This window comes from Bufo bufo, chromosome 8, assembly GCF_905171765.1.
Source record: "Bufo bufo chromosome 8, aBufBuf1.1, whole genome shotgun sequence".
Lineage (NCBI taxonomy): Eukaryota > Metazoa > Chordata > Amphibia > Anura > Bufonidae > Bufo > Bufo bufo.
This window is the reverse complement of record NC_053396.1, coordinates 175,764,843-175,836,712: the sequence shown is the minus strand read 5'-3', so window position 1 is coordinate 175,836,712 and position 71,870 is coordinate 175,764,843. Positions and strand designations below refer to the sequence as shown.

The 71,870-nt window shown below is 44.6% G+C and overlaps 1 protein-coding gene across 2 annotated transcripts; it reads right to left on the bottom strand.

The window, feature by feature from the left end:
• Positions 1–18,903: 18,903 nt before the first annotated feature.
• On the bottom strand, positions 18,904–58,124 carry LOC120977561 (zinc finger protein 436-like). 2 transcript variants are annotated; one of them, XM_040405557.1, is made up of 8 exons: positions 57,805–58,124; positions 41,452–41,835; positions 35,445–35,537; positions 29,470–29,592; positions 28,837–28,963; positions 27,166–27,279; positions 23,974–24,084; positions 18,904–21,301 (listed from the first exon to the last, which is right to left on the bottom strand). In XM_040405557.1, the coding sequence occupies exons 2-8, from the start codon at positions 41,827–41,829 to the stop codon at positions 20,646–20,648; spliced, it is 1,602 nt and encodes a 533-aa protein (XP_040261491.1). In that variant the 5' UTR covers positions 41,830–41,835; positions 57,805–58,124; the 3' UTR covers positions 18,904–20,645. The 2 variants fall into 2 exon arrangements, with proteins under 2 accessions (XP_040261491.1, XP_040261492.1); XM_040405558.1 differs by having other exon boundaries at positions 18,904–21,298.
• Between the last annotated feature and the right edge of the window lie 13,746 nt (positions 58,125–71,870).

The following is a 71,870-nucleotide window of genomic DNA, read 5'->3' as shown; positions in this document are numbered from 1 at the left end:
ATTGGGACAAAACTGAAGCGTTTTTTTTCTACCAGTATTGAGCCCTTATGACGGATCTCAATACCGGAAAACAAAACGCTAGTGTGAAAGTAGCCTTAAACAGGCGTAAAAAATTATGGAATGAGACGAGACTGCTGGACCGCCCACAATTTTAGATCTAGCCTGAGCTGGGCAAAGTCGCAGACAGCGGCGCAACTAACCATTGCACCGGTATCTGCGCCTGAAAAATGCCTAATTTTGGGGTATTTCAGCATAGTAAATGACCCCGATAGAGTTGTTAATGTAGAAAAAAATGGCGTAAGCACCCCAAATAATTTCTTGTTTCAGAGATGATACTTTAAACTAGAGATTAAATAATTGATTCTAAAATTCAACCCAAATTTTTTTTAAAAAAGTTCTGTACCTGAATTTTGTGTCAAGTGAATTAGGAAACTCAAGGCGAGAAAGGAAAAAACTGCGAGAAAATTTTCCAGGCAATCAAAGCACTTTCTGAATAAATTAGACCCAAATCGGACAGTAGATTCAGCCAAATTGGATCTGAATCAAATTAAAAAATAAAACAATAAAATCACTCATCTCTATATTAATCATGTTTTTATTTTCTACCAAAAATAGAACCACTCTTCTTCACAGGCTGTGTCTAGTACTGCATCTGTTGACAATGCAGAAGTGAATCCACTGTGTCACTTGAACAGATTTGGCATTTATCTACGTGGCCCCCCTGGTCGTCACCCTTTAACTGCTTTATGAGGATCTGGACTTTGCTGCAGGGGAACCACCATTCTGCTAACTCTTGGAGTATCTCTGATCAAGTGACTGATGACTAAAGGGAGTTAAGAGATACCAATGCGGAGCACTGAGGGATCAGGCAAAACCATAGTCAGGGACAGGCTGAGGTCAGGGCAGGCAGAGTTTGTGTAATCCGATAAACAGTCCTAAGTCAGGACAAGCAGCTCAGGACAGAAACATGCAGAGGCCAGGTCAGGCAGCCAAGGGGCAAAATCCAGGAGAAAAAATTAATCAAATAAAAGTCGGTACATGGGCACACTTTTGCAGGACACTAGCAAACTAGAAACTATTGCTGAGGCACCTTCCCACAGGGAATTGGCTTGCTTTGAATCTGCATTCACAGCATCTCGACACCTTTCGCATGAATGGGGTTGAGCTACAATATCAAAGCAAGCCAACGGACAAGTCACTTTTTCTAGAATAAAGCAATCGTGTTTTTAGAAGATAAATAATATATGAATAATTTAGGTCTTACCGTTGTGTTCCAGGTGTTTTTCAGAGTCATGGTTGTAGCTGTAAATATACCAAAGATGGATGTTTCTTGACAGCACCCGCTGCAAATAAGACAGCCTGCGGCTGTCTGAAGCTGAGCGATTCCACGTGTGGAGGGATACCAGTACCTTGTCTGCAACCGGATTCTCCACTTTGCATTCATCCAGATAAATCTCTGGGAAGTTGTCTTCAAGGTGGTGGGAATTGTGATGGTTATCATGTGCAGTGCAAATGTAAATCTTATTTCATTGGTTGCAAATTATCAGTTTCTCCGCCATCAAACACCGCCTGCTCTTGCTCATTTTACCTGTTTGCGTGTGGCGGTGACATTGTACTTTGTAAATATCCAAATTCTGTCTACTGTAGAAGACCACAACTAAACAAAGCCACATGTAAACAGGGCGGAGGAAACTGTAAAGGGTATTCTGATTAATAGCTTACACTGTGCGCCCGCTTACCCAAGTCTTAAAGTGCCATCATCTGAACGTGTATTGTCCATCCCTTATTCCCCGTCTTGATTGGAATTAGCAGATCCTACTTGGTTGCTCATTTTGTGCTATTGATTTTGAATGTTTTACCCAATCAATGAAGGGTTAAAAGCCATGTACACCATTGCAATGATTATTTTTTTATTGTTTATCTGCTTCCTATGTGCAAAATTAGGCAACTTCCTAGTCCTACCATTTTCTTGCTGTAGATGCTTTACTGCAGCTTCCGACATACATTACATGGACAAAAGTATCAGGACACCTACACATTATACCTACAGGAGCTTTTATGACACCCCAGTCTAAATCCATGGCGTTAATATGGAGGTGGTCTCCCCTTTGCAGCCCAAACAGCTTCCATTCCTCTGGGAAGGCTTTCTACAAGATTGTGGAGTGCGTCCGACTCATCCAAGAAGAACATTAGTGAGGTCAGACAATGAAGTTGATGATCTCTCTTAGTTAGAAGCATTCCCTGGTAATATGCTGATCCTAAGGATGTCCTACTGCTGTAATATCCTAGCGCAATCATCTCTGTAGAGGAACCTGGCAACAGTTGATCTTTCCATGATGACTCAACTGGCTGTCCTTGCTGGTTCCTCAAGAGAAAGAAATGCTGTAACTGCTCCCCATTTTATCTAGTAGAGTATGAAGACCCTCTTTGTTACTTCACAATTTACTATTAGGGAATTTGAACATGCCCTTTCTAAACCATGTCGTGATAAATGGATATATTGTAGGCAAGTTATGCAGACCAAAGCCTATAGAAGTGTGTCATTTTGGGTAGAACTGAACAGTTGTGCTCATGTCGTTGCTTCCACTTTGTAATCTCCTCACCTGTTTTTACCATGTACACCAATGACTTTGGTTTCTTTCCATCCTGTATGTAGCACTTCCTGTTCCTGTATCCCACCAAACCCATGATGCACTTCTCCCTCCTCTTCCACAGTTCCAGCACCGCCCCTAACGCCCAGCTAGTTTATAGCTCCTCCCACCCAGATAGATATACAGACACTCGACTATCACTGCCCCATCTATGGACATATACATCACAGGAAATAAAGAGCTGCATGGACATGGTCATGTGACCACAGCCTATAGCAGAAGACATGCAAGATAAATGTAAAAGATATACATTACATAATTACAGCAACCCTCATACATGGTAATTGTAGGAAGAATGGATGTTGATGCAAACTGGAAAACCCTTTTAAAAGGTAACGCAGAAGTCTTGGTATACATAAGGAAAGTCAGGGTGCTTTCACATGGACCGGTAGTTGTTTTGTTTTTTTTGTACAATTTTTCTGCACTTCCACAATTTCTTGCACAAGTGCAATGTGCTTAGTCCAAGTCTGTGGGAAATATAAAATGCAGGACAGACGAGACAGGCTTTTTGGCACTGGCATTTTTCCTAATTAGGTGGCCTTTATTTTTTATTTATTTTTCAAAAACACAGCCTAACGCTGGGTTCACACCTCAGCGTACTGAACGAGCGCTCTGTATGCGCGATTGTATCGCGCGTTTACAGACGCGGCTCCGGCAACAAGCAACGCCCATAGTCGCGTGTTCCCGAAAGTCTATGTACGGGAACGCGCGACCACAAGCCCCAAAGAAGCTCCTGTACTTCTTGGGGCGTATGGCGTTTTACAGCGCGTTCGTACACGCTGTAAAACGCTCAGGTGAGAACCATGCCCATAGGGAAGCATTGGTTCTTGCCTGTTGAGCGTTTAACAGTGCGTAGGAACGCGCTGTAAAACGCTCAGGTGTGAACCCAGCGTTACGAGCATTGCAACAAACTGACCCTTTGTTTTCACAGGAGATACTGTGGCACTGATTTATTCCCTTCTCCCCATTGATAACACATGAATGGTGGGAAGGGTCGGAAGGATTAGCCATTAGTCAAATCAGAGTGTATTGCCAGCTTTAAAAAAAAAACAAAAAAAAACCTTTATTAACATTAACCTGTTCCCACACCTAAGGCTCCATTCACACGTCCGTGGTGTGTTGCGGATCCGCAACACACCCGCCCGGCACCCCTATAGAAATGCCTATTCTTGTCCGCAAGCTGCGGACAAGAATAGGACATGTTCTATCTTTTGCAGAGCTGAAGATCGGGGCCGCACTCCGCAAATGCGGATGCTGACAGCACACTGTGTGCTGTCCGCATCCATTCCGTCCCCATAGAAAATGAATGGGTCCGCACCCGTTCCGCAAAATTGCGGAACGGATGCGGACCCATTTGCGGACGTGTGAATGGAGCCTTAATGTAACTGTAAATCAAGGGGAGGACTAATGTTTCTCATCTCAATGTACTGCTACTGCATGTGAATGGCAGCTGGCTGTAATATGAACTGGGCTGGTACTGCAATGGCCAGGATTTGAGCTACCTCTGACTGCCAACCTCTTAGATGCCACGATCAATAGCGACTGCAGCATCTAAGCCTCATCTCCCTGCACGTGTTATCTAAAAGACAAACTGTTGCCAATAAGCAGCCCATCACAGCATTCATTTTACCCAAGCACTTCTCAGTCTGCCTCTCATCTCACTGCATGCCATCAGAAGATAAGGTCCTTTGTAAATCAGTGTGTTATATAATTTAGACGTCAGGTAGACGTTAGCCTCCAAAAAAATACGGAAATCGATTGGACAGGTCCAGCCAAAAGCAAAGAAGGTAAAATTACTGTTGAGACAACTGAACAACGTAACTAACAACTTAAGAATGAGCGGGAAAGTGACAGGACATCAAGGGCATAAAAAACCTCAGAACACCATAAGGCCTGAATTTAAAGAGAGAGGGAAAGAGTCTGTGCATCAAAGGTGGCAGGGCCCCTAGAAAAGCATCATGCCGAAATAAAAAAAAAGAAATAAAAAAAAGAAGGATGATGGTAACAGTACACTAACAGCTTCAGAAACCCAAGAACAGCATCATGGAGGGAAAAAGCCAGTGCTCTCCAATTTGTTCCTGGAAGATTTTCAATATGATCCTCAAAAGAACTACGTTCAACATTCAAATATTATTGGACAAACAGAAAATATGTAGCTACTGTCAAGCCAAAAAATTTATTATGCGTGGCATTATGTATCACCATCAATAAAGCACAATAGCCCAAAAACAAGTACGGTATGTGGCATGTTCCAGAGGTTTGCAATAAGAATGAAACATTATTACATATATAAAAAAAAATAAAAAAAATTATATATTATATATATATATATATATATATACATATATATACACACACACACACACACACATATACATATACACACACACACACACACACACATATACGCACGTACTCATTTTTGAACAAAAATAACAAAACTTTTTAAATTGGTCTTTATTAATTCTCAGCCGTGTTGCCTATACAGCTGTCAGCTTCTGTGTATTTGTAGCCCTTCTCTCTGAACTCCTGACAGCTCATAAACAGTCATTATAGCTCAATTCTTATCAAACTGATAAGAATATGGCTTAAATAAGTGTTTATGAACTGCCAGGAGCTCAGAGATGAGGAGGGCTACACATTAACAGTCAGAGCTTACAACTAGAGTTGAGCGAACACCTGGATGTTCGGGTTCGAGAAGTTCGGCCGAACTTCCCGGAAATGTTCGGGTTCCGAACCCGACCCGAACACCATTAAAGTCAATGGGGACCCGAACATTTGGGCACTAAAAAGGCTGTAAAACAGCCCAGGAAAGAGCTAGAGGGCTGAAAAAGGCAGCAACATGTAGGTAAATCCCCTGCAAACAAATGTGGATAGGGAAATGAATTAAAATTAAAAAAATAAAAATTAACCAATATCAATTGGACAGAGGTCCCATAGCAGAGAATCTGGCTTCACGTCAGCAGAGAATCAGTCTCTTCATGCCATAGCAAAGAATATGGCTTCATGTCAGCAGAGAATCAGTCTCTTCATGCCATAGCAGAGAATCTGGCTTCATGTCAGCACAGAATCAGTCTTCATGTCATAGCAGAGAATCAGGCTTCACGTCATAGCAGAGAATCAGGCTTCACGTCACCCACCACTGGAACAGGCCACTGTCACATATTTAGGCCCAGGCACCCAGGCAGAGGAGAGAGGTCCCGTAACAGAGAATCTGGCCTTATGTCAGCACAGAATCAGTCTTCATGTCATAGCAGAGAATCAGGCTTCACGTCACCCACCACTGGAACAGGCCACTGTCACAAATTTAGGCCCAGGCACCCAGGCAGAGGAGAGAGGTCCCGTAACAGAGAATCTGGCCTTATGTCAGCACAGAATCAGTCTTCATGTCATAGCAGAGAATCAGGCTTCACGTCACCCACCACTGGAACAGGCCACTGTCACAAATTTAGGCCCTGGCACCCAGGCAGAGGAGAGAGGTCCCGTAACAGAGAATCTGGCCTTATGTCAGCACAGAATCAGTCTTCATGTCATAGCAGAGAATCAGGCTTCACGTCACCCACCACTGGAACAGGCCACTGTCACACATTTAGGCCCCGGCACCCAGACAGAGGAGAGGTTCATTCAACTTTGGGTTGCCCCGCAATATAATGGTAAAATGAAAATAAAAATAGGATTGAATGAGGAAGTGCCCTGGAGTAGAATAATATATTGTTAAGGGGAGGTAGTTAATATCTAATCTGCACAAGAGATGGACAGGTCCTGTGGGATCCATGCCTGGTTCATTTTTATGAACGTCAGCTTGTCCACATTGGCTGTAGACAGGCGGCTGCGTTTGTCTGTAATGACGCCCCCTGTTGTGCTGAATACACGTTCAGACAAAACGCTGGCTGCCGGGCAGGCCAGCACCTCCAAGGCATAAAAGGCTAGCTCTGGCCACGTGGACAATTTGGAGACCCAGAAGTTGAATGGGGCCGAACCATCAGTCAGTACGTGGAGGGGTGTGCACAGGTACTGTTCCACCATGTTAGTGAAATGTTGCCTCCTGCTAACACGTTCCGTATCAGGTGGTGGTGCAGTTAGCTGTGGCGTGGTGACAAAACTTTTCCACATCTCTGCCATGCTAACCCTGCCCTCAGAGGAGCTGGCCGTGACACAGCTGCGTTGGCGACCTCTTGCTCCTCCTCTGCCTTCGCCTTGCGCTTCCACTGGTTCCCCTGTGACATTTGGGAATGCTCTCAGTAGCGCGTCTACCAACGTGCGCTTGTACTCGCGCATCTTCCTATCACGCTCCAGTGTAGGAAGTAAGGTGGGCACATTGTCTTTGTACCGGGGATCCAGCAGGGTGGCAACCCAGTAGTCCGCACACGTTAAAATGTGGGCAACTCTGCTGTCGTTGCGCAGGCACTGCAGCATGTAGTCGCTCATGTGTGCCAGGCTGCCCAGAGGTAAGGACAAGCTGTCCTCTGTGGGAGGCGTATCGTCATCGTCCTGTGTTTCCCCCCAGCCACGCACCAGTGATGGGCCCGAGCTGCTTTGGGTGCCACCCCGCTGTGAACATGCTTCATCCTCATCCTCCACCTCCTCCTCGTCCTCCAGTAGTGGGCCCTGTCTGGCCACATTTGTACCTGGCCTCTGGTGTTGCAAAAAACCTCCCTCTGAGTCACTTTGAAGAGACTGGCCTGAAAGTGCTAAAAATGACCCCTCTTCCTCCTCGGCCACCTCCTCTTCCATCATCGCCCTAAGTGTTTTCTCAAGGAGACATAGAAGTGGTATTGTAACGCTGATAACTGCGTCATCGCCACTGGCCATTTTGGTGGAGTACTCGAAACAGCGCAACAGGGCACACAGGTCTCGCATGGAGGCCCAGTCATTGGTGGTGAAGTGGTGCTGTTCCGCAGTGCGACTGACCCGTGCGTGCTGCAGCTGAAACTCCACTATGGCCTGCTGTTGCTCGCACAGTCTGTCCAGCATGTGCAAGGTGGAGTTCCACCTCGTGGGCACATCGCATATGAGGCGGTGAGCGGGAATGCCGAAGTTACGCTGTAGCGCAGACAGGAGTGCAGCAGCAGGGTGTGAACGCCGGAAGCGCGAACAGACGGCCCGCACTTTATGCAGCAGCTCTGACATGTCGGGGTAGTTGCGAATGAACTTCTGCACCACCAAATTCAGCACATGCGCCAGGCAAGGGATGTGCGTCAAACCGGCTAGTCCCAGAGCTGCAACGAGATTTCGCCCATTATCGCACACCACCAGGCCGGGCTTGAGGCTCACCGGCAGCAACCACTCGTCGGTCTGTTGTTCTATACCCCGCCACAACTCCTGTGCGGTGTGGGGCCTGTCCCCCAAACATATGAGTTTCAGAACGGCCTGCTGACGTTTACCCCGGGCTGTGCTGAAGTTGGTGGTGAAGGTGTGTGGCTGACTGGATGAGCAGGTGGAAGAAGAGGAGGAGGAAGCTGAGTAGGAGGAGGAGGAGACAGGAGGCAAAGAATGTTGCCCTGCGATCCTTGGAGGCGGAAGGACGTGCGCCAAACAGCTCTCCGCCTGGGGCCCAGCCGCCACTACATTTACCCAGTGTGCAGTTAGGGAGATATAGCGTCCCTGGCCGTGCTTACTGGTCCACGTATCTGTGGTTAGGTGGACCTTGCCACAGATGGCGTTGCGCAGTGCACACTTGATTTTATCGGACACTTGGTTGTGCAGGGAAGGCACGGCTCTCTTGGAGAAGTAGTGGCGGCTGGGAACAACATACTGTGGGACAGCAAGCGACATGAGCTGTTTGAAGCTGTCTGTGTCCACCAGCCTAAATGACAGCATTTCATAGGCCAGTAGTTTAGAAATGCTGGCATTCAGGGCCAGGGATCGAGGGTGGCTAGGTGGGAATTTACGCTTTCTCTCAAATGTTTGTGAGATGGAGAGCTGAACGCTGCCGTGTGACATGGTTGAGATGCTTGGTGACGCAGGTGGTGGTGTTGGTGGTACATCCCATGTTTGCTGGGCGGCAGGTGCCAACGTTCCTCCAGAGGTGGAGGAAGAGGCCGAGGCGGCGGCAGCAGCAGAAGAGGTAGCAGGGGGAGCCTGAGTGACTTCTTTGTTTTTAAGGTGTTTACTCCACTGCAGTTCATGCTTTGCATGCAGGTGCCTGGTCATGCAGGTTGTGCTAAGGTTCAGAACGTTAATGCCTCACTTCAGGCTCTGATGGCACAGCGTGCAAACCACTCGGGTCTTGTCGTCAGCACATTGTTTAAAGAAGTGCCATGCCAGGGAACTCCTTGAAGCTGCCTTTGGGGTGCTCGGTCCCAGATGGCGGCGGTCAGTAGCAGGCGGAGTCTCTTGATGGTTAAATGCACTTGGGTGACACAGGCTCAGCCTGCACCTGATGTAGTATATGGCCAAAAAATAACCAGACTGTTGATGGTTAAATGCACTTCGGTGACACAGGCTCAGCCTGCAGCTGATGTAGGATATAGCAAAAAATAACCACACTATTGATGGTTAAAAGCACTTGGTGGCAGCTTGTGCTGGTGCACCACAAGCCACAAAATGGCCGCAGATCACCCCAGAAAAAGGTGATCTAAAAACGCTCTGGGCAGCCTAAAAAAAGTGAGCAAGTCGATATTAGCACTTCAATGATCCACAGCTGGAGATCGATCACAGAATGAAGTCTTTTGGAGGAGTTAATCTGCCTAATCTCGCCCTAACGTCACAGCAGCAACCTATCCCTATGCTTGAATCAGCAGAATGACGTGCAGCGCTATATAGAGGCTGGGTCACATGCTGCACTGGCCAATCACAGCCATGCCAATATTAGGCAAGGCTGTGATGGCCTCTTGGGGCAAGTAGTATGACGCTTGTTGATTGGCTGCTTTGCAGCCTTTCAAAAAGCGCCAAACACCGAACCCGAACTTTTACGAAAATGTTCAGGTTCGGGTCCGTGTCACGGACACCCCAAAATTCTGTACGAACCCGAACTATACAGTTCGCTCATCCCTACTTACAACCTTATTTTTTTTAATCAGCTTAAAAATCAAATCTGATCGGGGGACAAGGGAACAGCAGGGGAGGAAGGGGTGTGTGTATGTGTATATATAATAGATATATATAATATGTGTATATATATATATATATATATATATATATATATATATATATATATATATATATATATATAATATCTATATATATATATATATATATATATATATATATATATATATATATATATATATATATATATATACACACACACACACACACACACCGTATTTTTCGCTTTATAAGACGCACTTTTTCCCCCCCAAAAGTGGGGGGGAAATGGCCGTGCGTCTTATAAAGCGAATACTTTGCTGGCCGCTATGCTGCACAGCGCAGCCAGCGAAGTATCAGTGTGGAGGGAGGAGGCGGGGACACTCATGGCGGGGCCCGGTGCAGTGACTCTACTCTAATACACCGGGCCCCGCAACTATTAAACATTCAATCTGATCTATATCTAATTGTATATGCTCTGTACGGTACTTACTGTAGTACCGCAAGTATAGCATTAAGACGGCGCAGACCAGCATCTCCCTCGGTCATGCGCCGCCTGCTCCAGCTCCCTCTGTCATGCGCCGCCTGCCTGTTCATTCATAAAGTGAGATAAGCAGGCAGGCGGCGCATGAGAAGGGAGCTGGGGCAGGCTGCACATGACCGAGGGAGCTGGGGCAGGCGGCGCATGAGGAGGGAGCTGGGGCAGGCGGCGCATGAGGAGGGAGCTGCGACAGGCGGCGCATGACCGAGGGAGATGACGGTCTGCGCCGTCTTAATGCTATACTTGCGGTACTACAATAAGTACCGTACAGAGCATATACAATTGGATATAGATCAGATTGAATGTTTAACAGTTGCGGAGCCCAGTGTATTAGAGTAAAGTCACTGCACTGGGCCCCGCCATGAGTGTCCCCGCCTCCTCCCTCCACACTGATGCATCTGATGGGGGATCTGTAGATGACACTTAATGGGATCTGTGGATGACATAAGTGTCCTCCATAGAGCCCCATAAGTGTCATCCACAGATCCCCCCCCCCTCAGTGTCATCCACAGATCCCCCCATAACAGTGCGTCATCCACAGATCCCCCCATAACAGTGCGTCATCCACAGATCCCCCCATAACAGTGCGTCATCCACAGATCCCCCCATAACAGTGCGTCATCCACAGATCCCCCCCATAACAGTGCGTCATCCACAGATCCCCCCATAACTGTGCGTCATCCACAGATCCCCCCATAACTGTGCGTCATCCACAGATCCCCCCATAACTGTGCGTCATCCACAGATCCCCCCATAACAGTGCGTCATCCACAGACCACAATTAGTTCAAAAGCTACCAAAAGCACACCTTTTGGTTCAAAATATTTTTTTCTTATTTTCCCCCTCAAACCTAGGTGCGTCTTATCATCAGGTGCATCTTATAAAGCGAAAAATTGTAAAATATATTATATATATATATATATATATACATACACACACACACACACACACACATATCTCTATCTATCCATCTCTCTTTCTCTCTCTCCTATATATAAAACACGATATTTGGCTAATAAAAAAATAAAAAAAAAGGGACTAAACCCATTTTTGGGGTGTCTGTCATTTAGATTAATATAGCATTTCAAAGTAAAGTGGACATGATGAGATGGTGGAGATGCCACTACAGAAGAAACTAATACAGTCAGCAATACAAATTCCAAGTAAAACAGTCATTTAGTTTATACTTTGTTCTTCAGTTTGTATTTTCTGTAAGTGATGCAAAAAAATAAATACAACACAGAATTTGGTCAACATGACTACAATTTCATCCTATTACGATTTTATTTTTTTGCAGTTTAGCAACTCAAACAGTGGATCTGATAAAGTAGTACAAAAGAAAATGCATAAAAACAAAAAGCACCGATTAACAGATCTATGTATGGGTTGTACAGAGCATTTTGAATTTATCTGGAGAACAGGACCATGTCTAATGGCTGCTGTGAATGCTGAGCATGAGTGGCTCTATCCATTCCTTCTTGGGGCTCAAGCACACAACCGTATTTTCTTACAGTGTCCGTTCCTTTTGCAGCCCGTATGCGGAACCATTCACTTCAATGGGTCCGCCAAAAAAAAAAAAAAGGCTTACGTGTGCATGCCGTTTCCGTATGTCCACAAGTCCATTCCGCCCAAAAAATAGAACATGTCCTATTCTTGTCCAGACAGGCATTGTTACAATGGATCCGCAAAAAAAAAAAAAAAAAAAGATGCAACACAGATTATCTGTTTTTTGCGGACCACAAGATACATCCGGTCATGTGCATGAGCGCTCATACTTAGCCATTTACAGCCTACCTGTGGATATGCCATAAGAATGGAGACGGGAATACCCTTTTTACGTAGATTACAGTAATGAATAAATTACATAAATAAGGGGTTGTCTCACTACAGCAACAGGATATGGGATACGTGTCTGATTGGTAAGGGTTCGATCGTTGGGGCCCCTTGCCAATCACGAAAATGGAGGCCTGTGTTCCCTTGTCCGAATGGCGCAGCTGACACGCATGCAATAAGTTGAATGAAGCAGTGGAAGGGCATGAGAGTCCGCCACTCCATTCAGACTGGGTAACGTGGGCCCCTGTTCTAGTGATTGGCAGGGGCTGCAGTGGTCTGACCCCCTGCCGATCTGACATCCCCTATCCTGGAAGTTGCTGTAATGAGACAACCCCCCGTAAAAAAGGGACAAAGCACTAAATCTAAAGGGCTCGTGCACAGGAGCTGCCCGCATCTTTTGCAGCACCACTGAAATGAATGTTTCCTCATCTGTTACGCAAAACCGGGGAACAGATGTAAACCCATAAATACGGCCATGTGAACGGACCCTTAGACTGCAATATGGCACCCAGAAAATTGTATGGGCACTAGTGTACCATATGCTTCTGTTTTTCGGATGGAGGTACGCCACGTGCATGAGCCCTAGGGTTTACGAGCAAGTATGCTGTAACCCAAAAAATAGAACCATACATATGGTTGAGTTACTGTGCATTTGTTCCCAGATTGTACAGTACAAGACGATTTCTTGTTTTCGATGAACTAGCTCATAAAAGGTGCCAAATATGCATTTATTTCACCTAATGTAAGATGAACAGTACTACATAAATATGTAACCGATAACATAAAAATGCTCATCACTGTGATTGTGAAAGTGTGGTCATCCGGGTAACAACAGGACGAATCGGCGTGTGGAAAGAGGATACAATAATCCATACAAACTCATAACTCCCAACAGATAACACTTCTGGTTAGTACCTCGCCGTCCGCAGTCTACTAAAAGCCCACATTAAAGTGGCATTCCGACCTAGTACATTGATGGCATAGCACTGGAATATGCCATCCATGTCAGATAGGAGTGGGTCCCGGGTGTGGTACCTGCACCTATCTCCTGAACGGGGCTTCCGATGTGAAGAACACACCCCACATGCGCTGCTTGCTTTCTATTCACTGCTATGGGAGTCCCAAAAACAGATACCCACCTCTCCAATCACAGCCAGAAATAGCAAAGCCAGCCGTCGCCTATTTTCGGAGCTCCCCACAGAGGGTGGCCGTGCATGCGCAGTGTACTCGCCCTTCACATCAGGGGCCCCGTTCTGGATCAATAAGCCATCAGTGTTCTAGATAGGGATACCCCTTTAAGCTTTTACACAAAACAGTATTCTCCTGAAATGTAGTCATCTCTGAATTCAATTTAGAAGCAGTGAAAATAGGCAAACCGAACATTTTCCCGGCCCCTGATATTGACACCTTATCCTCAGGATAGGTCATTAATATCCGATCGTGAGGGTCCTACGCACCGAACCCCCGCAGTAACCTGCAGAATCTAGCGCTGGTACTGTGAATGGTACAGGAAGCACAGGTCCATTCAAACCATTCCAGGTTACTGAAGCTCAGCTACCATTCACCTCAATGGTAGGAGAGAATTAAGCTCAGAGCTTGAATAGCAGCGCTGGTGACAGGTGAGTTTTTTAATATATGTTTTTTTTTTAAACCCTGCACCTTGCCTGCCAATACGAAAAGGGGTTCCTGTTCTTAGAGATCTCCTTTAAGTAAGCTAAGTGGTTATAAATGAATTGACAGCAGTGGGCAATAAAAGTTCCAACAGGGCATTACCAGTCGGGTGGTATCACTGCAGTCTGCCACCGATTGGATAGTGTCAGACTGATTGAGAAGCGTCCTACACCTCCAACTTGTAATACCCAGCTGGATCTCTATAGCTGACTGCTGGCAATCCATTCATACAATTCTAGAAGCAATAATAGAGGAATAGCACAAATTATATAAAAAGCAGCTATATAATTATTGCATGGGGAATGCAAGTAGTTACTAAAACCGATGTCAGTAGAGGAGACAGAGGTCCTCTTTAAAAGGGGTATTCCAGTTACAAGTATATATAAAAAAAAAATAAAAAGAAATGTCCCCAAACGACTGGGGAAATGCCTTGGGGCTTGTGTTGCCATTGTGGTCGGTACCTACCTTTATTTATTGTACTTGTAGGATACTTGCTCAGGGTTTTCCTTATTTAGTGCGGGATGTAATTGGTTCACACTGCTCTCTTAGTTTCCCTTTTATAATTAATGTATGTTCCAGTATATAATATCGTTTTCAGGAGGGTATTGTTTAATTCTGTATTTTAATGATATTTTTATAGTGAATTACTAAAGATTATAGCATTATTATTATTTTTTTTTACTTTTGTGGTATTGTGGATTCCTATTAGGTATAAGCGCTCCTGTACACTGAGCAACGGGATAACTCCTGTTTCGGGGGCACTTTGGTATCATTCCCCTTTCTAGAAGTTGTGTTATGTCTATGTTATACATACAGTTGCAAGAAAAAGTATGTGAACCCTTTGGAATGATATGGATTTCTGCACAAATTGGTCATAAAATGTGATCTGATCTTCATCTAAGTCACAACAATAGACAATCACAGTCTGCTTAAAGAGGTCCTTTCACCAGAATAAAACCTCTAAACTGACTATACAGACGTGTAGAGCGGCGCCCAGGGATCCCCCTGCACTTACTGTTATCCCCGGGCGCCGCTCCGTTCGCCCCGGGATAGGCTCCGGTATCTTCATATGTTAGGCTCCACCCAGTGGAACCTGCCGCGGTCTCCTTCTCCCATGCTGTAGCCCTGGCCAATCGCAGCGCTCAGCTCATAGCCTGAGAGAAAAAAAAACCTCTCAGGCTATGAGCCGAGTGCTGCGATTGGCCAGCACTACAGCATAGGAGAAAGAGATGCTGTCAGGTTCCCCTGGGTGGAGCCTAACTATGAAGATACCGGAGGCTATAACGGGCGAACAGAGCGGCGCCCAGGTATAACTAAGTGCAGGGGGATACCTGGGCGCCGCTCTCCATGTCTGTATAGTCCGTTTAGAGGTTTTATTCTGGTGAAAGGTCCTCTTTAAACTAATAACACAAATAATTAAATGTTACCATGTTTTTATTGAACACACCATGTAAACATTCACAGTGCAGGTGGAAAAAGTATGTGAACCCCTAGACTAATGACATCTCCAAGAGCTAATTGGAGTGAGGTGTCAGCCAACTGGAGTCCAATCAATGAGATGAGATTGGAGGCGTGGGTTACAGCTGCCCTGCCCTATAAAAAACAAAAAACAAAACAAAAACAAACACACACACACACACACCAGTTCTGGGTTTGCTTTTCACAAGAAGCATTGCCTGATGTGAATGATGCCTCGCACAAAGAGCTCTCAGAAGACCTACGATTAAGAATTGTTGACTTGCATAAAGCTGGAAAGGGTTACAAAAGTATCTCCAAAAGCCTTGCTGTTCATCAGTCCACGGTAAGACAAATTGTCTATAAATGGAGAAAGTTCAGCACTGCTGCTACTCTCCCTAGGAGTGGCTGTCCTGTAAAGATGACTGCAAGAGCACAGCGCAGACTGCTCAATGAGGTGAAGAAGAATCCTAGAGTGTCAGCTAAAGACTTACAAAAGTCTCTGGCATATGCTAACATCCCTGTTAGCGAATCTACGATACGTAAAACACTAAACAAGAATGCATTTCATGGGAGGATACCGCAGAGGAAGCCACTGCTGTCCCAAAAAAATATTGCTGCACGTTTACAGTTTGCACAAGAGCACCTGGATGTTCCACAGCAGTACTGGCAAAATATTCTGTGGACAGATGACTGGACGGATTGCCATCATCGAAGGAAAAATTAATTCCCAAGCTTATCAAGACATTTTGCAGGAGAACTTAAGGCCATCTGTCCACCAGCTGAAGCTCAACAGAAGATGGGTGTTGCAACAGGACAACGACCCAAAGCATAGAAGTAAATCAACAACAGAATGGCTCAAACAGAAGAAAATACGCCTTCTGGAGTGGCCCAGTCAGAGTCCTGACCTCAACCCGATTGAGATGCTGTGCCATGAACTCAAGAAAGCGATTCACACCAGACATCCCAAGAATATTGCTGAACTGAAACAGTTCTGTAAAGAGGAATGGTCAAGAATTACTCCTGACCGTTGTGCACGTCTGATCTGCAACTACAGGAAACGTTTGGTTATTGCTGCCAAAGGAGGTTCAACCAGTTATTAAATCCAAGGGTTCACATACTTTTTCCACCTGCACTGTGAATGTTTACATGGTGTGTTCAATAAAAACATGGTAACATAAATTTTTTTGTATGTTATTAGTTTAAGCAGACTGTGATTGTCTATTGTGACTTAGATGAAGATCAGATCACATTTTATGACCAATTTGTGCAGAAATCCATATCATTCTTAAGGATTCACATACTTTTTCTTGCAACTGTATAGGAGCTTTTTTTTCGTGAGCTGTGTTGCATAACAATGAATTTTACCGAAAAAAAAAACACTGCTGTGTTTCTAAGGGTCCATTCACACGTCCGCAAATGGGTCTGCATCAGTTCCGCAATTTTGCAGAACGGGTGCGGACCCATTTATTCTCTATGGAGGACAGAAAAGATGCGGACAGCACACAATGTGCTGTCCACATCCACATTTCCAAGCCGCGGCCCCGAACTTCCGGGCTTCGGCCCCGCAAAAAATAGAACACGTCCTATAGAATAGGCAGTTCTATGGGGGGGTGCTGGCCGGGTGTATTGCGGATCCGCAATACACTACAGACGTGTGAATGGACCCTTATGCCTCACGCACTTGTTTTTTTTTATATTTTTGTGCCATCCGCATTTTTGCAGATAGCACACGGGCACGTTCATTTCTTTCAGACCATGCACGCATCCATATTTTCTATGGATCCACATCACTGTTCTGCAAATTATAGAACATATCCTATTCTGAGAATAGTCCTTTCTATTGATAAGAGTGAGGACAGTGTGGAATATACACGGGAGACCGAAATACGGGTGTGGCTGTGTGCATAAAGCCTAAAGGCTATGTACACCTTAGGAGGCAAATTGTTTATGATGATATTTATGATTTTACTCATTTTGGCCTAATTACTTTTTTTCCAATGGTCTTTATTAAAAAATATTGAGCCATTCTGTCACAAAGGGCTAATAATTTTTGGTGATCTAATAACCCTTATCTCTAAACTACTGCGGAGGTCATAAACACTTATTTAAGCCACATTCTTATCAGTAAGATATTAACCAGCTAATTGCAGAGAGCAGAGTAACGCTGGGTTCACACATGAGCGTACTCTGTATGCGTGATTTATCGGGCGTTTACATACGCGCGGAGCGAAAGAAGCAAACGCCCATTGTCGCGTGTTCCCGGAAGTCTATGTACGGGAACGCGCGACCATACGCCCCAAAGAAGCTCCTGGGGTTTTACAGCGCGTTCGTACACGCTGTAAAACGCTCAGGTGAGAACCATTCCCATAGGGAATCATTGGTTCTTGCCTGTTGAGCGTTTTACAGCGCGTAGGAACGCGCTGTAAAACGCTCAGGTGTGAACCCAGCGTTAAGGAGCCCATCAAGGAAAAGAGAGAAGATTCAGATCCCTTTGTTTTAGAGCTAGGGTTGCACTGGGTATCGAACTTTCAATACCCAATCGATGCTTTAGCACCTGGATCGATCCGATACCAGGATATGCTATTTTCTGATACTAGGCTGCACTACTGCACAGCCTAGTATCTTTTAGAGAATTTGTTCTCCTGAGCCGGCACAGTGGAGAAGGAGAGAGTCCCTCCCCTCTGTGACATGGCCACTACTGCCACCAATGAGAAGAGAAGGGTGGGGGCTGTTGGCCCCCAATGAATATAATTAACCCCTTTAATACAAATGTACACAGCCAGCACCCAGCCTCAATGAGAGGGCAAGGCGATCCCATCAATTAACCTCTCAGGTTCTGCACCTGAGGGGTTAATAGACGCAGTTCGCAGGATCCCTCTCATTGAGGCCGAATGCCGTCTGTGTGATACAGCCAGGACCCACCGTGTACATTTGTATTAAGGGGTTAATTATATTCATTGGTGGTGCAGTGGCCAACAGTCCCCCCACCCTTCTGATTGTTATATTCATTGGTGGTGCAGTGGCCACCCTAATAGATCTCTATTAGGGTGAATAGGACAAGGGTTCTAGCCCCCTAAGGGGGCTTATAGTTATTAAATAAAAAGTAGAAAAAAAAAAAAAAAAGTACCAAAATCTTACATATAAAATATATAAACAATAAGAAAAATAAACATTAGGTATCTCCACATCCGAAATAGTCCGAACTATTAAAATAATAAAAAATGCGGTGAACGCCGTAACAGGAAAAATAAATAAATTAAAAAATTAAAAACAAAACACGTGATTTGCCATTTTTTTTTGTCACCTTGTCCCCCCCACAAAATATAGGACTGTTCTATTGTGTGCCGGATGTTCCATAAAATGTGGAATGCACACGGCTTTTTTGGCGTTTTATTTTTCTTTTGCGTGGTATTGAGTATTACAGTACCTTTTAATAACATTGAAATCGAATCAAAATTTTGATGTTGTGACAATCCTACTTAGATCATCTCAGCCCTGTACAGAAAAAAGCGCTCCATATTTGTAATAAATTTAAAAAATGATTTTTAGCTCAACATGAGTACAATGCAATAATAAAAAGACATTGCCCCCAAAAGGTGTACATCGCCTTTAAACCTTGACTCGGGCCTGGACTAAACATGTCACTTTGCTGTTCTATAAAGTCAAGGGCCACACATGAAGCCCCCACGATCTGTTGTGTTGATCTATACTGGGTTGAGCACTGAAGAGGCCCACATACCAGATGACATCACTGCTTTCTGCAAGAATCCAGAAAAGTACCGCTTTCATAAAAACAACATGAGCTAAAATTGAATACAGTATACAAGATTCTTGTGTCTTCTACCTCGTCAGTAAAACATAAAACACCTGCGTAGTGCACAGTCATAACACTGTCCATTTTGAAAGGCCACAAGTGCCCGTTAGCCACCAACTTTACCTTATTTTTATTATTATTTTGTAATACTTTTTATATGCAGAATATTCCATATAGCTGCTGGTATCAGGATCCTGCAAGTATAATTACTCTGCATTTGTCAAAGAATACTAGTAAAGCTGCGCTTCTAAAAACGCTATTGGCTAAAAAAAAAAAAACTATACAAAAAAACAAACAAAAAAAACAATGAAAACGTTAACTTACAAAAAGCGAGAACACTTTCCTTGTCAACCCCCGTCAGGAGGAGTAATCCGTAATAAAAAATACTCTCAGTGAGCTAGCGACTTTTTCTAGAGTCTGACTCCTTGAATTGCATATAAGAGCTACGTTAGACAACTTTTTAAATATGTATCTTTTTTTTTTTTTTGGTTGAGTTTGGTTGAAAGCAGTCATTCCCAACCTTTGTTTTTTGTTTTTTTTTATGCTGGAACACAATGTTTCAGCGTCAGATTATCAACAAGAAAAAAAACGGTCTGTGATTGCAAGTATTGCATATCTATTAGCGGAGGTCAAAAACAGACGCTGGTTGTCCACGTTTGGTCTCGACCCATAAAACGTGTTCCTCTATTTTAGAGGTCCTATACATGCTCCCATATGCAAATCACAGTAAGGCGATTGCATAGTGCTTAGTGTTTGACAAAACTAAAAAAAAAAATAAAAAAAGTACTAAGTGCTCTTGTCACACGATTGACAGATTTGAGATGTAGAGGTCTTTCTCTTTTTAAAAAACATTAAAGGGGTTGTCCGGGCTACAGACATTGATGACCTATCCTCAGGATAGGTGGGGGTCTGACACCCTACACAGCCACAATCAGCTGTTGCAGGCGTCTGCGGCACAGGAAATATACTCATCTCCATACACAGTCTAGTGGCCGTGCTGAGGTACTGCAGCTCATCTCTCATTCAAAAGAAACTACGCAGTGTACCAAGCACTGTATAGTTTCTGGTGATGTGGCTGCCTGAAACAGCTGATCGGTGGGGGCCACAGGTGTCCGACCTGAGGATAGGTCATCAATATCCATAGCCTGGACAACCCTTTAAATATTTTTCAAGTATTACCCGTTGGAAAACAAACATTCTTTAAAAAATTTAAAAGGTATTAGAAATAATAAAGGATCTGCATTTTTTTCCCTATAAAAGCTCCCCTCTTGTCCATGGTCCATGCCTGGTTTTGCAGCTCTGGAGTAGAGCTGAGAAAATTATTCTAATTAAAAATTTTTTTTTTAAAGCAGACCCTTTATCTAATCTCATACAATACCTCCACTACCTTTAAGAGTCTCTTAGTGTTCAAATAGGTTTCTGAAGCGGCAGCACCAAAGTTGATCAAATGTAGGACCCAACGGCCGCAACAAATGCCAGGTATGATGCACAACTGGTTAACGGTCTGGCATCCAATAAAAAATTGCAGACCTTTTTATTGCTAGTTATCCATAAAAATAAAAAAAACGGTTTGGCTTAGGTCTTTGGTACTTCCTAAAGACCCATTTCCGTAGAAATCCCTGTATGTTATGGTCCACCTTCGACAACCTTATCTGGAGTGAGTTCTTTGGTGACGTATGAGACACGACTTCTGGCTGAAGCTCTTATTGCATTCGTCACATTTGAATGGCCGCTCTCCTGTGTGGATCCGTTGGTGTTGGATCAGCACAGAGTTTTGGATAAAGCTCTTCTCGCACTCGTTGCACTTATAAGGCCTCTCCCCTGTGTGTGTTCTCTGGTGGGTGATCAAGTGGGAGTTGCGGCTGAAGCTTTTGGAGCAGAGTGTGCACTTGTACGGCCTCTCCCCGGTGTGAATACGGTGATGCTTGATCAGGTTGGATTTAACGGTGAAGCTCTTCTCGCACTCTGAACACTTGTATGGTCTCTGCTCCATGGACTTGCCCTGCTTGGAGGCCAAGTCGGTACATGAAAGATTCTTTTCACACAAGAACCAGGTATACTGTCCACCGCCCACCTGCTGTACGGTCGTGATTGGGCTTAAAGTTCTTTTGTCGGAACAGAGTGTAGGAAAACCATTGGGTGACATATTTATTGCTTTCCATTTAGATGCTGGATATAATTCACCATTTATACGATCATTAAAACACTGGGAAAAAGTGTACGCCATAGAAAGGGGCTCCTGCTGGCCGTTCAATTTGCCAATATCATCTTCTTCAATGCTTGTGACAATAGGAAGGTTGTCTGCTGAAGCATAAAACATGTATGTTATAGCAATGCTACAAAGGAATAGGCATCTTCATATATTTACGTTTTTTTTCCTTTGTGAAAACTTGGTCCACAATCGTAGATATTGCGTACTGCAGCTACTAGGACACATTCCGCAATACCGTTATACCACGGTGCTCTACTACAGCATGTATTAGACAAACTGTGATAAGACATTTACAGATTTGTAGCAAGAATTGACATTTGATAATAATGCCCTTTTGGTCAGCTAAGAAATGCAGTTAACCATCTAACTGTTTTGCCCAAGTCCAGCTCGGGCAGAAGGGGAAGGGGAAGCTGCTGAAATCTCCTGATTGGTAGCAGCTAGAGACATGGGCCTGGTATTGTTTGAAAGCTGGCATTTCATACAAGATCAAATAACAGCAATAACAGAACATCAGTAGATATCCCTGTTCGAAATAGAGTCATGAATAAAAGCTGTAAAACCTGCTTTTACTTTCACTTTTCACGATTTCTAACAGCGATATCTTCCAATGTACTGAGGATAATGCTGTGATTTTGGTATTGTTTGAAAGCTTGGAATGCCAGCTTTCAAATAATACAATACTAGCAATACTACCAATCCAGAGATATGGGTAGCTAAGGCAGCTGCCCTCTCCCCTTCAGTCTGGATGAGGAGAGGGAGCAGGTGGGGAGTCTGCAGGAGAAGAGAAAAAAATAATAAAAAAAATACATAGAAATGTGGCATCATCATCATTGTAGTGACCCACATAATAACGTTATGTTATTTATACCACACGGTGAACACCGTAATAAAATTTTGCAAAATAATGTCAAAATTGCTGTTTATCTTTCCCCCTAAAATTAAATAAGTTATATAATACACTATATATTCCCCAAAATGGTACTTTAAAACCCTACAACTCATCCTGCAAAATAGAATTAAATTAGAAGGAAAAATTAAAAAGTTATGACTACTGGAAAACAAAGGGGGAGAATATTACTGGTCCTTAAGGCTAGTCAGTAAGTGGTTAAAAATGCAATTGTGTCCCCTGAGTTGTTTGCCAAAAAGATTACTTCAGACACATTAAAAAACTACAATAAAAATAAAAAAAAGTGATTTTTCTTTTTTTTTGGGGGGGGGGGGGGGGGGGGGGGGGTTCCAATTTTAATGTGACTGTGATGAGGTCAAAGAGCCTATGCCATGACTAAAATGACAAGCTCTTTCTAAGAAAGTTAAAAGCAGCCTTGTACCTCACATGGATCCAAAGATTCTACTAGACTTATTTCAGGCTGGTAGCTCAGGGGCATGTCCTTTCTCAAGGGTTGTGTCCTTTCTGTTCCAGCTCTTTCCCTATAACTGCCACAGCTTCCAACAGAATATATGACTGGTGGCATCTGAAGATTTAAACTGACCATGTACGACCACCTCAGAGACGTGGAAGGAAAAATAATATAAAAAGCAGCAGGTGGCGCTATACGGATACATTTTATTGAATAACTCCATGGCTACACAAAATTTTTAATTACATGCAACTACATAAGTTTTTAAATACAAGTCGCGGTTTGAAAAATGTGGAATATTTTCCTGGCACAACCCTTTTAGAGGGTTGTCTGGGACTTTAATACTGATGGCCTATCCTTAGTACATGAATATCAGACTGGTGTAAGGTGACTGACTCCATCTTTGGAGGCTCTATTGAGGTCTAGAGTTTCTTTCTAACTTTTTGTACACAAATTCCCAATTTATATTGTAAGAGCAAACACTGCTGGGCTGAACACTACTCATTTCAATGCAATAAACACCAGTAAACTGCCGATTTTGTGTATTAAATAGTCACGTCACCCAAGTATGCATAAATGAATAGTACGGGTGAAAATAAAATCTGGAGCTGGTGAGAAAAACGCCATGTTCTCCAGTTATCACCTTTTTTTCTCACCCCTAACCCTTTCCTAAACTAACATTCTCTCTGCATTTCGTGATAAATCCGTCCTAAGAGACAAAGACTGCCTGCCTGCTCACTGAAGGATCATTCTTTTATTTACATCAAACACACACATGGGCAATCAGCTCATCGCTCCCAGACAAATCTCTATGCATGGATCCTGGCGATCATTTCGTGAGCAAGGACTAGGTTAAAGTCTGAAACGTGTTGACTTGTTTTGAGGGTAGATACCTGTAATGCACTGTATATGGATTATACAGTGACATACTGACATAAGCCAAGTGCTGGATTTTAGAGGTGGCAGTATATGGTACACTGTATGGCCTCCTCCTCTCTGGAGGCTACCATCCATTCTCCCAATAGGTGAGAGTCCTGGAAGTGAATCCTACACATGCGGCATAGGCTTTTGTTACGTCCTAAACCCCTCAGATGATAACACCCTTATAAGTTTTACTTCAACAATTGTCAGACCAGCAAAGGTTGTGCATCCTGTATATTCACTATATGAATATAAAGTGCTGCTGTGATGTCAAGTATCGTAGCCCAGGGGGTAATACACCATATTGTCCAAATAACATGGGATATTAGGGGTTGTGCTTCCGTAGAGGGGCACAAACAAAACAGAAAGTATACTAGAAAGGGTGCGCTTGACCTGTTTGACACCGACAAGTAAAACAAAAACAAAATAAAAATAAAAAAGACATCCACATACTTTACATAGTCTTCCGCTAGGCCATTACTCACATGAATTGAGGTACCCCTTCACTTCTCCTTGTGATTGCAGATCAACCTTTACATAATGACCCTTTTCATATTTTAACCTTGAAAGAACATCCTCCTCCTCATTGGTATAGTCTAATAAATAATAATAATAAAAAACAACAAACAAAAAAAACAGTCAGTGCATTTGTGTAGCTTTAACAATAACTTCAGCTGCAGAACACTTGTCTCAGACAAGTCCGGGAATAGCTTTACGATAAAAGATGATCTCCTCCACCTCGCCCCTTCCTCTGGCGCGGTTCTCTGCCCGCTCTTTGTGCCGCTGCTTGTTTACAAACTGCAGCAGTGATTGGCTGTAGTGGACACATGCCAGATAGTGGTATGTCACTGCTGAAATTTATTAACGAGCAGCAGCACAGAGAACAGCGCTCGAGAAAAGGGCGCGTAAAAGACTTTTTTTATGTTAAAGGCTATGTACACCTTCGGAGGCAATTTTCTTATGATTGCATGTTAATCATTTTTGACTAAAAATCATTTCCTCAATTGGCGTCTTTTAAAAATATTGAGCTATTCTGTCACAAAGGGGGTTAACTGTTTTTCTAGCTGTGTGACTGGTACTTTCTGTCATATAATAACCCTTCTCTCTAAACTACTGAGAGGTCATAAATACCTATTTAAGTTACAATCTCATCAGTAAGAGAAGAACTGAGCTATAATAAGTGTTTATAATGTCAAAGAGCAGAGATAAGGAGCCGGTTTGCTCCTGGTCTAAAGGAAAAGAGAGAAAATCCAAAAGGGCGCTATTAGAGCAGTGATGGCTAACCTCCAGCTGTGGTGAAACTACGACTCCCAGCATGCTCCATTCATTTCTATGGTGTTCTGAGAACAGCCAAGCAGGTGTACATCTTGGGAGTGTTAGTTTAACCACAGCTGGAGTGCCGGAGGTTAGCCATCACAGTACTAGAGCATGTCAGCTCTGTACAGAAAAAAGGAAGCCACATTTTTAATAAAGACCAATTTAAAAAATATATTTTTAGCTCAAAATAAGTACAATGCAATAATAAATTTTAAAAAAAATTACCCCCAAAAGGTGTACATAGCCTTTAAGCTACTGCAAGATAAAAAAATATCTTGGAATGAATAGAATGACGAAACCCAACAGCTGTCGGCTGAACGTTCGCTGTGTCTCCCGACCAAACCCATACACATTCGGTGCATGAGGATCTGGTGAAGCTTCGGTTTGGCCAAACGTGCCAGTGTAATTAGTGTGGAGAGGGGAGAAAGCTGCTGCCAGACACTTCTGGTGGAGGCTCATCTCCCAGGAAAACCAAAGGATTGGGTGAAAGTATTCACTTTGCCCGAGCCTTCTCTCCCCTGCACGTCATCTGTTGGGCGAGAGTCAGCAGATCTCCATACACATTAGACTGTCGGCTGAACCCACTGTTCTCTGTGGGTTCAGCTGACAATACACTTATGTGTATAAGGGCCTAAAAGTCCACAGTCTAGTAAAAGTATGGCTGACCAAAGTATGTATAGTAGACTGAATGACCAGAGCATTTACTGCAGCTCTCTGCCTTGTGTCGATGCACTACATGTACTGAATCAATGGCACCTGCTGGCGTTTGGGTGGCATAGCTTGAAGCCACCCACTATGGCAGGGGTGGCAAACCTTACAGACACAGAGCCAGAAAGAAAAAAACGTATGACTGTCAGGAGCCACAAGCGATACATTTACACAAATATGCGTGCACACGACAGTATTACCGCAAATTGAGTTTTCAAATATTTAAAAAATGTATTTAATCCCCCTTTCCTACCTGTAGTGTAGACAGCTTAAGGGTACTTTCACACTAGCGCCGCTGGATTCCGGCAGGCAGTTCCGGCAATCTGTACGCAAACGGATACCATTTGTAGACGGATCCGGATCCGTCTCACAAATGAATTGCAATACCGGATCTATCTCTCCGGCTGTCATCCGGAAAACTGATTATCTTTTTCATATTTTTAAAAAGGTTTGCGCATGCGCAGACAGCAAAACTGGATCTGTTTTTCCGGAACGCTTAGGGCCGGATCCGGCATTAATGCATTTCAATGTAAAATAATGCCGGATCCGGCATGTGTTCTGGAATTTTGGACGGAGAAAATACTGCAGGAGAAAAAAAAACAAAAACAAAAACGTACAGTGACTGAACTGAAGACATCCTGATGCATCCTGAACGGATTACTCTCCATTCAGAACGCATGGGGATAAAACTGATCAGTTCTTTTTCCGGTATTGAGCCCCTGTGACGGAACTCTAAGCCGGAAAAGAAAAACACTAGTGTGAAAGTACCCTTAATAAGACTTCAGGCAAACTTTGTTTTTCACAATGTGTTTTAATATTTCTCAGACGACCGCCCATACGCTCAGACGACCGCCCATACGCTCAGACGACCGCCCATACACTTGGTGTGCTGGGCAGTGGCACCTGTGAAATAAAGGCAGAGCAGCAGTGGCAGAGAGACTGAGGCCAGCAGCAGCCATTTCAGTCAGATTAGAGCCAAAGCTGCAGAGTGGCTGTAATCAGACTAAAATGGCTTCTGCTGGCCTCAGTGAGTCTCTCTGCCACTGCTGCTCTGATTGAGTGCCCACTGCCCTGCCCATCATTAACATTTATTGAAATTTACTATGGATGGAGCTTTGGCTGCTGCTCACTCTGGCTGCTAGAGCTGAAAGCAGGTCCTTCTTGCTTGCTGCGCCACTTCTTGCCGCCCCCACAGACCCAGCCTGCGGTCTGATGAATCTGGCTGCTGGGCTGGCACTGAGAAGACTGGGGGTGGCACATCGGCGGCTGATGGCGGTGATAAGCACTGCAGCTTTGCCTTCTCTGCCGGAGGAGGCGGAACTGCAGTGAGTGACTGAGTCACGTGCCCGCTCTCGGTGCTCCGAGTCCTCTCCACTCTTCCACCTCGTTCCAGCCTTCCACCGCGGCGCTGACTGGGGCGGGACCCGGGCCGGCTGTTACTGTCTGCAGCAGCAGCGCATAAGTGAAGCGCTGCTGCTGCAGATTATTAATTTGCTAGCTGCAGAGAGGAGAGTAAGAGCTGGCCACACAGCTCCCCTGCGAGCCGCAAATGAAGGCTCAAGGAGCCGCATGCGGGTCGCCCACCACTGCACTATGGCATGGTTACCGTAGGACATATAAAACGTCCCATTGAAAATTAAGACTTAACTCACCTGCCATGGGGCTGTCTGGCTGCTCCAAGTCATCTGGAGGACACTGATCTGTGTAGCGCATGATTTCTTCCTGTTTGATCTTCATTAATATGTTTGGATTGACAGTAGGGTATCCTAAGTAAAGAAAAAAAAAGGTATACATATGAAATGCAAAAAAAAAATGAAAATTACCAGACTCTACTGCTTGAAACTCTGAAATGCTGACTGCTGAAGTGTTCTTTTGTGGTTTAAGGTTGTCCTGTTAAAGGGAATCAGTCGCCACGATTCTGCACTATTATCTGCAGCAATGCATGGGGGGTACTCAGCTACTGAAGGCACAAGTGAACACAGTCACGTATGCTTGCTGGGGGTGGTACCCGCCCGGGCAACTGGATAAGTGTGCATGCAGGGCTGAGCAGCCCCACAAGAAGAGAAACATCCCCTGGAGAACGAGCATTCTCTGACAACAAGCAAGACCTCATCAACCCCTGGACAACGAGCATAAGACTGGGCTAAGTACATTAACCCTTCCATTAGCATACATCCAGGAATTAACCCTTTCTCTGCCCCCTAGACGAGGAATAGAATTAACCCTTTCCCCCTATTAAAACCTCCTGCATTTATTATTAACCCTTTCCCTACCTCATTGACCTAACCATAGACCCAGCAATCTTGCATCAAGGACTAATCCTCTCTCTTTCAATTCCTCAGTATTTTCATGTAATACTGCAGATAATAGTCTATGGTGACTAGGGTAACGGCAATGCCCCCGTGGCTCCTGCAAATGAGCCTCCAGGAGCAATGGGGGCGTAGCCGTTACTCCTAGAGGCTCTGATCTCTCTGCAACTGCCGCACTCTCTGTACTTTGACTAACAGGACCAGGCAGCGTAAATGTTATCACACCTGCCTGGCTCTGTCAAACGAAGTGCAGATGGCATGGCAGTTGCAGAAAGAGAGATGTAACTGTAACACCCCCGTTGCTCCTAGAGGCTCATTTGCATATTTTAAAACATAATTTTTCTCAGCCATGAGGGCACATATGAACATGGGACATGTGCACTTGGCAGCTGAAGGCATCAGTGTTGGTCCCATGTTCATATGTGCCCACACTGCTGAGAAAAATTAAATTTTTATATATGCAAATAACCCTCTAGGAGCAACGGGGGCGTTGCCATTACACCTAGAGGCTCAGCTCTCTCTGTAACTGACGCACCTGCACTTTGATAGATTTTAGAAGAAGTTAGAGCCAGGAGTGATAACGTCTACACTGCCTGGCCCTGTCAAAGTGCAGAGGACGCAGCAGTTGCAGAGAGAGCAGAGCCGCTAGGTGTAACGGTGATGCCCCCGTTGCTCCTAGAGGTCCATTTGCATATACTAAAACATCATTTTTCTCAGCAATGCGGGCACATATTAACATGGGACCAACACAGATGCCTTCAGCTGCCAAGTGCACATGTAACAGGTCAGCAAGTGTCATAGGTACAAGTCTGATGACAGATGCCCTTTAAAAGTTGGAACACTATACACATAGCAAGGTGGAACTATGTCAGCAAAGGCCCCAGTGACATGGTAGCACACAATCTCTGACTGAAAGATGGACAAGTGACGGGGTAACCAATTCAGACACTACCATATTCTATCATCGTGTCAGCTGGCTTATGGTCACTGCAGCTGTAAGACTGCACTTCTTACCAAGTGATATTAAAGCTTCATAGTTCTCCTTCATCATGTTCTTGTAGAGTTCTCGTTGCCATTCCTCGAGCATTTCCCACTCCTCGTCAGAGAAATACACAGCTATCCGATTCAGAGTGGCCGGAGTCTGGAACAGAAGGTTCACACAGCTATACTTACATTTCTTATACCATTCTAGAGGTCTCTACCACAGTAAGCGCCCAGTCCCTAGGACTTGGGGTGCAATAATCCCAGAATCTGAAAAGTGTTTTATTTATTTTGTAAGTGAATGTGCACCTAAAAAGGAATCTGGAAAGTCTCCTTAAAAAGGACACTCCTGAAATGTCTATTTCAGTCATTGGCCTCAGAGGCGAGTGCCATGGCTTCTTCTGCAGCTGATTGGCGGTGGTGCCGAGAGTCAGACCCCTTCCAGATGTCCCTTAAGGATTCCAGGTCTATTTATATTGATAGCCTAGCCTAGCCTAAGCATAGGACATCAATATCTGACAGGCAGGGGTCCACACCCGACACCACCACCGATCAGCTGTTCTGCAGCAGCTTCATCTATTGTGTAGTGGATGGATGCCAGGGAATACCAGAAGTTGGCACGCTCTGCTTAGAAGACTAGGAACACATACCGCACAGCGGGCATACCTTTCTCTGCAAGGCTCTGGGAACAGGGCTGAAACTGTCCTTTAGAAACTGGGACTTCAGAGGAAGTAGTTGTCTTCTCCAGAGCTGGAGCTTTCTTGGACGTTCATTTACAGAGTCATCATCCTGTATTAATACACCAGAAAATGTTTTCCAGCAAATGAATGGTACAATACACTGCCAAAGAATTGCTGTAACGCACTACAGTGGATGTAAATCACTCTCATCAGAAAGCTATTACACTACACTTAAAGGGGTTGTCCCATGAGTAATGTAAAACAATTAAAATCTGACATCATATAGTACATCACAATCTTATTCTAACAAAGCTAGAACCAGCCCTGTACCTCACATGGATCCAGAGATCTCCACATTCATTGCTCTGCTACAGTTGTTTCAAGATGGCAGCTCAAGGGGCATGTCTATAAGAAGGCGTTTCCTTTCTGCTGCAGCTCTCTCCCTATCAGTCCATGGAGTGGGTACTTTTTACTGCAGCTCTTTCCCTGTGACACATTTTCTAACACTAGATACAGCTGGTGGCAGTTGAAAGATGGAACTGAGCATGTGCAACCACCTCAGCGAGGTGGACACAAAAATAAGAAATAGAGCAAACAGCAGGTGGCGCTATGCAGAAACATTTCATTGAATAACTCAGAGCCTAGTCTACATTTTTAACCACATGCAATTAGAAAACTATTCAGATCCAGATGTTGCTTTAGAAAATGTAGAACATTTTTCATGGGACAAACACTTTAACCTGTTAATTAGCATAAACCTTACATGTACACTGCTTGGCTTTTAACATTTTTATTTATTTATTTATTTTTACAGGGAATGTGTCCTCAGAAAATGACCTATTGTTTAAAAAGTGTTGTTGCAGTAGCATTATGCATAAAGCAATCTTTAGTTTCTTCACATACCACTGTTTTCCTTGAGTTTTTCCCCTTAGTTACGGCTGTTTAAACATTTATAATATGAGGACCTTCTCAAGATGGCTCCTCTGCCAGTTCTCTGAGGCCAAAACTGCATTCCCTCACTTCCCATACACACTGTAGCCAGCAGCTCCCTGCCAGCCAATCAGATTGGATTACTGAGAGACACGCCTCCTCACTCTGAAGCCTAATGCAGGCATGCAGTGTGAAGGACCGCCCCTCCGTCTTCCTGTCTTCTTAGATGGAGACAGACAAGCCATAGCAACGGTCTTTTAAGGGAGCAGTGGAAAGGGACAGAGGACATTAACCACCTCAGCCCCTATAGCTTAAACACCCTGAAAGACCAGGCCACTTTTTACACTTCTGACCTACACTACTTTCACCGTTTATTGCTCGGTCATGCAACTTACCACCCAAATGAATTTTACCTCCTTTTCTTCTCACTAATAGAGCTTTCATTTGGTGGTATTTCATTGCTGCTGACATTTTTACTTTTTTTGTTATTAATCGAAATTTAACGATTTTTTTTGCAAAAAAATGACATTTTTCATTTTCAGTTGTAAAGTTTTGCAAAAAAAACGACATCCATATATACATTTTTCTCTAAATTTATTGTTCTACATGTCTTTGATAAAAAAAAAAATGTTTGGGTAAAAAAAAATAAAAAAATGGTTTGGGTAAAAGTTATAGCGTTTACAAACTATGGTACAAAAATGTGAATTTCCGCTTTTTGAAGCAGCAATGACTTTCTGAGCACCTGTCATGTTTCCTGAGGTTCTACAATGGCCAGACAGTACAAACACCCCACAAATGACCCCATTTCGGAAAGTACACACCCTAAGGTATTCGCTGATGGGCATAGTGAGTTCATAGAACTTTTTATTTTTTGTCACAAGTTAGCGGAAAATGATGATTTTTTTATTTTTATTTTTCTTACAACGTCTCATATTCCACTAACTTGTGACAAAAAATAAAAACTTCCATGAACTCACTATGCCCATCACGAAATACCTTGGGGTGTCATCTTTCCAAAATGGGGTCACTTGTGGGGTAGTTATACTGCCCTGGCATTTTAGGGGCCCGAATGCGTGAGAAGTAGTTTGAAATCAAAATCTGTAAAAAATGACCGGTGAAATCCGAAAGGTGCTCTTTGGAATGTGGGCCCCTTTGCCCACCTAGGCTGCAAAAAAGTGTCACACATCTGGTATTGCCGTACTCAGGAGAAGTTGGGAAATGTGTTTTGGCGTGTCATTTTACATATACCCATGCTGGGTGAGATAAATATCTCGGTCAAATGCCAACTTTGTATAAACAAAATGGGAAAAGTTGTCTTTTGCCAAGATATTTCTCACCCAGCATGGGTATATGTAAAATGACACCCCAAAACACATTGCCCAACTTCTCCTGAGTACGGTGATACCAGATGTGTGACACTTTTTTGCAGCCTAGTTGGGCAAAGGGGCCCACATTCCAAAGAGCATCTTTCGGATTTCACCGACCATTTTTTACAGATTTTGATTTCAAACCACTTCTCACGCATTCGGGCCCCTAAAATGCCAGGGCAGTATAACTACCCCACAAGTGACCCCATTTTGGAAAGAAGACACCGCAAGGTATTTCGTGATGGGCATAGTGAGTTCATGGAAGTTTTTATTTTTTGTCACAAGTTAGTGGAATATGACTTTGTAAGAAAAAAAAACAAAAACAAAAAAAACCAAACATCATTTTCCGCTAACTTTTGACAAAAAATAAAAAATTCTAGGAACTCGCCATGCCCCTCACGGAATACCTTGGGGTGTCTTAGTTATACTGCCCTGGCATTCTAGGGGCCCTAATGTGTGGTAAGTAGGTAAATGACCTGTGAAATCCTAAAGGTGCTCTTTGGAAATTGGGCCCCTTTGCCCACCTAGGCTGCAAAAAAGTGTCACACATGTGGTATTGCCGTATTCAGGAGAAGTTGGGCAATGTGTTTTAGGGTGTCTTTTTACATATACTCATGCTGGGTGAGAGAAATATCTCGGCAAAAGACAACTTTTCCCATTTTTTTATACAAAGTTGGCATTTGACCAAGATATTTATCTCACCCAGCATGGGTATATGTAAAATGACACCCCAAAACACATTGCCCAACTTCTCCTGAGTACGGCGATACCAGATGTGTGACACTTTTTTGCAGCCTAGATGCGCAAAGGGGCCCACATTCCTTTTATGAGGGCATTTTTAGACATTTGGATCCCAGACTTCTTCTCACGCTTTAGGGCCCCTAAAATGCCAGAGCAGTATAAATACCCCACATGTGACCCCATTTTGGAAAGAAGACACCCCAAGGTATTCAATGAGGGGCATGGCGAGTTCATCGAATTTTTTTTTTTTGGCACAAGTTAGCGGAAATTGATTTTTTATTTTTTTTTCTCACAAAGTCTCCCTTTCCGCTAACTTGGGACAAACATTTCAATTTTTCATGGACTCAATATGCCCCTCACGGAATACCTTGGAGTGTCTTCTTTCCGAAATGGGGTCACATGTGGGGTATTTATACTGCCCTGGCATTCTAGGGGCCCTAAAGCGTGAGAAGAAATCTGGAATATAAATGTCTAAAAATTTTTACGCATTTGGATTCCGTGACGGGTATGGTGAGTTCATGTGAGATTTTATTTTTTGACACAAGTTAGTGGAATATGAGACTTTGTAAGAAAAAAAAAAAAAATTCCGCTAACTTGGGCCAAAAAAATGTCTGAATGGAGCCTTACAGGGGGGTGATCAATGACAGGGGGGTGATCAATGACAGGGGGGTGACCAGGGAGTCTATATGGGGTGATCACCCCCCTGTCATTGATCACCCCCCTACAAGGCTCCATTCAGATGTCCGTATGTGTTTTGCGGATCCGATCCATGTATTCGTGGATCCTTAAAAAACATACGGACATCTGAATGCAGCCTTACAGGGGGGTGATCAGGGAGTCTATATGGGGTGATCACCCACCTGTAAGGCTCCATTCAGACGTCTGTATGTGTTTTGCGGATCCGATCCATGTATCAGTGGATCCGTAAAAATCATACGGACGTCTGAATGGAGCCTTACAGGGTGGTGATCAATGACAGGGGGGTGATCAGGGAGTCTATATGGGGTGATCACCTCCGTCATTGATCACTCCCCTGTAAGGCTCCATTCAGACGTCCGTATGTGTTTTGCGGATCCGATCCATCAGTGGATCCGTAAAAATCATACGGATGTCTGAACGGAGCCTTACAGGGGGTTATCAATGACAGGGGGGTGATCAATGACAGGGGGGTGATCAGGGAGTCTATATGGGGTGATCTGGGGTGAATAAGGGGTTAATAAGTGACGGGGGGGGGGGGGGGGTGTAGTGTAGTGTAGTGTGGTGCTACATATTACTGAGCTACCTGTGTCCTCTGGTGGTCGATCCAAACAAAGGGGACCACCAGAGGACCAGGTAGCAGGTATATTAGACGCTGTTATCAAAACAGCGTCTAATATACCTGTTAGGGGTTAAAAAAATCACATCTCCAGCGTGACAGCGAACGATCGCCGCTGGCAGGCTGGAGATCCACTCTTATACCTTCCGTTCCTGTGAACGCGTGCGCCTGTGTGCGCGCGTTCACAGGAAATCTCGCGTCTCGCGAGAGGACGCGCCAGCGCGTCCAGGAGGAATCAATCTACCACCTCCAGGACGCGTCGCTGCGTTCGGCGGTCCGGAGGTGGTTAATGAAAGCGGTTATTATAAGGTAATTACAGATCTTTTGGCAATCATTGACAGACTAACTCAGGTATACATGCCTAGCTCTAATAAACTAGCAAATAAAAAAATAAAAATAAAATGACAGTTACACTTTAAATCACATTTTGTTTAACATATTTTGAACCATTTTTTGGTGCTGTTACTTTTCATTTTCCATTTAAGTATCTTTAGTTAAAAACCATAGGCGCCACTTCTTGGTCTGCACAGATCACTTTACTGCAGTTCTATATCTTTCTAATCCTGCCTGTGATGATATCACCTCTGTGTATAGAGAAGACAGGATCCACCATTTTCAGCAGGTGATTGTCAAGAGCTTATCTCTTCCTTCCTTCCTTGTACAATGCCCTCTGCATAGGTCACAGAGCATGCCTATAAGACTCTCCCATAGGAGTCAATGAGGCCCCCTCCTGTCCATTGTGTCTATGGCCCATGGTGGCTGCTGTAAAGCATCTCTCTAAATGCTGTTAACAACAGCTCAGGCAAGATGGCCGACCCCATAATCATGTTCAGGAAAGAGATTAGAAAAAAGGAAGTGTGTTGCCATCTGCTTTTAACTGGCAGATAAAATATTAGTGACATTTCCTTCTGTCTTCCCCATTTTTAAGTGGAGTAAAGGCAGCAGCAATGGGTGCGCATTAAACCAAGAAAACAAAAAACATAGTTGTCCTCACTGTTTGTCACACTGGTTGATAGACTGGAGCTTACCAAAGGAAACGGTGCGTTCACCAGGACTGGAGTATTGATGATCCACCCTTAGGATAGGCCATCAATATCAGAATGGGAAGAACACTGCAGTAAGAGGCCACTACAGAGTGGACGGAGCTGGGTAGTTACATAGTTAATACAGTTGAAAAAAGACATAAGTCCATCAAGTTCAACCAAGGGATAGGTGGGGACGCGAATCCCAGTGCTCGTGTCTGGCAAAACGGGAGAGACCACCGCCAATCTGATATTGATGACCTACAGTATCACAAGGATAGGTGATCAATACTTCAGTACCTGGCAGAATCCTCGTTAACAATATTTTTGGCCTACTGCATTTAGGGCACAGAAGGGAGGCTCCTGCTCCAGCCAAATGTCTTAGCGAGGAGGAGGTGGTGAGACATGGCCCAGCTCTGAGATTTATATATTTCTCACTTTTATCTGTACTATGAGACAAAATAGGATCAAAGGAAAGGAGGCATTAAAGGGGAAGTGCTGGGATATTTTTTACTTTGTGCATTTTCTGTGGTATATCTAGGCCTGTGTGCAACTAGAAGCGTCATGAACTGTTCTCAAGTACCACCTGCTCTGCAGAATCCTGGGATGTGGATGGACCGGTCGCCTGTACTTCTTCTAGTCTGGGCCGTTTCTGCTGCTCAAGAAGATTGTCCAATAGCTGAAAGAAACATTTCATATCACATCAAACATATAAAGTGTGTTCTGCAGGGAAGCTACGGAGATCTATAAAAATACTGCATGTCCAAATATATGTAAAAAAGTAGAATTTCCTCAAGTTCGGAGCAATTTACTTACCTGTTCTGAAGAGTCTAGTTCAGTTCTCCTGCCTACAGTTCCTCTTGAACAGGACATGGAGAGAGCATTTCCTTAATCTACTCAAGTCATGTGTATATGGAAATACTCCCCCCTCTTGAATTTAACAAGATTCACAAGACTAAGCATTTGTACGCATCATGGTCTACAGAAAGAAAGCCAACAGGAAAAGAGGTTATCCAACATTATCAGACCTCACAGAGTGGTCAACCCACTGTGGTCATCACACTTACCTGGTGCCCACCGCTGGGTTTGGTCTCCATCGCTCCTCTGCTGGCTCGATATCTTATGCTGCACGGATATCAACATCCTGTTGATGAGGGGCACATGACCGTTGTAGCGATGACCTGCCCACCTTGCGTCATGTCAAACGTTCACATGACGCAAGGGGAGCAGGTCACCACTGCTGCCATCGATATGCCCCCCCGTCAGTCAATGTTGATATCAGCAAATCAGGGAGATGAGGAGCCAGCTGGGAAGCAATAGAGACCATATATATTACACTGATATATACCCTGCACACGTAGAGGCACTTATATTGTATTTACATTTAGTCATCGACTACTAATTGCCTGCTCTTGACATGTGCATTTGTGTTGTAATTTTTATTGATTTAAAATTTAACTTTTATTGGTTTGAAAATAATAATAAATGATGAGCAACTTATATCTAACCTACTATTTAAAACTATCTCCGGGCCTCCAGATGATGTTTCCTATTATATTATTTTTGCTACATTGACTGCAGTGGTATTATATTAGCAGTTGCTATTCAAAGGTTAGCCTTTTGGTACATACTGTCTTCTATTCAGGTACCTATTTGTACCTTTATCTTTATTATGAAATAGGCAGTGGTGGCTGATATACATTGACTCAGGCAGTTGGATACATGGGAACCGACCAGCTTACTGCTGTTTATCCAAGGCTGGTTACTGTAGCTTGTATATTGCAACATTTGCTGCTTCTGATTGCAGTATGGCTGTTCCTATGATGCTACTGCTATTCACACTGCTGTCTACTGGTGGTGCTGTTGCTATATGATCTGGCTTTTTTTATTGTCAGACTGATCGTGACAGCTTATCTTCTGTCTCAGCTGTCTATTATCTAACTGCTGGCAGCTTGCTTAGTACGCTACTGATGCTGATACCAGCAGATTGCCTGTGTGGGCTGTCACTATAATAGTCCGACACTGGGTCATAGGTATCTGGAAGTCCTGAAGCCTAAAATCTAATTACTGCCCCCCGACATGTTTCGCCATGTCCATGTATCCATGTATCCAAATTCCCATGTATCCAACTGCCTGAGTCAATGTATATCAGCCACCACTGCCTATTTCATAATAAAGATAAAGGTACAAATAGGTACCTGAATAGAAGACAGTATGTACCAAAAGGCTAACCTTTGAATAGCAACTGCTAATATAATACCACTGCAGTCAATGTAGCAAAAATAATATAATAGGAAACATCATCTGGAGGCCCGGAGATAGTTTTAAATAGTAGGTTAGATATAAGTTGCTCATCATTTATTATTATTTTCAAACCAATAAAAGTTAAATTTTAAATCAATAAAAATTACAACACAAATGCACATGTCAAGAGCAGGCAATTAGTAGTCGATGACTAAATGTAAATACAGCAATAGAGACCAAACCCAGTAGTGGGGGCCAGGTAAGTGTGATCACCACCAGAGTTAGGCCATTCTGAGAGGTTTGATATAATGTTGGGTGGCCCCTTAAATTTAGACGTGACGGACAAAATACAAAAAACACTGACCCACGGACAGTGCTAAAACACTGATGTCTGAATACACACATTAAGGCCTCATGCACACGACCGTTCCGTTTTTTGCGGTCCACAATCCACGGATCCGCAAAAAACGGAAGCCGCCCGTGTTGCCTTCCACAATTTGCGGAACGGAAGCCGGCAATATAAATGCCTATTCTTGTCCGCAAAGAGCGGAGAAGAAAAGGACATGTTATATTTTTTTAGCGGGGCCGCGGAACGGAGCCACGGAGTGCTGTCCGCATCTTTTGAGGCCCCATTGAAGTGAATGGGTCCGCAACCGAGCCGCCAAAACGGCGGCTCGGATGCGGACCCAAACAACGGTCGTGTGCATGAGGCCTTAAATGAATGAGGACGTGTGCTGTCCGTGGAGAACACGTATAGCACACGTTCGTGAAACACTGACCTGTGAATGAGGCTTTAATGGCAAAGTTAGAGGTTCTTGTGTGGGAAGGTGAATAATGACAGCCAAGCAAAACTCAAAAACGTGACTTCTGTGTAGGGTTGTCACGATACCAAAAATTTTGATTCGATTTTGATACCATAAAAAAGTATTGCGATACTCGATATCATGCGGAAAAAATAAAAACACCAAAAAATAGGCGTGCATTCCGCATTTTATGGAACGTCCGGCCCATAATAGAACCGTCTGATCCTATTTTTTGGGCGGACAGTAAAATTTAATAAAATGCCGCGCGGTTTTTGTTTTTTCCCCCCCTGTTACGGCGTTCAACGCATAGGAGATATTTTTTTATATTTTAATAGTTCTCACTTTTTCAGACGTGGCGATATGTGATGTTTATTTATGGTTTATATATTTTACATGTAAAATTGGGAAAGGGTGTGATTTATACTTAACCCCTTAAGGACCTTGCCATTTTTCACCTTAAAGGGGTTATCCCACTTTGCGTTTTTATACTTACCTGCTGCCACCGCGCGTTCACTTCCTGGATTCTGGCTGGGGGCGGGCTTCATCTTGATTGAAGTCTTCTCCCGGCCGGGCCGCGCGCTGGACTGAGCGCGCACGCTGCCGCGCATGCGCAATGTGACTTATTTCTGGCCAGTATAGTACAGAGCCGGCGTGCGCGTTCGCAGCTCTGTACTATTCTGGCCGGGAAGAAGTCACCGTCGCGCATGCGCGGCAGCGTGCGCGTTCAGGACAGCGAGTGGCCCGGCCGGGAGAAAAGAAGAAGTCTTCTGGGCAAGCGCGACCATCGGGATTTTGCGGAAGAGCGGTGGTCGTAACCAGGGGAGACCGAGTCACAACAATAAGGTAAGTGGGGATGAATTTTCTCCTAATCGGTGGGAATTTGTTAATAAAGTATATTTACAAAAATGATCACTGTCAAATCATTAACAGATTTAACAGTGATCATTATGATGGGATAACCCCTTTAAGGACCAGGCCATTTTTAGCAAATCTGACATGTGTCACTTTATGTGGTAATAACTTTAAAACGCTTTTACTTATCCAGGCCATTTTGAGATGGTTTTCTCGTCACATATTGTACTTCATGACAGTGGTAAAATTGAGTTAAAAAAATTCATTTTTATTTATAAATAAAATACCAAAAATTTGGAAAAAGTAGCAAATTTTTAAATTTAAATTTCACTACTTTTATGATAGTAATAACTCCAAAAATATTTATTACTTTACATTCCCCATATGTCTACTTCATGTCTGCATTATTTTGTGAATGCCATTTTATTTTTGGGGACGTTAGAAGGCTTAGAAGTTTAGAAGCAAATCTTGACATTTTTCTGAAAATTTCCAAAACCCACTTTTTAAGACGACCAGTTCAGGTCTGAAGTCACTTTGTGAGGCATACATAATAGAAACCACCCAAAAATGACACCCTTTTAAAAACTACACCCCTCAAGGTATTCAAAACTGATTTTACAAACTTTGTTAACCCTTTAGGTGTTCCACAAGAATTAGTGGAAAATGGAAATGAAATTTCAGAATTTCACTTTTTTGGCAGATTTTCTATTTTAATAAAAAAAATTCCAGTAACAAAGCAAGGGTTAACAGCCAAACAAAACTCAATATTTATTGCCCTGATTCTGTAGTTTACAGAAACATCCCATATGTGGTCGTAAACTGCTGTACGGGCACACGGCATTGCGCAGAAGGAAAGGAACGCCATATGGTTTTTGGAAAGATTTCACTGGGATATTTTAAGCTGCCATGTCACATTTGAAGACCCCCTGATGCACCCCTAGAGTAGAAACGCCAAAAAAAGGACCCCATTTTGGAAACTACGTGATAAGGTGGCAGTTTTGTTGGTACTATTTAAGGGTACATATGATTTTTGGTTGCTCTATATTACACTTTTTGTGAGGCAAGGTAACAAAAAATAGCTGTTTTGGCACAGCTTTCATTTTTTGTCATTTACAATGTTTATCTGACAGGTTAGATCATGTGGTATTTTTATAGAGCAGGTTGTTACGGACACGACAATACCAAATATGACAACTTTTTTTGGTTGTTTGTTTCAGTTTTACATAATAAAGCATTTTTGAAAAAATAATTTTTTTTTAGTGTCTCCATATTCTGAAAGCCATAGTTTATTTTTATTTTTTGGGCGACTGTCTTATGTAGGGGCTCATTTTTTTTCGGTATGAGATGACGGTTTGATTGGTACTATTCTAGGGTGCATATGACTTTTTGATCGCTTGCTATTACACTTTTTGTGATGTAAGGTGACAAAAAAAGCCTTTTTTTTTTACAGTTTTTATTTTATTGAAACAAAAAAGATAAATAAAAAATAATCATGTTTTAGTGTCTCCATAGTCTGAGAACCATAGTTTTTTATTTTTTGGGCGATTGTCTTAGGTAGAGTATAATTTTTGAGGGATGAGATGATGGTTTGATTGGCACTATTTTGGGGTGTGTACGACACTTTTCATGATGTAAGGTGAGAAAATGGCTTTTTCTACACCTTTTTTTTTGTTTTGTTTTTTTTACGCTGTTCATCTGAGGGGTTAGGTCATGTGGTATTTTTATAGAGCAGGTTGTTACGGATGCGGCGATACCTAATATGTCTACTTTTGTAAAAAGTTTTTTTTACACTTATCCCAATATAAGCATTTTTAAAACCGAACAAAATCACGTTTTAGTGTTTCCATAGGCTGAGAGACATATTTTTATTTTATTTTTTGGGCGATTGGCTTCGGTAAGGGCTAATTTTTTGCGGGATGAGGTGATGGTTAGATTGGTACTATTTGGGGGGGCATACGCCTTTTTGATAGCTTGGTGTTGCACTTTTAGTGATGTATGGTGACAAAAATTATTTTTTTTTAGCAAAGATTTTATTTTATTTTTTTGACGGTGTTCACCTGAGGGGTTAGGTCATGTGATACTTTTATAGAGCCGGTCGATACAGACGCGTCGATACCTAATATGTCTACTTTTCTTTTTTTCCCTATTTTTTTTATTACTTTATTTTGGGAAAACAGAGTTTTTTTTGTTTTGTTTTTTACTTGAAACGTTACTTTTTTTTTTTGTAAAACTTTCTTTTTTCACTTTATTTTTTGTCCCACTATGGAACAGGGTCTGATCCCTGTTTCAATACAGCACAATACATCTGTATTGTGCTGTATTGAACTGTCAGTGTCTTACACTGTAAGACGCTAACAGTTGCCTAGGAGACCCAGCCCCTGGCCTGATCTCCTAGTCTTCCGTAGCTGGCAGTCCCGATGCCTGTTCAAGGCATCGGGGCTGCCATAGCAACCCTCGGTTCCCAGTCACCGCAGCACGGGGACCCGATGGGGATGTACAAGTTGCCGCAAACCCCCTGTGTGCTGCGGTCAGCGTGAATACACACATTAAAATAAATGGGTATGAGTGCTGTCCGTGGAGAACACGTACAGCTCACTGACATGTGAATGAGGCTTAACTCAAGTATCTAACCAGGTATCTGAAGCCGAGCACCAACTACCAGAATGTTGTATATGCAGAAGACATGTTGCTCACCTGCTTTCTTTCATGAATCTTCAAATGCTGAGCTGCTTGTCTGCGTAGCTTTGGAGCACCAGTGGAGAAAAGAGTTGGAACTGCGTTCGCTTTTAGTTTTTGTCTTGCTCGTTTGTAGTTTGGTCCAGAAGGAATTAGTATGGAGTCACCATTCATCTCAAACATGTCCTCCTCAAAGTGCTCTGAGCAAAGAACAAAGTGCCCTGGGTTCTTTAGTAAGGTGTTTCGTACAAACTCTTGAACGTCGCCCACGTCGGTGCGGCTATGATGTACCCAGGTTTCTGCAAGAGGCAGCTCCTTGGGAAATGAGTGCATGGAGACCGCCGAGGGAAGTTTCCCACTATGGTTGGTGCAGCCATAGGCAAAACAGTGAGGCATTTCCACCTAGGAGAGACATAGCCATAAATATATACTCTAAAATGCAAAACAGCACAATAAATTCAGTTTAAACACAATTTCTAATCCAACATGAAAAAGAAAACCTATATTCAAGTCTCTAAGTGATTATTCTAACCTAATTTGGATACGTGTCTGCTTGTGGAGATCTAGTAAAAGCAGTAGGTAGATAGTTTAAAGTTAAATACCTTGAGAAAAATTCACAAAGATGAAAAATAACTTTCTTAAAATCCTATAGGGGGCAACACTGGATGTCAATGCCCAATTTCAAAGAGAGCCTTGGAGCATGAGCCTAACCTGAGAAAATAATCTGAAGATAGTCCAGTTGGTTCTAGCTGGCGGAGAGGACCAAAAAAACATCCGGTTTCTTCTTGTGGAGTTCCAGCCTATGGCCCTAACTACAGTAATGCCTCAAGGTTTAAAGGGATCTATCCAAGACCTCCCAACTCACGGTGGGTAATGATGCTTGCCTGGTCCCCGCTGCTGGATTTGTGCTCTGTTGCTCTTCCTTTTCCTGCAGCACTTAAAGGGGTTGTCCGGGTTCAGAGCTGAACCCGGACAAACCATCTATTTTAACCCAGGCAGCCCTCCTGACTTGAGCATCGGAGCAGTTCATGCTCAGATGCTCTCCTTTGCGCTGCGCTAAATAGCGCACGGCAAAGGCTCTTTTGTTTACAATAACACACTGCCCGGCGGAGGCTTCCGCCCAGCAGTGTGTTCGGTGACGTCACCGGCTCTGATGGGCGGGCTTTAGCGCTGCCCTAGCTGTTTTACTGGCTAGAGCAGCGCTAAAGCCCGCCCATCAGTGACGTCACCGGGCTCCCTGAGCAACCGGAAGAAGAGGCTTCAGCGCTCCTGCAAGGGACCTGGTACATCACTGAGTCTAAGAAAAGTTCACTTCCGGCTAAGAATGTTCTTTAAGAAAACGGGGCTTGAGAAACATGTGGAAAAGGTAGGACATGGATGTATGTTATAGGTTTGTCTGTCTTGTACTATTGTAAGGCTACTTTTACACTAGCGTTGTTTTAATCCGGCGTTCAATTCCGACACCGGAACTGCCCACCGGATCCGGAAAAACGTGTGAAAACTGATTACATTTGAATCCTGATCAGGATTTTGATCACAATGAAAAAAAGCATTGGAAAAAACGGATCCGCCATTTATGGACTTTAACTTTTTTTTCACATTTTTCGGGTTTAACATGCAAAAGCCGGATCCGGTTTAACTGAATACACAGCGCCAGATCCGGCGTTAATGCAAGTCAATAGGAAAAAGACCGGATGCGGCGTTCAGCCAAAGTGTTCAGGATTTTTAGCCGGAGGTAAAAATACAACATGCTACGTTTTTCTGAAAAGCCTGATCAGTCAAAAAGACTGAACTGAAGACATCCTGAAGGACGGACTCTCCATTCAGAATGCATGGGGATAAAACTGATCAGTTCTTTTCCGGATTTGAGCCCCTAGGACGGAACTCAGCGCCGGAAAAGAAAAACGCTAGTGTGAAAGTAGCCTAACAAAGTCCTCAATCTCGGACAACCCCTTTAAAGCAACATACGTCGATCGGAGGGGGGTACAGATGACTGCTGCAACCCATCACAGGCCAAAGCGTTGACAACTGTTCACGTAACACAAAGAGGACCAGGTCACCACTAAGGCCTGTGATTAGCTGCACTGGTCACGTGTCCTCCCGTTGATGGATTTTGATTTCAGCACATATGGATTCTGCTACCACGGACCATAACGGAATTCTTAAATAACCCGAACTTTGTACGTCGAACTTGAAACCACAAGTTTGCTCAACACTATATCCTACAAATATGTGTAATCAACTCCCATACAGACCTTTGCATCAACAAACAAACCTTGTACGTAACCTCTGCTAAGGCTACTTTCACACTTGCGGCAGTGTGATCCGGCGAACTGCCCGCCGGATCCGCCTCACAAATGCATTGCAAGAACGGATCCGTCTCTCCGCTTGTCATGCGGACAGAGGGATCCGTCTTGTATTTTTTTCCCACATTTTTACCGGTCTGCGCATGCGCAGGCCGGAAGGGCGGATCCAGCATTCCGGTATTTTAATACATTCCTATGGGGAAAAATGCCGGATCCGGCATTCAGGCAAGTCTTCAGTTTTTTTCGCTGGAGATAAAACCGTAGCATGCTACGGTTTTATCTTTTGCCTGATCAGTCAAAACGACTGAACTGAAGACATCCTGATGCATCCTGAACGGATTAGGCCTCTTTCACACTTGCGTTGTCCGGATCCGGCGTGTACTCCATTTGCCGGAGGTGCCCGCCGGATCCGTAACAACGCAAGTGTACTGAAAGCATTTGAAGACGGAACCGTCTTCCAAATGCTTTCAGTGTTACTATGGCACCCAGGACGCTATTAAAGTCCTGGTTGCCATAGTAGGAGCGGAGAGCGGGGGAGCGGTATACTTACAGTCCGTGCGGCTCCCCGGGCGCTCCAGAATGACGTCAGAGCGCCCCATGCGCATGGATGACGTGATCCATGTGATCACGTGATCCATGCGCTTGGGGCGCCCTGACGTCACTCTGGAGCGCCCGGGGAGCCGCACGGACGGTAAGTATGCTGCTCCCCCGCTCCACTTACCATGGCTGTCAGGACTTTAGCGTCCCGGCAGCCATGGTAACCACTCTGAAAAAGCTAAATGTCGGGTCCGGCAATGCGCCGAAACGACGTTTAGCTTAAGGCCGGGTCCGGATCAATGCCTTTCAATGGGCATTGATCCCGGATCCGGCCTTGCGGCAAGTCTTCAGGATTTTTGGCCGGAGCAAAAAGCGCAGCATGCTGCGGTATTTTCTCCGGCCAAAAAACGTTCCGTTCCGGAACTGAAGACATCCTGATGCATCCTGAACGGATTTCTCTCCATTCAGAATGCATTAGGATAATCCTGATCAGTATTCTTCCGGCATAGAGTCCCGACGACGGAACTCTATGCCGGAAGACAATAACGCAGGTGTGAAAGAGCCCTTACTCTCCATTCAGAATGCATGGGGATAAAACTGATCAGTTATTTTCCGGTATAGAGCCCCTGTGACGGAACTCTATGCCGGAAAAGAAAAACGCTAGTGTGAAAGTACCCTTAGTCTACTCGCGTTTTGGCTTTCAGTTTGTGAGATCCGTTCCGGGCTCTCACAAGCGGTCCAAAACGGATCAGTTTGCATTCTGATTGGAAAAGGATCCGCTCAGAATGCATCAGTTCAGTCTCCATTCCGCTTCGGAGATGGACACCAAAACTCTGCTTGCAGCATTTTTCAGATGAAACTGAGCCAAACGGATCCGTCCTGGCACACAATGTAAGTCAATAGGGACGGATCAGTTTTCACTGACACAACAGAAAACGGATCTGTCCTCCATTGACTTTCAATGGTGTTCAAGAAGGATCCGTCTTGGCTATGTTAACTCCTTAAGGACTGGGCTCATTTTCACCTTAAGGACCAGGCCATTTTTTGCAAATCTGACCAGTGTCACTTTATGTTGTTATAACTTTAAACGCTTTGACTTATCCAGGCTATTCTAAGACTGTTTTTTCGTCACATATTGTACTTCATGACACTGGTAAAATGGAATAAAAAAAATGTAATTTTTATTTATAAAAAAATACCACATTTACCAAAAATTTAGCAAAATGCGCAAATTTCTTTGTTTCAATTTCTCTACTTCTATAATACATAGTAATACCTCTAAAAATAGTTATTACTTTACATTCCATATGTCTACTTCATGTTTGGATCATTTTGGGAATGACATTTTATTTTTTGGGGGATGTTACAAGGCTTAGAAGTTTAGAAGCAAATCTTGAATTTTTTCTGAAATTTTCAAAAAACTCACTTTTTAAAAAGGGCCAGTTCAGGTCTGAAGTCACTTTGCGAGGCTTACATAATAGAAACCACCCAAAAATGACCCCATTCTAGAAACTACACTCCTCAAGTTATTCAAAACTGATTTTACAAACTTTGTTAACCCTTTAGGTGTTCCACAAGAATTAAATGGAAAAAAAGAGATACAATTTCAAAATTTCACTTTTTTGGCAGATTTTCAATTTTTATAATTTTTTTCCAGTTCCAAAGCAAGGGTTAACAGCCAAACAAAACTCAATATTTATGGCCCTGATTCTGTAGTTTACAGAAACACCCCATATGTGGTCGAAAAAACTGCTGTACGGGCACAAGGTAGGGCACAGAAGGAAAGAAATGCCATACGGTTTTTGGAAGGCAGATTTTGCTGGACTGGTTTTTTGACACCATGTCCCATTTGAAGCCCCCCTGATGCACCCCTAGAGTAGAAACTCCAAAAAAGTGACCCCATTTTAGAAACTACGGGATAGGGTGGCAGTTTTGTTGGTACTAGTTTGGGGTACATATGATTTTTGGTTGCTCTATATTACACACTTTGTGTGAGGCAAGGTAACAAGCAATAGCTGTTTTGGCACAGGTTTTTTTTTTGTTATTTACAACATTCATTTGACATGTTAGATCATGTAGTATTTTTGGAGAGCAGGTTGTCACGGACGCGGCGATACCTAATATGTATACTATTTTTTTTATTTATGTAAGTTCTACACAATAATATCATTTTTGAAAGAAAAAAAAATATAAACCATGTTTTAGTGTCTCCATAAGGCTAAGTTCACACGAACGTGCGTGACCCGTGGCCGTATTGGGGCCCGCAAATCGCGGGCCGCAATACACGGCCACAGTTCCGTGTGAATTCCGCATCACGGATGCGGACCCATTCACTTCAATGGGTCCGCTAATCCGGAATCGCGGAACGGCCGCACGGGACGGGACCCCTCGGAAGCACTACGGAGTGCCTCCTGGGGTTACGTCCCGTTGTTCTGTTCCGCTAAAAGATAGGACTTGTTCTATCTTTTCGCGGAACGGCCGGATCGCAGACCCATTAAAGTGAATGGGTCCGCGATCCGATGCGGCTGACCTACGGCCGGCGAACAAGCATTGCGGCCCGCTATTTGCGGGCCGCTTCACAGGCACGGGTCACACACGTTCGTGTGAACCCGGCCTAAGTCAGAGCCATAGTTTTTGTGTGATTATCTTAGGTAGGGTCTAATTTTTTGCGGGATGAGATTACGGTTTGATTGGCACTTTTTTGGGGTGCATGACTTTTTGATCGCTTGCTATTGCACTTTTTGTGATGTAAGGTGACAGAAAATGGCTTTTTTTTACACCGTTTTTATTTATTTTTTACGGTGTTCACCTGAGGAGTTAGGTCATGTGATATTTTTATAGAGCAGGTTATTACGGACGCAGCGATACTTGATAAGTAAAATTAAAAAAGTATACATAAGTTTTACACAATAAAAGCTTTTTTTAAAAAATAAATAAATAATATGTTTTAGTGTCTACATATTCTGAGACATAGTTTTTATTTTTTGAGCGATTGTCTTAGGTAGGTGATCATTTTTTGCGGGATGAGGTAATGGTTACTATTTTGGTGGGCATACGCATTTTTGATCGCTTGCTGTTGTACTTTTTGTGATGTAAGGTGACAAAAATATGGTTTATTTAGCACAGTTTTTATTTTTTACGGTGTTCATCTGATGGGTTAGGTCATGTGATAGGTTTATAGAGCCGGTCGATACTACAAACGCGGCGATAGCTAATATGTCAACTTTATTTTTTTAACAGTTTTTTTTTCACTTAATATTTTTGTCCCACTTTGGGACTTCAACTTTTGGGGGGTCTAATCCCCTTTACAACGCATTCCAATACTTCTGTATGGGAATACATTGGCTGTATGAGTAATACAGTGTGTATTACTCATACAGCTTCCGGCCTTTGAGATCCAGGGGGCTGGTGTCACGGGACCCCCCCGCGCATTGACCCAAGGTGCCTGCTCAATTATTTGAGCAGGCACCTTGTTCCAATCACCGCCCTTGTGTCCTTATGAGGTTAAAGGGGTTGTCTGAGTTTTGAAAAAGAAATATATAGCACTGAAAATCTGATGGGCAGCAATATATAACTAAGGTAAGCAAGTTTTATGCAAAATATATATATATATATATATATATATATATATATATATATATATATATATATATATTTCCTCATTTCCCTGGTTCTCTTCTGGCCCTTTGTTTACATGCAATAAAAACAAACAAATCTCTGCCCCTCCTCCTGCTCTGCTACGGGAGTGGCTACAAGAGGTGCCAGGAGTGACATGTCTGCCTGCTGGGAGACTCTGCAGCATGTTGTGTGTGTAGAACTACAAGTCCCAGCTGTATAATGACACTGCTAAGGGAGTGGATACAAGAGCTGCCCTGAGTGCTGAGAGAATCAACAGCAACTTGTAAGTGTAGAACTACAAGTCCCAGCTGTATAACACTGCTAATACACACAGGATCTTCCCCCTACCTTCTTGTGCAATGCTCTCTCTAGTCTGTCAGCTCCTGTGCCCAGAATTGTCACTGCTTTCAATGGGTCCGTTGAAAACTTGGCTAATGCACCGTTTGTCATCCGCATCCGTGATCTGTGGTTCCAGTACGTCAAAAAACTATAACCTGTCCTATTATTTTCGCGGAAAACTGTTCGCGGACCCATTCAAGTCAATGGGACCGCTAAAAAACACGGAGGCACACAAGATTGTCATCCGCGTCCGTTTTTTTCCTATCATTTGCATGGCAAACCTGTTTTTTTACTTTCCTTTATGTCTGGTGATCCTCCAAAAATAAAGGAAGTCACACAGAAACAGATCACAGAACAACGTAACCCCATTTTGCGGAACGGAACACAACGGTCGTGTGCATGAGGCCTAATATGGAGACTCATCAGGATAATGTGAGACAGGTGTTACAGATCCCATGAGAGAATAAGTTGTATGCCAAGATGGAAAAGTGTGTATTTGCTGTGCAGGAAGTACAATTTCTGGGTTATGTGCTCTCATCTTCAGGTTTTCGTATGGATCCCGAGAAGGTCCGTGCGGTGTTGGACTGGGATCGACCCGAAAATCTGAAAGCGCTTATGCGGTTTTTGGGGTTTACTAACTACCGTAAATTTATCTTGAACTATTCATCGGGGGTTAAACCTTTAACAGACATGACTAGGAAGGGTGCTGATATTTCTATCTGGTCTGATGCGGCATTATAGGACTTTTCTGCTGTGAAAGAATGTTTCGCTTCGGCCCCTATTCTGGTGCAACCAGACGTGTCTCAGCCATTCCTTGTAGAGGTTGACGCGTCCGAGGTAGGGGTAGGAGCAATCTTGTCGCAGGGTCCTTCCCCCAGTAAATGGCGCCCATGTGCATTTTTCACTAAAAAACTCTCGACTGCTGAAAGGAATTATGATGTGGGGGAATAAGGAATTGCTGGCCATTAAGTTGGCGTTCGAGGAATGGCGGCATTGGTTGGAAGGAGCAATTCATCCTATTACGGTAATTACAGATCACAAGAATCTGGCCTACATGGAGTCGGCTAAGCGACTGAGCCCAAGGCAGGCCAGATGGTCATTGTTTTTCACCAGATTTAACTGGGGTTAAGAACGTCAAGGCAGATGCAGGGGGCAGGGTGAGTCTAGTGACCCTAGTCCCATTTTATCTGAAGGGGTAGTCATATCCGCTCTTTATCCTGATCTCGAGGCTAGGGTGTTGGAGGCACAGGAGGATTCTCCGGACTCTTGTCCTCCGGGGAAGTTGTTTGTTCCCTCCGAATTACATCACAAGGTGTTCGAGGAACATCACTGTATGGTGCTTGCTGGGCACCCTGGGAGCAGATCGACTGTTGATATAATTTCTCACAGATTCTGGTGGCCAGGGTAGATTAAGTGTGTTGAGGACTATGTGTCAGACTGTGGTACCTGTGCACGTGCTATGGTGAAACATACTCGGCCTTCCGGATCTCTGCTTCCATTGCCCGTCCCGTCCAGACCTTGGACCCATTTGTCCATGGATTTTATCACAGATTTACTGAATTCTTCAGGAAAAACAGTGATTCTGATGGTTGTCGATCGTTTTAGTAAAATGGCACACTTTATTTAATTACTTAGTCTACCCTATGCTAAAACTCTTGCACAGGTGTTTGTCGACAACATCGTGAAACTACATGGCATTCCCTCCGATGTGGTGTCCGATAGAGGGACTCAGTTTGTTTCCAGATTCTGGAAAGCGTTCTGTACTAGTCTGGGTGTACAACTGTCCTTCTCTTCGGACTTTCATCCTCAGTCGAACGGACAGACGGAGCGCACTAATCAGAATCTGCAGACTTACTTGAGATGTTTTGTTTCAGAGAATCAGGAAGAGTGGTCTTCATTTTTGTCGTTAGCCGAGTTTGCTATAAATAACCGTAGACAGGAATCCACTGATAAGTCGCCGTTTTTGGGGCCATATGGGTTCCATCCACAGTTTGGTACATTTTCTAGTGCTCGAAATTCCAGCATTCCTGAGGAGGAACGATTTTCTTCTTCTTTGTCTTCTATTTGGCGGACAATCCAAAATAACCTGAAAAAGATGGGCAACAAGTATAAGCGTGCGGCTGACAGGAGAAGTATGAGTGGTCCGAACCTAAGAGTGGGTGATTCTGTGTGGTTGTCAACAAAAAAAACATTAAACTTAAGGTACTTTCTTGGAAGTTGGGCCCAAGATTTATTGGTCCATATAAGATCACTGCCATTGTTAACCCTGTAGCCTTCCGTCTTGAATTTCCTCAGGCTTTGAAAATGCATAACGCATTTCATAAATCGTTGTTAAAGAAATGTGTCAAACCTGTTGAGCCGTCCTCCTTACCTCCCGCTCCTGTCATGGTGGACGGAAATTTAGAATTTCAGATCAGCAGGATTGTGGACTCCCGAGTTCTCCGGAGATCCCTCCAGTATCCCGTTCATTGGAGAGGGTACGGACAAGAGGAGAGGATGTGGGTTCCAGCGACCGATGTTAATGCTAGTCGTCTGGTGAGAGCATTCCACAGAGCTCATCCTGATAAGGTCGGTCCTGGGTGCCCGGGGGTCACCCGTAGAAGGGAGGGGGGGGGGGGGTACTGTCACACCTGGTGTTAGAAGGTCTGAAAGACTGACTGCACATGAGTGATCTGACAGCCTCTTTTGGTTTCACATTGTTTGTGTGTTGCTGGTATGTCCACACCTCCTGTTCAGGTGTGGATCATGTGACCTTTACCTCTCCCTACTTTAGTCTGAATTTACCCATCACTCCTTACTCTGGATTGCTTCATTTGGTTTTGGAAGAGCTGGAGTGTGCTTCTTGTTGAAGTCCTGTTCATCCATCATCCTCAGAAGTTAAGTGTTCCGCTTGTTGCGTTTTGTATCCCCCTTCCCCCCGCTTGTTTACTAGGCCTCAGTGAGACGCTAGTTCCTTCATCAGGGAAGGAACGGGTTGTATCTGCCCTGTCATTACCTTTAGGGAATTTGAGGGTCACCAGGGTTTTCTAGGTTCCTGTGTATGGGCATCTCTACCATTGAGAGGTGCCCATACGGATAGGAGTTAGGGCCAGGAGCAGGGTTTTATAGGTGGTGACCCTTTTCCTTCCCTAGTGGTGAGGCCTAGTGTCTTTCCCCTTCCTTCTTGTTGTCTTTTGGTGTTCTCCCCTACTACATCCGTGACACCATGGAGCTGTATACACAAAACAGTAGGAGCAGGGACCTCCATTGGTCACGTCATAGATAAAAATGTATACATGTCCAGGTTGTTCTGCTGGAGATCTTCTGTACATACCCTTCTAAATATCTCACATTACGTAGCACTGCTTAAAGGGATTCTGTCATCAGGAATAACGATATGTAGATATTTATGTGTGCCCATTAGTCTTCAATGATCCCTCTGTTTATGCTCTGTGTGCCTTATAGTCTTATAAAAAGCGATCTTATTCATATGTAAATCACCTCTGTCAGGAGCCCAAGGGGGTTGTCCCACGATCTCCTGGAGCCCAGCACCGCCCATCGATCCGGATCCCAGCACCGCCTACTACTTAATTTATTCACTGCACTATCCTGACGTCATGTAATCTCTGCTGCGTAGTCTCGCACAGGCGCAGTGGACACTGTAGTCTGCGCCCGTGCGGACTACTGGCACCGCGGCTTCCACTTGTCCACTGCGCATGCATTTGGAAGCTGTAGAGCGGCCATTTCCTGTTGTCCACATTTAAGAGTCTAAAAAGACAGTCACGGGTAAAAATGAGAAACTTTTTTTTTTTTTTTTATACGTTCTGGTCCAAAAATATACCACATACAATTAAAATGTCAGTTTGGTGTAACCGCTCATATTTTTCTAGGTCGAGACGCCACCACGTGCCAGGCCCGACATTCCAGACACATGAGGTGTCCAAATCCTTCTCCTCCATGATGGAAGGAGGAAATAAGCAGCTCTGAGAATGAATTGTGATGTGTCCAGAGGCGAAAATGTTAGATAAGCAAATTATCTACGTGCGTTTTGGGCTGGAAGTGTTTCATACGGCTGAACTCCTGACACAGTGTCTCATGCTATAGACAGACATTTTTTTCCCCTCAGGCCCATCGTGGAGACATCACAAGACTCCAGAGAAAGATGCGTCAGACGACGAGGGACAACTCATGACCTGCAGAAGGAAACCATTTCACACACAAGCAGAGGAGGCGCTGAGATAACACGCTAGTTTTTTTTATTTTTTAAATACAACCGAGATATCATATGGGGTCATCTCCCTGTCACCACTGAGGTGTCCATGAGGTAGGTACTCAACTTCCCCAGGAACCAACACTGGCATGGAATATTCAATTCAACACTCCTTGCAAACCTACAGACAGTGGTGGAGTAACACGTCACTGCAGAATCTGACTATGTAGTATTTGTATCAGAGTGTTGGCATTCTGTCTCCGAAAATATAGTTTATTTTTATTTTTTGGCGAACTGTTCTCATTTCCCCCAAAAGAAAACAAAGCGACAATTTTTTTTTTAACAAAACACTACCTCCATTATGCTGAACTCCATTTAGTGCCACCAGAGGATGTAGAAAAAATTCTGTCAAACATTCACAAAAATCCCATACAAGGTTCAATATAAGACCAAAGAGGTTGTTTATTAAAAGGGGTTGTCCCGTGAAAAATATTCTACAGTTTTCAAACCAGCCCCTTAATACTTTTGTAACTGCATGTAATACATTTTTTTTGCATAGCTAGCTACTGAGTTATTCAATACGTTGTATCAGTATAGCGCCACCTGCTGTTTATTTTTTCCCCCCTCATTTCTTTGTCCTGGTCACTGAGATGGCCGCACATGCTCAGTTTCATCCTTCAACTTCCCCCTGAGCTGCGATAGGGAGAGCTGAGACACGCCCCCTGAGCTGCGATAGGGAGAGCTGAGACACGCCCCCTGAGCTGCGATAGGGAGAGCTGAGACACGCCCCCTGAGCTGCGATAGGGAGAGCTGAGACACGCCCCCTGAGCTGCGATAGGGAGAGCTGAGACACTCCCCTTGAGCTGTCAGCTTGATATTAATCTGGCAGAGCAATGAATGAGAAGATCTCTGGACACATGTGAGGTACAGGGCTGGTTCTAGCTGTGTTAGGGTGCATTCACACGTCAGTATTTTTACCTTTCCAGATAAACGTTCCTGTTTTTTGCGGATCCGAAAATCTGGATGACATGAGGATGCTTTTAGCATGTCATCCGCATTTTTGACGGATCCATTGACTAGAATGGGATGACGGAACGCAAAATCGGACAAATAGTAGGACAGGGTATATTTTTTTTCCAGGATCCGAATAACGGAACCCACGGAACGGAATCACGGAATCGGAGAGCACCATGAGTGCTGTCCGATTATTTGTGGATGCCATTGAAAATGAATGGATCCGCATAACGGATGCGGAACACCAAAACGGACGTGTGAATGGACCCTTAGAAAGAGGTTGTCATGTACTATATGATTTCTGATTTTCATTTTTTACATTAGCCTTAGGATAACCCCTTTAAGGGACTTGCAACTGTTTTAGTTGTGAAAATAGTCACAAGACTGCCTACCAGAATCCAGCAACGCAAGTGTGAAAGTACCCTAAGACGGACATGTCAGTAGAGGGGACAGGTCCTCTCTTTAAAGTCCACACCACTGATCAATTCACCCTGCAGGGGTTTTCAGCACCATGTGGATGAGATCTGGTACTGTAATACGCTGCAGATCTACAATACACAGGGAATCTGTCCTGTGCGGACGTACCCGTAAAATTCTGAAAAGGAAGACTAAGTCCTCTTTCACACGAGCGTGTCCGGATTAGGTCCGGATGCGTCCCGGTGCATTGCGGCAAACCCGCGCGAGTAGGTACGCAATTGCAGTCAGTTTTGACTGCGATTGCGTTCCATTGTTCAGTTTTTATCACGCGGGTGCAAAGTGTTTTGCACGAGCGTGATAAAAAACAATGTGGTACCCAGACCCGAACTTCTTCACAGAAGTTTCAGGTTTGGGTTCAAGGTTGTGCAGATTGTATTATTTCCCCTTATAACATGGTTATAAAAGGAAAATAATAGCATTCTTAATACAGAATGCATAGTACAATAGGGCTGGAGGGGTTAATTTTTTTTTTAACTCACCATGGTGATGGATCATGTGATGAGCGTAGTGGCGTCATCAAAGGTCCTTTAACTCACAGAAGAAGACAGAAGAGATGCCGGCTGCGCGAACAAGTAGATTAAGGCGAGTTAAAAAATTTATTTATTTTTTATTAACCCCTCCAGCCCTATTGTACTATGCATTCTGTATTCGGAATGCTATTATTTTCCCTTATAACCATGTTTTAAGGGAAAATAATAATGATCGGGTCCCCATCCCGATCGTCACCTAGCAACCGTGCGTGAAAATCGCACCGCATCCGCACTTGCTTGCGATTTTCACGCATCCCCATTCATTTCTATGGGGCCTGCGTTACGTGAAAAATGCACAAAGAGGAGCATGCTGCAATTTTCACGCAACGCACAAGTGATGCGTGAAAATCACCGCTCGTGTGCACAGCCCCATAGAAATGAATAGGAACGGATTCAGTGCGGGTGCAATGCGTTCACCTCACGCATTGCACCCGCGCGGAAATCTCACCCGTGTGAAAGGGGCCTAAGGCCACACAAACCTGGTGCCTAATATGCATACAGAATCAGCTAATTAGAGGAGATTTAAAAAAAAACTTAATTACACAGGGCGGAAATTTTTCCATAGGTAAATTGACCTGAGGTGCGGATTTTGAAATCAGCAACATGTCATATGCGGTTGCGGATTTGCAGAACACATTTCACCCTTTGCAACGCCAAGGGGGAAATCGGGGGCGAAATCCACATGAAACACAAGCTAATCCGGCAAGGAAACCCGGAGGAATCTGCACGGAAAATCCGTATAAACTACACCGCGATGTCCATGTACCCTAACGGCACCGGTACGCATTAGCACATTGTAGGCCAAACCTACAAGGAGATGCTTGGCAGCAGATGGGCCCGGCAGTAGCTCTCTCTCCAATCACTGACAGTCGGGAGAGCTAGTCCTCGCCCAAACCACAGCAACTAACCGTGTGTGGCCACTTTTTGGGGTTATTTCTCTAGGATTTGGTCCCAATACGGTCCTCTACCAGGAAGCCGATAGCATTCCAGTACAGATATGTTTTCACTGGGGAGGCTCTTCGAGAACAATGCAGCGCTCTCCATGTATTATGACAGCTGCTGACCTCTTTCCTCCTCATATGCCACCAACTGTGATAAGCTCTTGCGGAGATCAGAGTCGTCCTGCCATAGCCACACCTCGCTGGGTCCATCTGCCCGCACCACAAGCCTCGGTATAAGTCGCACACACTATGGATTCCTATGGTGACTCATACAATTACACATCATGCAGAAAACACAATTCATGCCGATAATCTGTCTTCTCACGAACTTCAGACACTGCACAAAGACAAGAGACCTGCCTGAACCCCAGCCGACTGCCCCGGGGATAAAGGGACGCCTGCTGCAACCTGCTCATCTATACCGCCGCAGACTCATCTTTGGGCCTTCCCCTTTTATCATTGTCTTAGTACATAATCTAGTAGCCTCCTTGCTAGAAGCCCTACAAGCATGCTGGCAGCTGTAGGCAGGGCGTTATAGGATTTTCTTTAAAAATACAGGGGAATGCAGACCGCAAATATGACCACGTAAAGGATGTGCCAACCCGAACCCCTGACTCTAGCAGAGCGTGGCCCTCTGACAGATGTGACATTCTTACCCTATCTATTCTATTATAACATATGCACAAAATACAAGATGAGGGAACGCCCAAAAGGATCCAACAAGTCCAACCTATCTTCTGCAAGGTGACAGTACAGTCGACCGCATTCACAGTTGATCTCATACGGCTGTCCCTAGTTTGCAATTCGAACTGCGCATGCACCGACTGTACTATCGCCAATGCATGCGCGATATTTCAGGGCCAGGCATAGGGGCAGTGTGGATGCCCAGGCCTGTCAACCACTGGGGGAGAGGTAGAGGTGAAGGGGTGCTCCGATGGGATACTCCGACTCCTGGTATCTCCACCAATCAGCTGTGTGGCTCCGTATACCACGTAGTGGTCGGTCGTGCCTGGTCACTGCAGAGCTGCTCCTGTTCAGTCACCAGGTATGACCACTAGACTGTATATGGAGGTATGTACTTTTTGTGCCTGGTTCCGGCACCGCACAGCTGATCTGCAGGGGTGCTGGGAGTCAGACCTTCATCGATCTGTTATCGATGACCTATTCTAAGACTTGGTTATCAATGGTTAAAGGGGTCGTCCCATTACAAACATGGGGTAGCTGATAAGTGTCTGATCAGTGGTGGCCCCAGTGGTCAGACCCTGTTTGAACGGAGTGGTGGTCGTGCATGTGTTCTGCCTGTCCTTTCGTGTCTATGGAGCACAAGCACTTGGCTACCTCTGGAAGCCCCATAGACCTGTATGGGATGACAGCAGGCACGCGTGACTGTCCCTCTACTGAAACAGCGGTCGGACCACCACTGATCAGACACTATCTTGTGGACAAGTGTTTGTACCGGGACATGCCCTTACAGTCTTGAAGAACCCCTTTAACTCAAAAGTCTCCTGAGAAGGAGCATAAAGAGGGTCTTCCACAGATAACATATTGCCAGGACCACCACCATAAAGGTCCATTCACACGTCCGCAAAATGGGTCCGCATCCGTTCCGCAATTTTGCGGAACAGGTGCAGACTCATTCATTTTCAATAGGGCCGGAATGTGCTGTCCGCATCCGCGTTTGCGGATCCGCACTTCCGCATCCGTGCTTCCGCAATTACGGACAAGATTAGGCATTTTCTATTATAGTGCCGGCGATGTGCGGTGCGCAAATTGCGAAATGCACATCGCCGGAGTCCGTGTTTTGCGGATCCGCAAAACACCTACGGACGTGTGAATGGACCCTAACTGCTTTTTCAGCTGTTTCCCATAGACTTACTTGGAAACCGCTCCAAACATTGCCTCCCATTAAAGTATGAGGCCAAAGCGGGGCACACGTCCCACAGCTCTTGAAGTGAAGGGATATATCAGGCAACTGCATAAAGGGCAATCCCCAATATAATGGAATCAAACAGGATCCCCTTACGTAGGAGTGTGATCCATAACATCTATTAGAAAATTGGAAAACTACAAATCCCAGCGTGCTCTGACAGCCCCCGTCTGAGCATATCTGGAGAGTTAGCAACCCAATGCAATCCATACGCTGCATCGACTGACGCTAAAAAGCATAATGGGAGTTGTAGTCCTGCAACAGATTACCAAGTCTACCAGTGCAAATTACTACATGACATTTCACAGCACTAAAAATCATGTTGGGAGTTGTAGTTTGGAAACCGCTCTCCGAAGCAATTAATCATCTGCATTTCTATACTACCTAATGCAAAAAAATAATAATAAAAGCATGCTGGGAGTTGTAGTTAGGTAGCATCTGGATAACCACAATCGCTCATCCCCCTCCCCAAAGTTCTCCCCCCTGAGCTCACCTGCTGGCTGCAGACACTCCTCTATAGACCACCCTGTGACTGGTACCACAGCAGCTCTGCCAGGTGGGGGAGGATCCAGGCTGGCTCTCTGCTGCTGTCACTCTCTGTGTCTGCACACTGTCATGACAGGTAGACCAGGGACTCCTCTGTAGTCTATACAGCCCTGCACGGGGTCAGGGGCGAGTCCTGTCCTGCAGCCTGGGCACAGTGAGAAGTCACAGAACAGCATGCTGAGAGGGCGCTTCCATCCCCGACCACGTCCCTGTTATAGCCCCGCTGTCTTCTGCGCTCCGCACAGTATTGTTGTTGCAAAAGAGACTCCAGACAGGAAACGGAAGCGAGAATTAAAAAAGTATCCAATCCCAGCGATGAACTCGTGAGAGTGACGGCTAGATGAGCCAATCAAATTCAAGGGGCGGGCCAATGTCAGCGCCGTTCGAGAACAGCGCGCACTGAACGCTCGAAATTGCTAAGCCTCTGGGGATGGATGTAGTCGGCCAATCGGAGAGCTAAGTGGCATGACGTCACAATGGGAATGCGGGGCTATGTGAGTTCTTAGGGATGATTGACAAAGCAAAGGGGGCGGAGAATATAGTGGTTTGGAGTTGTTGAGGGCGGAGCCTGGCGTTGGACCAACATAATTAAAACGTGGCCCCGCCCATTCTATTTTCCAGGCGTTGTGTGGTGCAGGGACTTTGGGCAAAGGCGGTGGAGTGATTGTTAGAGGGGGTTTCCCAGTGATGTGAGATCAGTTTATAGCTTAAAATGAATGGATATAAATGTCCACGCCATAGAGCAGTATCAGCCATTGTTATGGAGCCTGAATCAGTACTAACATTGGGGTATTTTATTGCAACCTTTGAGGTTCAGAAGATTTATCAAATCTGGTGTAAAGGAAAACTGCTTTAATTGCCCATAGCAACCAATCAGATCGCAGATTTCCCTTTTAAGAGCTCCTTTGGAAACTGAAAGGTGGAATCTGGTTGCTAGGGGCAACTAAACCTGTTGTTATTGACACCAGTTTGATAAATCTCCCCCATTGAGTCAAACATTTTTTGGGGGAATTTATCAGCCGCTGTATGCCAGTTTTCTGTGGCAAACTTTTGAGTATCCAACGTTTTGTGCAAAAATTAGCTACTTTTTATTTTTTTTATCATTTTTACCCTGCTCTCACTTACTTAGGTCATGGCCTCCCTCAAACCAACAAAGGTATTGAGAGTACTGGAGGCTCCAGCTCTTTCTCTCCTAGTTTCAAACCAGATGTGCCTTGACAATCGTTCGTCTGTATGACCGAAATGTTGTCTCATAGGCACATCTGGACTCGTATAAAAGCTAACAATAACAAGAGAATTTCCAAAATTTTATGTACCCTTGGATTAAATACCGTATTTTTCGGACTATAAGACGCACCCAGAGGAGGAAAAATAAGAAAAAATACTTTTCATCAGACCCCCATGAGCCTCAAATTTATTTTATGCACTTATATAGCGCTACTATATTCCACAGCGCTTTACAGACATTATTGTCAGCTGTCCCCAATGGGGCTCACAAGCTAAGGCCTCTTTCACACTTGCGTTGTCCGGATCCGGCGTGTACTCCACTTGCCGGAATTACACGCCGGATCCGGAAAAACGCAAGTGTACTGAAAGCATTTGAAGACGGAACCGTCTTCCAAATGCTTTCAGTGTTACTATGGCACCCAGGACGCTATTAAAGTCCTGGTTGCCATAGTAGGAGCGGGTATCGGGGGAGCGGTATACTTACAGTCCGTGCGGCTCCCGGGGCGCTCCAGAATGACGTCAGAGCGCCCCATGCGCATGGATGACGTGATCCATGCGATCACATGATCCATGCGCTTGGGGCTCCCTGACGTCACTCTGGAGCGCCCGGGGAGCCACACGGAAGGTAAGTATGCTGCTCCCCCGCTCCCCGCTACACTTTACCATGGCTGCCAGGGCTTTAGCGTCCCGGCAGCCATGGTAACCATTCAGAAAAAGCTAAATGTCGGCTCCGGCAATGCGCCGAAACGACGTTTAGCTTAAGGCCGGATCCGGATCAATGCCTTTCAATGGGCATTAATTCCGGATCCGGCCTTGCGGCAAGTGTTCCGGATTTTTGGCCGGAGCAAAAAGCGTAGCATGCTGCGGTATTTTCTCCGGCCAAAAAACGTTCCGTTCCGGAACTGAAGACATCCTGAACGGATTTCTCTCCATTCAGAATGCATTAGGATAATCCTGATCAGGATTATTCCGGCATAGAGCCCCGACGACGGAACTCTATGCCGGAAGACAAGAACGCAGGTGTGAAAGAGCCCTAAGTTCCCTATCAGTATGTCTATGGGATGAAACCCACACAAACACAGGGAGAACATACAAACTCCATGCAAATGTTGTCCTTGGTTGGATTCGAACCCAGGACCCCAGCATTGAAAGGTAACAGTGCTAACCACTGAGCCACCGTGCTGCCCACTGCCCCAGATCAGACCCCATCAGCCTCAGATCAGACCACCATCAGCCATAGATCAGACCCCATGAGCCTCAGATCAGACTCCATGAGCCTCAGATCAGACCCGCATGAGCCTCAGATCAGACCCCATGAGCCTCAGATCAGACCCCATCAGCCTCAGATCAGACCCCAACAGCCTTAGATCAGACCCCCATCAGCCTGAGATCAGACCCCATGAGCCTGAGATCAGACCCCATCAGCCTCAGATCAGACCTCCATCAGCCACAGATCAGACCCGCATGAGCCTCAGATCAGACTCCATGAGCCTCAGATCAGACTTCCATCAGCCTCAGATCAGACCCGCATGAGCCTCAGATCAGACCCCATGAGCCTCAGATCAGACCTCCATCAGCCTCAGATCAGACATGCATGAGCCTCAGATCAGACATGCATGAGCCTCAGATCAGAACCGCATGAGCCTCAGATCAGACACCCATCAGCCTTAGATCAGACCCCATCAGCCTCAGATCAGACCCATCAGCCTTAGATCAGACCCCCATCAGCCTGAGATCAGACCCCATGAGCCTGAGATCAGACCCCATCAGCCTGAGATCAGACCTCCATCAGTCACAGATCAGACCCGCATGAGCCTCAGATCAGACCCCATGAGCCTCAGATCAGACCTCCATCAGCCTCAGATCAGCCCCGCATGAGCCTCAGATCAAACTCATGAGCCTCAGATCAGACCTCCATCAGCCTCAGATCAGATCTCCATCAGCCTCACAGCAGGCCCCCATCAGCCTCAGATCAGACCCCATCAGCCTTAGATCAGCCCCCCATCAGCCTCAGATCAGACCCCATGAGCCTGAGATCAGACCCCATCAGCCTCAGATCAGACCCCATGAGCCTTAGATCAGCCCCCCATCAGCCTCAGATCAGACCACCATCAGCCATAGATCAGACCCCATCAGCCTCAGATCAGACTCCATGAGCCTCAGATCAGACCCCATGAGCCTCAGATCAGACCTCCATCAGCCTCAGATCAGACCCGCATGAGCCTCAGATCAGACCCCATGAGCCTCAGATCAGACCTCCATCAGCCTCAGATCAGACATGCATGAGCCTCAGATCAGACCTGCATGAGCCTCAGATCAGAACCGCATGAGCCTCAGATCAGACACCCATCAGCCTCAGATCAGACCCTATCAGCTTCAGATCAGACTCCCATCAGCCTGAGATCAGACCCCATGAGCCTGAGATCAGACCCCATCAGCCTGAGATCAGACCCCATCAGACCCCATCTCCTCAGATCAGACCTCCATCAGTCACAGATCAGACCCGCATGAGCCTCAGATCAGACCCCATGAGCCTCAGATCAGACCTCCATCAGCCTCAGATCAGCCCCGCATGAGCCTCAGATCAAACCCATGAGCCTCAGATCAGACCTCCATCAGCCTCAGATCAGATCTCCATCAGCCTCACAGCAGACCCCCATCAGCCTCAGATCAGACCCCATCAGCCTTAGATCAGCCCCCATCAGCCTCAGATCAGACCCCATGAGCCTCAGATCAGACCCCATGAGCCTGAGATCAGACCCCATGAGCCTGAGATCAGACCCCATGAGCCTTAGATCAGCCCCCCATCAGCCTCAGATCAGACCACCATCAGCCATAGATCAGACCCCATCAGCCTCAGATCAGACTCCATGAGCCTCAGATCAGACCCCATGAGCCTCAGATCAGAACTCCATCAGCCTCAGATCAGACCCGCATGAGCCTCAGATCAGACCCCATGAGCCTCAGATCAGACCTCCATCAGCTTCAGATCAGACATGCATGAGCCTCAGATCAGACCTGCATGAGCCTCAGATCAGAACCGCATGAGCCTCAGATCAGACACCCATCAGCCTCAGATCAGACCCTATCAGCTTCAGATCAGACCCCATCAGCCTTAGATCAGACCCCCATCAGCCTGAGATCAGACCCCATGAGCCTGAGATCAGACTCCATCAGCCTCAGATCAGACCTCTATCAGTCACAGATCAGACCCGCATGAGCCTCAGATCAGACCCCATGAGCCTCAGATCAGACCTCCATCAGCCTCAGATCAGCCCCACATGAGCCTCAGATCAAACCCATGAGCCTCAGATCAGACCTCCATCAGCCTCAGATCAGATCTCCATCAGCCTCACAGCAGACCCCCATCAGCCTCAGATCAGACCCCATCAGCCTTAGATCAGCCCCCATCAGCCTCAGGTCAGACCCCATGAGCCTGAGATCAGACCCCATCAGCCTCAGATCAGACCCCATGAGCCTTAGATCAGCCCCCCATCAGCCTCAGATCAGACCCCATGAGCCTGAGATCAGACCCCATCAGCCTCAGATCAGACCTCCATCAGTCACAGATCAGACCCGCATGAGCCTCAGATCAAACCCCATGAGCCTCAGATCAGACCTTCATGAGCCTCAGATCAGACCCACATGAGCCTCAGATCAGACCCCATCATCCTTAGATCAGATCCCCATCAACCTCAGATCAGATCTCCATCAGCCTCACAGCAGACCCCCATCAGCCTCAGATTAGACCCCTTCAGCCTTAGATCAGCCCCCCATCAGCCTCAGATCAGATCCCCATCAGCCTCAGAGCAGAGCCCCATCAGCCTCAGATTGGACCACCATTAGACTTTAGCTTTCCTGCTCCTGAAGGCGCTGCCACTCACTCTCTGCTCCCTGCTCTTCTTCTGACCCACGCTGTACTGTGACCTGATGTCACACAGTGTCAGAACGTGGCCAGAAGAAGACCAGGGAGGGTGAGTACAGCTGGCACAATGCTTCCCTCACCGCTCCCCACACCTCTTTCATGCTGATGTTAGCTTCCATAAATGGAAGCATTCATTAGCATTTGGACTATGAGATCCACTGCCCTTTTACCCCACTTTTGGGGAGAAAAAAGTGTGTCTTATAGTCTGAAAGATACAGTGAATTGGCATGGAATTTAAAGTGAAGTGTACCCTGGATTTCCCTATACCTTACATTAGGGTTTGAAGAATCCTTCCAGGTGGCACTTCCCCTATATACGGAGTGTGGTTGCACCAAAAAACTTCTATATAGGAAGCAGCCTATCTGTAATACTGTGGTGGCCGCTCAGTGATGCAGCCTGATGGAGTGACATGCAGTACGAGTCTGAAGCTGGGTGATGTCTACTGTGCATAGTGGAGGATGGCTCTGGCTGGCGCTGTAAATAGGTGGCAGTTTTCCCGCTGTATATGGGTCATTAATGACTTTACTGTATATGAGGGAAAGTCTGTAAGAGATGAGCGAATTATCCAAAAATTCGATTCGGCTCCTTCGCTGAATTTTACTAAAAACTTCTCTTTGTGATTAATTACTTCGTCACGAATAGCATTTCTTTGTAAGTAGCGGGTGTAATGATAGGGAGCAGCAATTGTGCCGCTCCTCGTCATTGTACTCCTCAGATGCCGCGGTCATAGCTGATTGCGGCATCTAACAGTGTGAAATTAAAATAAAAAATCATACTTACCTCATCCATTTTCTCGCTACGGGCCAATGTGACCCTGCACCCCCTGTAGTCACATTGCTGAGGCTGACCACTTTTTCCTCTAAGTACACTGACCTCTTTACTAACTACAGGGTGTCAAAAGTAGATGTTGTCATTAGAAAACTGGGTGTTCGTCTTAAATTTGGCCCAGATGATAACTTTTATAATATGCTAATTAGCTTCTAGGAGCAGGGGGGGGGCGTTGAACCTGCTCCTAGAGGCTCCGTTTGCCCACCTCTTTTCACACCCTTCTTCTCTTGATTGACAGGGCCAGGGCAGCGCTGCTCTCCTCCCGCCGGCTGTGTCTGCAGTGTAAATCTAGCACCGTTCAGGCGCAGTGAGGGAAGGACGTTCTCCGCAGCCAGCTTCCTGACTGTGACGTATTCAGCGAAGGCGCAGTGAGGAAGACAGAAGCCGCCGAGCATCCTTCCCTCACTGCGCCTGAACGGCGCAAGATTTACACTGCTGACACTTCCGGCTCCTAGAGGCTAATTAGCATATTATAAAAGTTCGTTTTTCTCAATAAAGGCTTTAGGCAGTGAGATGGCACTAATATAGTTATGTTCAGCTGACATTAGCACATCGCTAATGTCAGCCAGGCTAATAACCATTTTTCAGGTGACAGAAACCCTTTAATGTCCACCCTTTGATGTCCACCCTCCAGCCCATATCTATCAGATGTGGCAATGAGAGTCGACTAAAGAGAAAAAGGCCAGTCTATGGGGTACCAGTGTCCATAGGCTCGCCAGTCCTAATAACAGTAATGTGGCATGGTATGGCTAACCAAACTGCTTCTGTAATAAAAGCCACTCCGATTAATTGCCGCGCGTCTGGCTCCACAATTTTCTCCTACAGCGGCCACTACAGGGGAAATGTAGTATTACATAGCGGCCATATAAATGAACCTTTCTTTTGTTTTAGTAGAATGAGTGAACACGCCCATCACTATTTTATATCCCAGCACCTCAACAGCACCACTTAAAGGAGAAATGTGAGAATTGCAACCATAAAGTGAGACACCAAGGTTTTATTACTTACTGATTGTGTTTTGGGCTTTATTTCTCCAAGCAGATCTACAGGAAGCTAATGCGTGTCATTTATCAGCAGACTGATCATCAGGGGCAGACTTGCCATAGACCCCACCGGTAAGATTCTCGGTGGGCCAATGCCCAGTGCACCACCCGAGCCCTCCTCATGGATGGCGACCAGCGTCGGACTGAAGTCCTTTGGGCCCACTAGAGGAAATTATTCTGAGGGCCCACCCTCTATGTATATAGGACCTTAAGGGCCCTGGTACTCTGGTGAGCCAGTCCAACCCCGATGGCAGCCTTAACAATCCAACGCTTCTAGCATTAGTTAACTCTGGGAGTACCAGGTACTTATGTATCTGGCTGGCTGCCACAGGTCCCCCTCCTGAATTCAACTGTATCACCATCCTCAGGACGGTAATGCAGTTGAATACTGGGACAGGGTACAGGAGCCAATGTTTCTCTGCCTCACCGTTCCCCCCTATAGGCCTAAAGCCTATAAAGTGTGTGGGATGCAGATATCTCAGGCCATAGGCCAGAAGAGGCCTGTAGGCTGCATTGCAGTCTGTGACGGGGAATGGGACTTCTACTTGACCATAGGGGAGATTCCTGGGAGCAGTGGGGATGACATTACTGGGGGAAGTGGAGGAGTTAAAATAGTTCCCTTTAGATCTGTAAATAATCACTACAGTTCTTCTTTCGTCTAATGGTCCAAATGAATGAATACATACAATAATCACTGCAGTGAGAGAGAAGAAGGGACCCAAAGAGTTAATTTTAGGTCCAGGCTCACAATCTTCTCTGGTCTAAAAAACAGTGACCCATTTATTAAAATCAAAACACTACGGCAAATATCAACCATGGTTAATGTTATATATGCATAATTCAACTATGTATGAATATATTTAGTCATAGAAGCTGTTAAGAAAATGGGTCTTTGTTTTATCTCTTTACTCATGGCCGCCTCCATTGGACACCAGGGAGACAGTAAATTCTGGTTTTATCTATTCTTCTGCTAAAAAAATATGAACTAAAGTAAACTTTCTACATCTAAGGTGCCATTGAGTAGTCTCTTCTGGTAAATTGGAAACATTCTCTTATCTGGAATGTTATCTGGGGGCAGCGAGGATGACATTACTGGGGCAGTGGGGTAAGTACTACTTGGGGCAGTGGCAGTGGACATTACTGGGGGCATTGGGGTAGACACTACTTGGGGCAGTGGTGGTGGACATTACTGGGGGCAGTGGGAGTGACATTACTGGGGTTCTAGGGTGGACGTTACTGGGGCAGTGGGACTCCCCTGACATTGTTTGTCTGCAGGAGTCTCACTTCTCCACCGCCTCGTCCCCCTCTTATATTCTCATTACTCTACCTTTTATACTGCTTCGTCTACATCCAAGACAAAGGGTGTGGTTACTCTTTTTAAGAATAATTTCCCTTTTTAGGTCAACCAGACCTATTCAGGTTCTGATGGTAGATACCTGATTCTTATAGGTACCCTTCACGATACATCCATTTGTATTGTAAATTCTTACTCCCCTAATGAGCATCCCATTCATTTCTTCAAGATTTTAGCTGAAATAATCGAACCCCTAGAATACCATTATCTAATTTGGTGTGAGGATTTCAACTTTGTATTTAACACCACTCTGGATAGGTCTCACACGTCAGACTCACATCATACACGTGAGCAAAAACAGATCATTATCGATGCTATGCACCAACTCTCTCTAACAGACACCTGGAGAGAACATAATGGATCAGCTAGAGCAGTGGTGCCCAACCATTTTTTGTCTGAGGGCCGCACTAGACTTGGTATAAATTTCGCGGGCCAGAACCAGGTAGCTTTGCCAGAAAGAAATGCAAACGCTGTGAGGGGGCACGTGTGAGCATTACTACTATGAAGAGGGCACATATCTGGCATAACTACTGTGAGGGGGCACATATCTGGGCATAACTACTGTGAGGGGGCACATATCAGGGCACAATACTTTTTGCTCGCGGCATGTATACATATCGCGGCTAAATGGCGATCCAACGCCCTTGGTCTTGCTGAGGTTGTGCAACGGATGGATAGAATGGCCATATATAAAAAGATTACAGCTACTATGGGAGATACGGTCGAATCATACTTAAAACTCTGGCAGCCGTGGCTGGCCTCCTCCCACACATCTCATAGGATATCCTACTTGTCAAAGTAACTTTGGTGAGAGGTTATTGGCTTCTTCTACAGTCTATTTCGGGATGCATGAGACATTCTATGTCCGTAACACCTGTCCTCTACCTTTATATGAGAAATCCAAAGCTTTGCACTCATAGGGATACCATGTTTTTGTTCCTTGATGTATATGAATTTTTTTTCTTTTACTTGTTTCTGTTTGTTAGATGTTTTGTTCATTAAATTTTGTATCTATCATTAACCACCTCCTGCGTCGGGGAGAATTTCTTTTGGTGATTTAATACTCCCGCACTCAACTAAGTGCGACACTAAGACTATTCCCCGTTTTTGCCAATATGTGTTCTCTTCTATTTTCAGGAGTTCCTTAAAATTATAATTGTGCCAAAGTGGAGTAAAGCATAAACCCTGTGTAATCCCTAATACTTTTTTAATTTTGTACCATACCTGCTGTAGCATTCCACCTTTGGGGCAGTCTTTCCCTCGAGTGGTTAAATACCCAGTTTCTAATATACTAAAGATGTCACGATGGATCCCCTCATAATCTCTTGTGAGGAGTTGTATGGGGCTATTCTCTCCTTGTCCCATGCACCATTGAATTTGTGCAGCCATGTAATACCCCTGGATATATGGAAGGGATATTCCCCCCTTCCCTCTCCTCTGCCAGCCACCGGAACCTCTGCTTAATCCGGACTCTTTTTCTGCCCCATATCAGATCATTAAAAAGCCTTTCAATCCGGTTGAAATATGAATCTTCGATCCAAATCGGGCAGGCCATCATGATGTATAAAATTTGGGGAAGAAGCACCATTTTAATTAGTGCTGTTCTATCTGCTTGCCCGAGAGACAGTTTCTGCCAAACTCTGACCTTGTTTTTGATTTTATCCAGCATAGGGACGAGATTTAATTTATTAAAGTCCCGTGCTGAGGTACTGATCTTTACCCCAAGATAATCTATTTCTGTAAAAGCAAATAGTTCTCTGTATCTTTCAATTATTTCTCCATTCCGCTGTTTTAACCCCTTAAGGACACAGCCTTTTTACACCTTAGGACCAGGCCATTTTTTGAAAATCTGACCAGAGTCCCTTTAAGTGCTGATAACTTTAAAACGCTTTGACTTATCCAGGCCGTTCTGAGATTGTTTTTTCATCACATATTGTACTTCATGACACTGGTAAAATGGAGTCAAAAAAATATTTTTTTTTGCACCAAAAAATACCTAATTTAACAAAAATTTGGAAAAATTAGCAAATTTCAAAGTTTCAGTTTCTCTACTTCTGTAATACATAGTAATACCCCCAAAAATTGTGATGACTTTACATTCCCCATATGTCTACTTCATGTTTGAATTGTTTTGGGAATGATATTTTATTTTTTGGGGATGTTATAAGGCTTAGAAGTTTAGAAGCAAATCTTGAAATTTTTCAGAAATTTACAAAAACTCAATTTTTAGGGACCAGTTCAGGTCTCAAGTCACTTTGCGAGGCTTACATTATAGAAACCACCCAAAAATGACCCCATCTAAGAAACTACACCCCTCAAGGTATTCAAAACTGATTTTGCATACATTGTTAACTCTTTAGGTGTTGCACAAGAGTTATTGGCAAATGGGGAGGAAATTTGAGAATTTCATTTTTTTGTCTAATTTTTCATTTTAACCCATTTTTTCCACTAACAAACCAAGGGTTAACAGCCAAACAAGACTGTATCTTTATTGCCCTGACTCTGCCGTTTACAGAAACACCCAATATGTGGCCGTAAACTACTGTACGGCCACACAGCGGGGCGTAGAGTGAAAGGTGCGCCGTTTGGTTTTTGGAAGGCTGATTTTTATGGACTGGTTTATTTACACCATGTCCCATTTGAAGCCCCCTGATGCACCCCTAGAGGAGAAACTCCCTAAAAGTGACCCCATCTAAGAAACTACACCCCTCAAGGTATTCAAAACTGATTTTACATACGTCGTTAACCCTTTAGGTGTTGCACAAGAGTTATTGGCAAATGGCGATGAAATTTGAGAATTTAATTTTTTTGCCTAATTTTCCATTTTAACCCATTTTTTTTCCACTAACAAAGCAAGGGTTAACAGCCAAACAAGACTGTATCTTTATTGCCCTGACTCTGCTGTTTACAGAAACACCCCATATGTGGCCGTAAACTACTGTACGGGCACACAGCGGGGCGTAGAGTGAAAGGTGCACCGTTTGGTTTTTGGAGGGCTGATTTTGCTGGACTGTTTTTTTGGCACCATGTCCCATTTGAAGCCCCCCTGATGCACCCCTAGAGTAGAAACTCCATAAAAGTGACCCCATCTAAGAAACTACACCCCTCAAGGTATTCAAAACTGATTTTACAAACTTTGTTAACCCTTTAGGTGTTGCACAAGATTTAATGGAAAATAGAGATACAATTTCAAAATTTCACTTTTTTGGCAGATTTTCCATTTTAATATTTTTTTTTCCAGTTACAAAGCAAGGGTTAACAGCCAAACAAAACTCATTATTTATGGCCCTAATTCTGTAGTTTACAGAAACACCCCATATGTGGCCGTAAACTACTGTACGGGCACACGGCAGGGCGCAGAAGGAAAGGAATGCCATACAGTTTTTGGAAGGCAGGTTTTGCTGGACAGTTTTTTTTTACACCATGTCCCATTTGAAGCCCCCCTGATGCACCCCTAGAGTAGAAACTCCAAAAAAATGACCCCATTTTAGAAACTACGGGATAGGTTGGCAGTTCTGTTGGTACTAGTTTAGGGTACATATGATTTTTGGTTGCTCTATATTACACTTTTTGTGCGGCAAGGTAACAAGAAATAGCTTTTTTGGCACCGTTTTTTTTTTGTTATTTACAACATTCATCTGACAGGTTAGATCATGTGGTAATTTTATAGAGCAGGTTGTCACGGACGAGGCGATACCTAATATGTATACAATTTTTTTTATTTATGTAAGTTTTACACAATGATTTCATTTTTAAAACAAAAAAAATGTTTTAGTGTCTCCATAGTCTAAGAGCCATAGTTTTTTCAGTTTTTGGGCGATTATCTTAAGTAGGGTCTCATTTTTTGCGGGATAAGATGATGGTTTGATTGGCATCTATTTTGGGGTGCATATGACTTTTTGATTGCTTGCTATTACACTTTTTGTGACGTAAGATGACAAAAAATGTTTTTTTTTACACCGTTTTTATTTTTATTTTTTTACGGTGGTCATCTGAGGGGTTAGATCATGTGATATTTTTATAGAGCTTGGCGATACGGACGCGGCGATACCTAATATGTATACTTTTTTTTTATTTATGTAAGTTTTACACAATGATTTCATTTTTTAAAAAAAAAATATCATGTTTTAGTGTTTCCATAGTCTAAGAGCCATAGTTTTTTCAGTTTTTGGGCAATTATCTTGGGTAGGGTATGATTTTTGCGGGATGAGATGACGGTTTGATTGTTTCAATTTTGGCGTACATGCGACTTTTTTGATCACTTTTATTACCTTTTTTGGGAAGTAAGGTGGGCAAAATTTCAATTTCATCATAGTTTTTTATTTTTTATTTTTATGGCGTTCACCGTTCGGGTAAAGTAACATGACCGTTTTATAGATCAGGTCGTTACGGACGCGGCGATACCAAACATGTGTAGGGAATTTTATTTTTTTCATTTTTTATCAGTGATAAATGTGTTTTTTGATTTTTACTTTTTATTCACTTTTATTCACTTTTTTTGACCCAGACCCACTTGGTTCTTGAAGATCCAGTGGGTCTGATGTCTGTATAATACAGTACAGTACAATATATATTGTACTGCACTGTATTTTACTTACACTGAACAGATCTATGCTTTTTAGCACAGATCTGTTCAGCACCATGGACAGCAGGACGCCTGAGAGGCGTCCTGTTGCCATGGGAACCTTCCCCGTCTGCTCAGTTCTGGTCAGAACTTCGCAGACGGGGAAGGGTAAGGAGGGGATCTGTCGGGGGGCTGTCTGGGGGCTTTCTCCCTCCCCATCGGTGGGCTGCAAAGGCACAGCAGCCCCCTGATGGGAGAGGGAGGGAGCTCCCTGCGCTGTTAACCTTTTCCATACAGCGGTCCGTACGGACCGCTGTATGGAAAGGGTTAAACGGCTGACATCGCATCGCAGATGTCAGCCGTTTATACCAGGGTGCCAGCAATGTGCTGTCACCTTGGTATACCCACTAGAAACCAATGATTATACAAGGGGAGGCAGGCGGGGGATCGCGATCCCGCCTGCCGCACCGCCCGCCTCCCGCACCGCCCACACCGCCCGCAACCCTCCCCCTGCACCTCCCGCCACCATAAAATCATTCGGGGGTGCAGGGGGGGGGTGAATAAAACGTTTTTTTAGGCATATAAAGTTTCTGATCCCCGCGGTCAGGGACCGCGGGGACCAGAAACTGCAGAAATCGCAGCAAACCACAGGTCTGAATTGACCTGCGGTTTGCCGCGATCGCCGACATGGGGGGGTCACGGGACCCCCCCGCGCATTTAGCCTAGGTGCCTGCTCAATGATTTGAGCAGGCACCGGGTTCCGATCACTGCCAGCCGCACGGCAGTGATCGGAAATACATAGGACGTACCTGTACGCCCTGTGTCCTTAAGTACCAGGGCACAAGGGCGTACCTGTACGCCCTATGTCCTTAAGAGGTTAAGGGGAGATATACCGACTTCGCCCAATTGATTTCAAGGCCAGAAAGGTGACCAAATTCATTAATTACCTTCATAACATAAGGGGCTGCTACTCCCTAATCTTTCAAAAAGATGAGAATGTCGTCCGCATAAAGGCTTATTTTATCCTGGGGTCCCCTCACCCCGAACCCGGAAATACGCTCATCCTGCCTTA

Coding starts and splice junctions, on each gene's coding strand:
- LOC120977561 (XM_040405557.1), bottom strand. CDS start 41,829: ATGCCTCACTGTTTTGCCTATGGCTGCACCAACCATAGTGGGAAACTT. Junction 27,280..28,836: donor TGAAGCTTTAATATCACTTG/GTAAGAAGTGCA, acceptor TTCTTTACTTAG/GATACCCTACTGTCAATCCA. Junction 21,302..23,973: donor GAAGGGGTACCTCAATTCAT/GTGAGTAATGGC, acceptor TTTATGCTTCAG/CAGACAACCTTCCTATTGTC.